Genomic DNA, 72,089 nt, shown 5'->3' on the forward strand with positions numbered 1-72,089 from the left:
CCAGCCCTCCCCATTAATCCGGGCTTGGGACCGGCACCTAGTTGAGCTGGCTTGCTTCCTTAAGTGGCTGGGTTAGGCTAAACTATATACATATTTACAAAGGCTACAATAAACATACCGAAAATATGTAGTCTAACAAAATGCAGTTTATAGAGGGTAGCCTACCTGGCGAAATTGCAAACAAACAAATTAAAAGGCCCAAGACATATAATCGGGCTGTATACAGTCGTCAGATGGATGAGGACGTTAGGCAGTCTTTAGTTCCTACCCATCATGCACTGCAGCTTTTTGCAAATTGCTCAAACAGAAAACCATTAAATACAAAAGGAACAGCTTAGTTTGACTTCAAAACATTACTATGTATTATATTTTAAGTTTTTTGTAGGGACTTTACAGATTTTTTTTCTACAAATAAAAAAATTACACCATACACCCACCATAATAAGAATGTATACAAAAGATGACAGACTTATAAAATCACAAGTCACAGATAAAAAGCAAGTTATATGTTCTAGCTGTCAAGAGCTTCAGAAATACCATATCAATGTGACTTTCTAGCCATTTAATATATGGGATGGTCCTCTTTTGGCTGGGGGGAGGGTCCAGGCCCAGGGGTAGTGGCCCTGCCCACCCCGCCTATAGCTTCGCCCCTGTGATAACGGCTTTTTCCTCATTTTTAAAAATTATGTTAAAATATTTAAGTGCTTTGTTTCTTGTAAACTCCTCCTTGGATTGCCACCTTATCGTGGTGGAGGGGTTTGCGTGCCTCCGTGAACCTGGGGGCTATGTTGTCTGGGGCAATAGCCCCTGGTAGGGTCTCCCAAGGCAAAAAGGTCCCAGGGGAGGGGCCAGACAAAGAGCAATCCAAAAGAACCTCATGAAAAAGTATAAAATCAAAGTCCCATTTCCCTTGCCCGGACTAGGGTCACCGGGGCCCCACCCTGGAGCCAGGCCTGGGGGAGGGGCCCGTTGGCGAGCGCCTGGTGGCCGGGCCTTGGCCCGTGGGGCCCGTCCGGGCACAGCCCGAAAGAGGCACGCGGGACTGTCCCCAGGTGGGCCCACCACCCGCAAGGGGAATGTCAGGGGTTCGGTGCATTGTGGATAGGGTGGCGGCCAAGGGAGGCCCTGGCGGTCCGATCCCCGGCTGACAAAACTGGCTTTCGGGACATGGAATGTCACCTCTCTGGTGGGGAAGGAGCCTGAGCTTGTGCGTGAGGTTGAGAGGTATTGACTAGATATAGTCGGGCTCACCTCAACACATAGCTTGGGTTCTGGAACCAATCTCCTGGAGACGGGCTGGATGCTCTTTTACTCTGGAGTTGCGGCGGGTGAGCGACGCCGGGCTGGGGTGGGGCTATTGGTGGCCCCACAGCTTGGTGCATTAACAACGGAGTTTACCCCGGTGAACGAGAGGGCTGTTTCCCTGCGCCTTCGGGTCGGGGATAGGTCTCTGACTGTCATCTGCGCTTATGCGCCGAATGTCAGTTTGGAGTACCCGGTCTTCTTGGATTCCCTTAGCGGTATGCTATTTGGCGTGCCGCGGGGGGATTCCATCGTTTTGCTGGGGGACTTCAACGCTCACGTGGGCAATGACAGTGTGACCTGGAAGGGGGTGATTGGGAGGAACGGCCTCCCTGATCTGAATCCGAGTGGTGTTCTGTTATTGGACTTCTGTGCAATGCATGGTTTGTCCATAACGAACACCATGTTCGAGCATAAGGGTGTCCATAAGTGGACATGGTACGAACATGCCCGGGGCTACAGGTCGATGATCGATTTTATAATCGTATCATCTGATCTGCGGCCTTCCGTCTTGGACACTCGGGTAAAGAGAGGGGCAGAGCTGTCAACTGATCACCACCTGGTGATGAGTTGGCTCAGGTGGCGGGGGAGGAAGCCGGTCAGACTCCGGAGGCAGCTGACGGGTACCGGCGGGCCAGGCGGAACACAGCTCGGGCGGTCGCAGAAGCAAAAACCCAGGCGTGGGAGGAGTTCGGTGAGGCCATGGAAAGTGAGTTTCGGTCAGCCTCAAAAAGGTTCTGGCAAACCATCCGGAGTATCAGGAGGGGGAAGCAGCTCCTGGTTCCTACTATTTATAGTGGGGGGGGGGGGGCTGTTGACCTCACCTGGGGACATCATCCGGAGGTGGAAGGAATACTTTGAGGACCTCCTCAACCCTGCCTCAGATACATCTGCGCACACTGCCTTTGAGACATCTAAGGGCACAGAGCCCGAGGGTGCTGGGGGGGGCTTGCATATCACTGGGGCTGAGGTGGCCAGGGTGGTTAAAGAGCTCTGTGGTGGCCGGGCCCCGGGGGTGGACGAGATCCGCCCGGAGTACCTGAAGGCTCTGGATGTTGTGGGGCTGTCGTGGCTGACACGCCTTCTCAACAGTGCGTGGAGGTCAGGGATGGTGCCGCTGGATTGGCAGGCCGGGGTGGTGGTCCCCTTATTTAAGAAAGGGGACCGGAGGGTGTGTTCCAACTACAGGGGGATCACACTTCTCAGCCTCCCTGGGAAAGTCTATTCCGGGGTACTGGAGAGGAGGGTGAGATCGACAGTCGAATCTCAGATTCAGGAGGAACAATGCGGTTTTCGTCCTGGCCATGGAACACTGGACCAGCTTTATACCCTTGCAAGGGTACTGGAGGGGGCCTGGGAGTTTGCCTATCCAGTCTACATGTGTTTTGTGGATTTGGAAAAGGCTTACGACCGGGTTCCCCGAGGTGCTCTGTGGGGGGTGCTTCGGGAGTATGGGGTCCGGGGTCCGCTATTGTGGGTGATTCGGTCCCTGTACGAACGGAGCAGAAGCTTGGTCCGCATTGCCGGTAATAAGTTGGACGTGTTCCCGGTGCAGGTTGGGCTCCGCCAGGGCTGCCCTTTGTCATCAGTCCTGTTTATAATATTTATGGATAGGATTTCTAGGCGCAGCCAGGGTGTTGAGGGTGTCCAGTTTGGTGGCCTCAGGATTGCCTCGCTGCTTTTTGCAGACATAAGAACATAAGAACATAAGAACATAAGAACTATACAAACGAGAGGAGGCCATTCGGCCCATCGAGCTCGCTTGGGGAGAACTTAACTAATAGCTCAGAGTTGTTAAAATCTTATCTAGCTCTGATTTAAAGGAACCCAAGGATTCAGCTTGCACTACGTTATCAGGAAGACTATTCCATACTCTGACTACACGCTGTGTAAAGAAGTGCTTCCTTAAATCCAGTTTGAAATGTTCTCCCGCTAATTTCCACCTATGGCCACGAGTTCTTGTATTTGAACTAATGCTGAAGTAACTATTCGGTTGAACAGCATCCAAACCTGATAGAATCTTATAGACCTGGATCATGTCCCCCCTCAGTCTCCTTTGCTTGAGGCTGAACAGATTTAGCTCAAATAACCTTTCCTCGTATGACATTCCTCTAAGACCAGGAATCATTCTTGTGGCCCTACGCTGCACCTTTTCTAAGGCTGCTATGTCCTTTTTAAGATATGGTGACCAAACCTGTACACAATATTCTAGGTGAGGTCTCACCAAGGAATTGTATAATCTTAGCATTACCTCCCTTGACTTAAACTCCACACACCTGGAGATGTACCCCAACATCCTATTGGCCTTTTTTATTGCTTCCCCACACTGGCGAGAATGAGACATGGAAGCATCAACATACACACCAAGGTCTTTCTCATAATCAGCTACCTTTATTTCAGTAGGTCCCATAAAATACCTGTACTTTATATTTCTGCTCCCTACATGGAGTACCTTACATTTGTCTATGTTAAATTTCATCTGCCAGGTGTCAGCCCAGTCACTAATTAAATTAAGATCCCGCTGTAGCTGCTGAGCCGCTAGTTCAGTATCTGCTACACCACCCACCTTGGTGTCATCTGCAAATTTCACCAGTTTACTGTATATATTGGTGTCTATATCATTTATGTAAATTAGGAACAAAAGTGGTCCTAAAATTGAACCCTGCGGTACCCCACTATGAACGCAGGCCCACTGTGACATCGAGCCTCTTATAACTACTCGCTGCTTCCTATCCGTTAACCAGTTATCAATCCAAGTCGCTACAGTTCCTAAAATACCTGTCGCTTTGAGTTTAAGTGAGAGCCTCTTGTGGGGAACAACATCAAAAGCCTTTTGGAAATCTAAATAGATGACATCATAGGCCTTCTTATCATCAACTTCCTGAGTAGCTTCCTCAAAAAACTCCAACAGATTTGTTAAACAGGATCTACCTCTCCTAAATCCATGCTGGCTATCCCTCAAAATGTTATTTGAGTCCAGGTAATCTACCATTTTCTCTTTGATTATAGCCTCCATAACTTTACCAGTTATACAAGTTAGACTGATTGGCCTATAGTTTGACAAATTACTTCTATCCCCTTTTTTGAAAATGGGCGTTATGTTGGCATGCTTCCAATCAGAAGGTACCACACCTTCAGATAAGGATTTTTGAAACAGTAATGTTAAGGGTCGGCAAATAATATCCCTCATCTCTTTTAACACTATAGGTAAGATGCCATCAGGGCCCTGTGATTTATTTATTTTGAGCTTAGCTAGGCTTTGCAAAACATCAGCTTCAGTTATATATATATTAGTTATAGACGATGTTGAATTAGTAATAAGAACTGGTAAGTTACTAGTGTCCTCGACAGTGAATACCCGTGCAAAACTATCATTGAACTCATTTACTATGTCAATGTCGTTTTCAATTATAAGACCCTTACTATCCTGCAGATTAGTAATTTCAGCTTTTAGAGCTCTTTTAGAGTTAAAATACTGGAAGAAACTTTTAACGTCATCCTTAGCCTCCAATGCGATCTTCCTTTCGACATTCCTTTTAGCTCGTCTAATGTCATTTTTTAATTCAGCCTGTAGATTTAGATACTCTTGCTTTATTATGTCATCATCAGTTATTTTCCATCTCTGGAACAAAGCCCTTTTCCTCCTTACTTTATACTTTATGTCCCTATTAAACCACCTAGGTTGCAATTTCCTAGATTTATTCTTGCTAGAAACAGGTATGAAGTCCTCTTGTACTTGCAATAATGTGCTTTTAAAAAATTCCCATGCCTCTTCAACAGTTTTGTTATTTAACTCCATCCAGTTCACGGTTTCTAGTTTTAATCTCATACAATTGAAGTTAGCCTTCCTAACATTATATATTTTTGATTTGGACTTTGCTCTTCGGGCACTAAACTTAACCTCAAATTTAACCATGTTATGATCGCTACTGTCAAGTGGTTCTAAAACATCTAATTTACCAATCCTGTCCTGGTTATTAGACAAAACAAGATCAAGAATGGCATCTCCCCTGGTAGGGGTGTTAACAAACTGAGTAAAAAAACAATCCTGTACTAATTCCACCATCTCAAGTTCATTTTCAGAAGAGCCAGCAACAATGTCCCACTGTATCCCCGGTAGATTAAAATCACCCATAACTACCACATCATTTTTATTGCTCATAATCCTAATATCACTGTATAACAATCTGCTTTCCTCAGCAGCTACATTGGGTGCTCTGTAACAAACACCGACAATTAGGCTATTTGAGTTTGTAGCATCTAATTTTACCCATATAGCTTCCGTACTTTTACTTATATCAGTAAGCTCCCTTGCCTGCAAGATTTCCTTTACATATACTGCAACACCACCTCCCTTCTTACCTATACGGTCTTTACGGAACAATGTGTAACCATCCATATTATATTCTTGTCCATCCTTATCACTCAACCACGTTTCAGTTATTGCTATAATATCATAAGAGTCCGATGAGATAAGAGCCTCTAAATCATGAATTTTATTCCTAATACTCCTGGCGTTTAAATACAGACAACAAAGGGTAGGCTTATTACAGTGCCTACTTATAATATGATTTTTTTGGGCTTTCCGTTTCCCCCCAGTTACATACTTAACTAACCTCCCTGCCCCCCCAGTCCCTAGTTTAAACATTCCTCAACTACTCTACAAATACGCCTTCCCAGTACACTGGTTCCCCTCCGGTTCAGATGCAACCCATCCGGCTTGAACAGGTCCCACCTGTTCCAGAAGGTCCTCCAGTGCCCCATAAACCTAAACCCCTCTTTCCTACACCATCCTTTTAGCCACGCATTTAATCTCCTTATCTCAGCTAACTTAGCCTCACTTGCGCGTGGCACGGGGAGTATTTCGGAAAATACCACCATGGACGTTCTGCTTCTAAGCTTATTGGCGACTTCTATAAATTTATCCTGCAGAACAGCCCTTCTACCCTTGCCTATGTCGTTGGTGCCAACATGCACCACGACAACTGGATCCACCCCAGCTGGGGCCAAAAGCTTGTCCACACGATCTGGAAGGTCTCCTACCTGGGCACCAGGCAGGCAAGACACCGTACGGGACCCTCTATCACGCGTGCACACATAACTGTCTACTCCCCTAATAATTGAATCCCCCACTACCACAACCTCCCTCTTTCTGGGGGGAGGGGGCTCCTCAGTGCCCAAGGGCCCACCTGCTTCCCCAGTCCCTTCCGGCTCTAAAGCTGGAAGCACCTGAAACCTTTTAGACACAGACACCTCAGGTGATGCCGCCTCTGTAACGTGTGTACGCCTTTTCCTGCGTCTACGACCTACGGTCACCCAGCTCTCTCGACCTCTCTGCTCTTCATTCTCCCTCCCCCCCGTTAGTGGCGTACACACCGTCTCCCTAAACGGCGTATCAACTAGCTCATCTAACTCACTGTTGCATTGGATGCGAGCCAGTTGCTCCTCAAGGTCGCGAACCTTGACCATGAGTGAGTCCACTAGCTTACATCGCTCGCAGATGAAGTCCGACTGGACACTAACGTCCAGAAGGGCAAACATCTTGCAAACGCAACACTGAGCTGGCCCCATAATTAACTAACTCACTATGACCCCGTACTCCCAGCCCAGTAAATTTATATAGTGTATTTAACTATAAAGATTAATTTGCGTAACAATAAATGCAGTAACGTGCGGAGTACACTAAAATAAGTTATTACTTGTGTTAAAACGGAACTTAATTATTATTTTATTAAAAATTTTAAACCTGATAAACTTACTACTACTTACCAGAAGAACTTCTGCCTGAACCAAGTATGAACTAAAAACAAGGCGAAATCGAAGTTGCTCTTGGGAGGTCGAAAAACGATGTTGTCCTGTTGGCTTCATCTGCTGGGGATCTCCAGCATGCACTGGGGCGGTTCGCACCTGAGTGCGAAGCGGCAGGGATGAGGATTAGCACCTCCAAGTCCGAGACCATGGTTCTCAGCCGGAAACGGGTGGTTTGCCCTCTTCGGGTCGGGGAAGACGTATTGCCTCAAGTGGAGGAGTTTAAGTATCTCGGCGTCTTGTTCACGAGTGAGGGTAGGCGAGATCGGGAGCTGGATAGACGAATCGGAGTGGCGTCTACAGTTTTGCAGGCGCTTAACCGGTCCGTCGTGGCTAAGAAAGAACTGAGCCAAAAAGCAAAGCTCTCGATCTATTGGTCCATCTTTGTCCCTACCCTCACCTATGGTCATGAGCTATGGGTAATGACCGAAAGAATGAGATCGCGAATACAGGCGGCCGAAATGAGGTTTCTCCGCAGGGTGTCTGGGCTTTCCCTTAGGGATAGGGTGAGAAGTTCGGATATCCGGGAGGGCCTCAGAGTAGAACCGCTGTTTCTTCACGTCGAAATAGCCAGTTGAGGTGGTTTGGACATCTGGTGCGGATGCCTCCTGGGCGGCTACCCGGAGAGGTTTTCCGTGCATGTCCTACAGGGAGGAGGCCCCAGGGCAGGCCCAGGACTCGCTGGAGGGATTATATCTCTCGGCTGGCCTGGGAACGCCTTCGTTGTCCCCCCCGAGGAGCTGGTAGAGGTAGCTGGGGAGAGGGAGGTCTGGGTGCCTCTCCTGAAGCTGCTGCCCCCGCGACCCGAACCCCGGACAAGCGGCAGATGATGGATGGATGGTTTCTTGTAAAATGACACGCTGTATGTTAATTGGTTTCATTAGGGACTCCTGATTGTTTAAACTCAGCATCTGCTCTTCTGACAGTGTTTCGTTCGGGGCATGTTTGTACTTGTTTAAATTCTGCCTGCTCTGGCTTTTCTTTCTTTAAAGTTAAAGTTTGGGACTTGTGCCATTTTGTGTTTAAAATATGGAAAGGACGCGTGTGCCTACTCCTAACACCATGCACTAGCTTACATTCATCCTGCTATACGCTTCATTATTCCTTAAAATGTAATTTAAAAATAACACATTAATAAATACATGTAATGTATTTTTGTCCTATTAAAGTTTAACGACCCCCCACCCCCAAACCATATGGCCCCTTATCAGCAACATGTGGCACAAGCATATACGATACCATATATGGACATAACCCCTGGACCCATCAGAATAAATGGGTATTCGGGGCGACTTCATGCTGGGCCCATGCACTGTGTGTCAATTGTCAGAATGAATGGCATGGGTGCAATAAATGCCACCTTGTGGACGTCCTATACTGCCTTAAGAACCAGCGTGTATTCTGCCAACATCACGGTTGATGCCGACGCTACACTGTGTCCTGGCTCTACACAGCAGAATACATATGACATGGGGATGCAGCCTGAACGCTTCGCCTCCCAAGATTTTGGGAGTGGCACGACACAGGGATGCAGTGGATCACGACCAAGACCCCCCCAAAAGCTGCTCTGCTATGACAGGAAAGGGCTTTGGAACCTTATCTGACCCGGGTCTGGCTGGCGGCGCGGCTCAGTGGCTGGTCCCCCCAGTGAGACGATGACATGGCCATGTTTCTGGAAGGGGAGGCGATGAAGGCTCTCCTAAGCCTCTCTCCAGAGGAGCAGGATGACTGCAATGCCCTAATTATCACGCTGGTGTGGCAGTTTAGAGATGAGGGAGCAGCTGGCAGACCAGCAACAGGGCACCGGTGAAACTCTGGGGGTGTCAAAATATTAAACATTTTTGTCTGATGTCTTCACCACCAGGTGGCGATATAGCAACCTCATTGGTTCTTCATGGCTAGAACAAAAAAACACAGTAACAGAGGCATAGCTAGAAATTCTGGAAACCCTGACTAAATGTCACCTTGGGCTCCTCTACCCAATTTTACATATGATTTAACATCAGGGTGTTCCCCTGCACCAGAGCAAGGTAGCCAACCTGAGCCCAGAACTTGTGGAAACTCCTTTAGTACTGTGGGAGAAGCATTCCAGGTGACTACATCAGGAAGCTGGTAGAAAGAATGCCAAGAGTCTGTAACACTGTCATACAAGCATAAGGGGGCTGTTTTGAAGAGTCTAAAATTTGAGAATACTTTTAGATGTTTAACACTTTTCTTGGTAGTTGCAATATTTGATCTGCATTACTCTATTGCTTTGGGGCCTTTAGATGATAAGGTGAAAATAGAGACAGATGCACTAAAAGCAGTTGTGGCCACACTTTGGACTGGTAGTGTAAGTGCAAAAGAAACTAAATCCACTATGTTCTGTCCTGTAAATTTTCACTAAACAACACATGACACATACACAAGTCCTGTTTTAACTTTCAGGGCTGAAAGTCTGCAGCCTGGCTTGTGATCTACAGCGCGGCGGAGGTGCAGTCACTGTACTGAGCCCGGCGTTATGGTAATGACACAGCCTTTCACACTAACCAATGAGAAACACCCTTGAAAATGTCAGCATTTGTTACTTCAGCATTAGTTCAAATACAAGAACTCGTGGCCATAGGTGGAAATTAGTGGGAGAACATTTCAAACTGGATTTAAGGAAGCATTTCTTTACACAGCGTGTAGTCAGAGTATGGAATAGTCTTCCTGATTACGTAGTGCAAGCTGAATCATTGGGTTCCTTTAAATCAAAGCTAGATAAGATTTTAACAACTCTGAGCTATTAGTTAAGATCTCCCCAAGCGAGCTCGATGGGCCGAATGGCCTCCTCTCGTTTGTATAGTTCTTATGTTCTTATGTCTGTGCTCTTTGTGGTTCACCTCTTGGAAACATCTCACCCCCAAGCAACAGACTAAACAGATATCAGAATTTTGATGCAGTAATCAGAGGTTAGACAGCAAGAATGACTTTTGTATTTTTTTCTTTTGTCATTTATTTATCCAGCAACTGCTAATTCTTGTCGGGGTCTGGAGAGGGTGGGGCCTGACCCAGGAAGCACAGAGCACAGGCAGAGACCAACCTGCATGGGATGCCATTCCACACAAACAAACACAATTCAGATGCTCAGATTTGCCTGACTGTGTGATTTTGGCTAAAAGATGAATTAAGCACAGTCTTGTCTGTATAAAAATGTATAGATTCATTTAACATTAACAATGAGATTCAGCAGCATGACCTTATAATGTTAATGACCAGTATCTTGCAGATATTAACTGAATTATGCAAAATTCTACATTATTGTACATTATTGCACCCAAACTGTTGATATTGACTAAGTGTTATTACTGACATACTGGACATGCTGCTTTTTAGCTTTGAATCTGAAATGTTAGTAGATGAATTCATGCTGTCGATAACATCTCACTTGCTCACCCCCTTTTAGATAAAAAAAATACCCTTTGTGGTTTTACTAGTGAAGCAGAGGGACTGAGCTGAGGACCTGATGGTTGTGTGGTTTTCGCTCAGTGAGACGTGTGACACAAACACCCTGCTCTCAGTCGGTCAGTCTTCCTGTAAAATGCAGAGGTAAGACTGCTAGTGGAACATTACTGACTGCAGCATCAACAACACATTTAAACAGCAGCACAAAGAAAATGTTCCACAAATGCAAGAAATCTGTATGCTTACAGCACACATCAGACACGCTGACCCTCAGCACTGAGCTCCTCCAGGCTGTGTGCTCTCCCCCTTCTCATCAGTCTCTACAAAAATCTCTGCAGCTCCAGAGATCAGTCTGTGAAGATCTTGAATTTTGCAGGTGACACTACTGTGTTTGCCATTATGATTAAAGGCGATGAGTCTGCCTACAGACTGGAAGTCATACAGCTGACCATCTAATACTGAACTCACATTATCCCAAATGCCCACATGCTTAGACCCCTCTCATCATCAGGGAGGAGATTCCTGCAGAGGGTGTCTAAGAAGGTGTGGAGATCCTCTGTGTTGTATGGCCCTGCAATGGGAATACGAGTTAATACTGTATATATAATGACTTATGTAATGAACTAATGCCTGGATGTTTTGGGGGTTAAGACCAGTACAGGCAGTTTCCAGGTTACAAGTGAGATTCATTCCCTAATTCTGTCTTTAAATTTGCAGGTAAATCAGAAAAACAATGAAATAATACGTAATAATACGTAATAATAATAATAATAATAATAATAATAATAAAAGTACCTACATTTCCTACTGTACCTTGAGCTGACAAACCACTTAAGCCATGCAGTGTTTTCATAAGTGTCACAAAGTTGCATTTGCATTTGTTACTACGAAATATTGTGTTTTGTCAGTTGCTGTTAGCTAAAACTCCTCCACCTAAATACCAGTTAGATGAAGGAGATGCTGATAGATTTCCACAGGAGAAAATCACAGACTAAGCCAGTAAATATCCAGGGCCTGGTCATTGAGATGGTTGGTTCCTACAAAGACCTGGTTGTTCTCCTTAACAGTAATGAAGGCAGTAATCTGCCAGGGGCCAGGGCCATCTCCATTTGGTGAGAAGACTAAAGTGCTTTGGTGTGTGCAGGACATTGCTATGGACATTTTATGACCGTAGTGTCATCAGTGATATTATACGCAGCGGTTTGTTTGGGAGGAGGGATTACAGAGAGGGAGCCAAGGAAACAAAGCAAACTGGTGAAGAAGGCCGGCTCGGCGGGGGGGGGGGGGGGGCGCCCCTTGGCACTGTAGAGTAGATGGGCGAGAGCAGGATGATAACAAGGCTGTCAGTGATTTTATGTGACACCTCTCACCCCCCCAGCAGACTATGGAGGCCCGGGGCAGCTCCTTCAGTAACAGACTCAGACACCCAGCGTGTGTGACGGAACGGTACCGCAGGTCATTGGGCCCCACAGCAGTCAGGCTTTATAATCTGCACTCTGCTCATTGAACTTTTCCCCTGTTCACTGTCATCTGATACAGTTTCTATCTGCTGCTGATCTGCAATATTGTTCCTCCTTATTTGCTGATGTGCAATATTACATTGCATTGACCCAGTGCATTATTCCCTGTGTGGTAGCTTCCTTTGGGAGGCTAATATCTGGCACATGAGCAATAATGTTATATGCAATGGGATTGTGTATAAGTTCAGTCATTTTAATATTGCTATAATATTCCGCTATATGTAATATATTCTTATTTTTGTTTTTTATTGCCCTATATTTATATATTTACATTTCTTTTACATTCAGAATGATGTTGTTTGTTGTGTTGTGCCCCACTGCTGCTGTAACAAGCCTCAGTCTCCCCTTCAAGGTCTTGACCTTTAATCACACTCGATATAGGTGGTGTCGTCCCCGTCACCCTGACCAGGATACATGCTGGAAGATTCAGGGATGGAGTTTTTCAGCGTGAAGAAAAAGAATGTGAATAAAACAAAAATGTGTCTTTATAAATGGGAGCCCTAGGATGTATGGCAGTTAGAGATGTGGACTGATGAGAATTTTGCTTTTCCAAAGTTCTGTTGTGAAAGCTGTACATTCTGTTCCATGTACAGGGTAGTGATATGTAGCAATCATGTGCTCCAGTCAAATGTCCAGCTGTGTGAATAATAATGGTGGCTTGTTTGGATAAAATATCTTAGGCTGAATACTTCAAAGTGTGATCTGGTAAGCTAGAGAGGAAACAGGGTCTTACATGAAGCAGGTATTGTTCTCTCTGTGTGGTTTTTACTCTTTGCAAAAGTGAGCCCAGCACAGTGCAGTCAGTGGGTCAGTCTTCCTGTGCTGCGTCTAACCAGTGGAAACATATGCAGCCCTGCAGAGAAGCACTCAGCAGACAAACAAATGGAAATTGCTTCTATACGTCACTTTTGAATAGTGGTGGACAAAGTACACAACTTCATATTTATTTGAGTTAAGTATAGATACTCCTCGTCAAATAATACTCCAATTCCAAGTGAAGTTTTTCAGTTAAAGTTTTACTTAGTACCAGGATCTAAAAATACTTAGGTATTCAAAAGTACATAATCTTTTTCAGAACCTAATGATTCTGGAACACCCCACTGAATGGACTGACTGGTTTGTAGACCCTGTAGAATTAAAAGCTTGTGAAATATGATACAATGACTATCGAAACACAACTGACTTAACAAAAGTGCAGCCATTGTCATTTTCCTCTCATTATTTAACACCCCCCACCCCACCCTCACAAAAGAGCATGGTAGTGTTCTTACACAGCCCTAGCAGTGTGTGTGTGTGGACTATGTGTATATTACATTGTGGGGACCAAATGTCTTCCATAATCCAATAAAAACCTGTTTTTTATGTTGTGGGACCATTTTTCATGTCCCCACAAAGATCTGTGAATGCAGTCTCATATTTTGTTTGGTTACTTATGGTTAAGGTTAGGGTTGGGTACGAGTTAAGGTCATCATTTTGGGATTAGAGTCTTCCCTGTAGAAATGAATGGAGAGTCCCTGCAAAGATATAATTAAAAAGTGTGTGTGTGTGTGAGTGAGAGAGAGAGAGCGAGCGTGCACCTTCATGCACAAGCATGCATCAGGCATGCAGTGGAATTGCTATAGATGCCACTTCCTCAGAAAATAAAATAAATAAATGAATAAATAAAACTACCAACACAGTTACACACCTCTAGCTTTATAACTGAGCAACAGTTTACTGTGAGTGGTTTTTCTCCTATCACAAGTTTCTATAAAAATACAAAAAATATAAAAAAGTTTAACTGAAACTTACTGTCCAGCTCTGCTTTTGAATTGCATGTTGGAAACAAACTGTAGAGTAAGCAGTCTTGTAAAATGAACAGTAATGGGAATTATGCTCCTACTTTTTGTGTTTATTGTGGGGGCAGCACAGTGGCTGAGTATGTCAGTGACTCTGTGTACATACGCGCCCTGTGATGCACTGGTGTGGAGCCCAGCCTTGTGCCCTGTGCAGCCTTGGACAGGCTCAGACTACTATCTAAGTGAGCTGCCCAGGGTGCAATAGAGGTGGAGATGGGATAGAGCTGGGATGCTATAATCAAACTGAAATATTCTTTCTGTTAGCTAATTTCTTCCCTTACAAACCCTAAACTTAATTTAAAACAGGATTGGCACATTCACAACCTTCAGAAATTTTTCCAACGCAGGTCACACAGTGGCTCGATGGACAGCACTGTGATCTCACACCTCCCTGCTTGGGGGTGTAATTCTCATGTTCCCCCTATGTTTGTGTAAGGCTCCTCTGTGTGCTCCTGTTTCCACCCACAGCCCTAGCAAAGGGAGATTAGCTGCATTTCAGTCCCTGAATTACCCACAGTGTGTGATTTTGTGTTTGTCCCTTGTTGAGCTATGAGGAACCAGAGGGTCTAAAAAAGTGAAGGAGATTAACTGAGGAGATTTTTTTCATACAAGAAACAAGAATGAATTCCTTCAAATATTAGCACTGACATTTTCAGTCAGAAATGTTGCTCTCTCACTCATTTTGTTTTTCATTTCTAATCCCATCCAATCCACTTTGTAACAGTATAGTAGGTATCAGATAAGATGCAAGGTAATATTGCACATTAGCAAGTTGCAAGCAGATAAGGTGCCTTTGTAAAAAAATTAGGCCAAATAAAAGGACAACAAAACTCCATCACCACTTAATCCCAAATGAGGGCACAGGGGGGACTGGAGCCTGTCACAGGAACAAGGGGCGCAGGCAGGAACCAGCACTCACAGGGCCAACTTAGATTCACCAATTAACCTACTGCACACACTTTTGGACTGTAGGAGAAAACTGGAGCCCCCGGCAGAACCACAAACAAACACAGGGACAGCGCGGGAACCCAGGGATCTAACCCAGGACCTTCTGACTGTGAGGCAGCAGCGCTAAGCACTGTATCACCATGCTGCACAAAGCAAAACAAAAGAAAACATCTACATCATTATTAATGATACAGGCATTTACTCAAAAAAATATACAGTACATAATTAAATGAAAAATTAATTTAAGAACACAAAATTTTCATTGAATATCTTTCGTCTGTTTAACATCATCGATGTGCGTTTCACTAACAGGAATGAGAAGCATTTTTATTCATAATCTCTGTAGCGGAGGTCAGAATACAGAGTGTCATTATTCCCGTCTTTCTTCTGTCTCCTGGGTTTTGGGTTCTTAAGGTTCAGGGCAGCGTAATTCAGTGTGTCCTCGTCATGGCTCTGTGGAGACAAAGATGGCAGAATAGGATGGATAAAATTTGGTTTTACTTATATGCACATATAGCACTTAAAATGCTGATGCCAGGATGGAAATAAGATGGAATTTTTTTTACTGATTTTGAGTTTTTTTTTACATACCTGCTTACGTGACCATTCCACTTTTGATACATCACTGTGTTTATGATCTGTTTAAAACATGCAATAAATTAACATATTATATAATTTCACACAATACAGTAAAATCCAGTTAAAATGGACTTCAAATGACCTGCCGAAACAGTCCTTTATATCCAAAGTCCGTTATATCCAGAGTTGCTGTATAGCCAGAACAGAACTACAGGACACCATTTACTCATGCCACACCCCAGCAGACACACTTGTGGTATAGATTATTATATTGTACATGAAGTAATCCAACTTTACCTAACCAGATGCGTGACAATTAATAATCCCGACTACGTTTCTGCGCTGGATATCACCGGCACGCCACACGCCTTATTGGCGGAGCTGCATGTCTGTTATAGCCGAACAAAACTACAGTTAAAAGCGGCCCTGTGGACCAAATTGTTTGTCTGTTATAAGCAAAATTCCGCTATAGCCGATGTTTTTTCTGCATGTTCTTAAAGGCGCACGACCGGGACCAGCGGACCAGACGATATTGCATTATAAGCGAATCCAGTATAACGGGATTTTACTGTATAACAATTCAGTAGTTGGATAATATTCCGAATTTTGGGGGGAATTTACACTTCTATCAAAAAATCTAAGTAATTATTTCTGTCAGTTTCAGTGTGCATGTTTGGATATGTGTTGTTTGTTTTGATATATTACATATAATAAAATGCTATAAAGGAGTTTTCAAGACAATTCAAGTGTCACGACAAGGAAAGGAACGACTTGTGGGCTGGTGTAAGAAAAAGAGGGGCTTTATTAGGCAAACATGCAACAGGCAGACTAATAAATGTTATTGATATGCAACTTACTGCAACATGTGTTGTATATTTCAGTGTATTTTGCAAAATACTAAAGATATGTAAATAAATTAGGCAGGATTTTAATAATGGATATTGTGTTTCCCACAAGAGTGGTTTAATGCGAAAATTTATGTAGTATTAAACAATTATTTTTCGTTATAAGCATATCAGTCATTTGACCAATATTTTTTTGTCCTTCTGAGAGCATAAAGCCGGGCAGCGTACCTGCGCAGTGTGTACAGGTCATTTTACATCTTATACAAATGAGGGCAATGTTGAGAATAATGCTGCAAGATAAAACTATCAGCAAGCCAGAGTGAAGAGGATCCAGTAGCTTCTGATAGCCTATAACAAAGAAATAGATTTCAGCATAATGATATACAGACACATTTCCCATTTGCTTAAATTACATTAGTTAAAGATAAAATCAATAACAAATTAAAGTAGGTTTCTTGCAAGTAGTCCATTTTTATCACACATTTTTGATATTTAGCATTTTAACATTCATTAATATTTTTAATAATTATTACATTAACATTTCTGTAATTAAATGTAAGTGCACATGCACTTAAATGAAAAATTACATTACATTAAAATAAATAAATTCATGTGCTAATAGCGGAAAAAGCAAAACAGAAGCAGATATACTCCCCACTCTAGGTGTTACCATCTATATCCAGCTGTGTGCCGTTCCCAAACAGCATCTCCCCACACATGGCCACAGCGCAGTAGTAAGTCCCAGCATCAGAGAGGCTGACGTTCCTCTTGGGGAGGCTGTAGACACAGCTCTGTGTAGGAGATCCAGCCTCAGGGCTCTTCTCACATTCATCACTCCTGTTTCCGTGGCTGTAAATGACTCCTGGAAGGGATTCTCCTGATCCATGTCTGAACCAGTAAACACTGTGTTCTCCTGCACAGCTCCCAGTCTCTACTGTACACTGCAGGCTCACAGAGTCTCCTGGCTGCACTGTGTCAGACACAGGCTGCTGTACCACAGTCCTGCTGTTGGAGTCTTTACCTGAAAAGGAAAATGTTCATGATGACAGCCCTTTGAGAGAAACAATGGAAAATACCGTTCATCAAAGTTCATCAAATACAGTTTCCCTCAAAGATTTTTATTGCTGATTTTAGAAAGATTTGGGAAATGTGATGTTCTTGTAGCTGTCCAACAAATCAGTAACTTTTTGGAGAACAGTTGAAATTCTTGTCTCTTTATAATGTATTACTGTTTATTATTATATATTAACAGTAATTAACAATATTACAGTAATTACAGTAACTGCACCTACATAATACCTGTATAATGGATTCATAAAACATTCATAAGCAGCATGAAAGTATACCTTGAATATCCTAACATACATTATCAGGTTTAATATACATTAATAACAATCAAACAATAGTCAGGCATAAACGAGGAACAGGTGAGGCTCATTAGAGCCACACAACAGGGAACACGGGGGAAAAGGCATGTAGGGCTTGATAGTTTGTATGTTTTTATCATTGAAGAGAAAGTGCACATAGCAAAAGGAATTATTTTGTTTCTTGTAGTTGCTCCTATTTATTTTCTTACACATAGAAAAGTAAGTTTTTCTACTCAATCATAATACTACAACAAAAAGCAAAAGATCATGGCAAATGCAATTATTCCAATACACATTATTACATCTAGTCAGCATAAAATCTTCAAAGGTTTCATGATTTCATTTATAATATTCTGTCCTGAAATCTTTTCCTGCTACACTGAAGACTCTCTCAGCATGTGCAGAGGAAGCTGCAGCCAAAGGGTTGGCATCCTCTGATAAACATGGTTGGCTCAGGTAGCAGTGACATTATGTGAAGCTTTCATGACAGGAATAGGGACTAGTTTGACTTTTGAAGCAGTAAATGAGTTTGGGACGTTTCTTAGGTTAGAAACTGCAGTCACTGCAGCCAACACTAACATTTGAGGAGAGACATTCAGCTTTTCCTATGAGCAGATCCACCTTAGTACACAAAATGACAGTTTCATTATTATTTTAGGTGACACTTCAAATGTTGCAATGACATTTTTATAACAACTATAGATAACAATGATAATGTGTTTATGTGTGATTTATTATAGACTGTATAATTAAAAGCTACACCTACAGTACATATATGAACTTATTTGAATCCATTTTCATTCTACTTACTTAAATTCAAATATGAATTGCAATGCCACATCCTGATTTTAAGGGCCATTCTCAAATCAGTTCTAAATGCTGCACATCCCTGATTCTTTTGTTAAATCATATTTTTTTTCCGAGCGAGCATACACTGATTGCTCGAATAATTAACATTAAAAAGTAATTTCCTTTCGTTGATTAAGATTTTTGCACAGTCCTATATTAGCAACTAAAACATTTTTTAAAATTTCTTTTAAAGAGACTGCAATGTGTAACATTAACATCTGTATAAAGAGAAGGTTACGCTTTTGGCTGAAGATTGCTGACAGCAAGCAAGATGTAATAATATAATGCAGTGCATGTTCATGTATAAATGTATCAATGTAACATCAGGAGGGGTCCATCACAGCCCCGCCACCATCTCTTTGCGCTGCTGCCATCAGGAAGGCGCTACAGGACTATTTATGGCGGGAACAGCTTCTCTCCCAGGGCCGTTACCACACTGAGCCAGACACTGACATAACCCCAGGATCCCGCTGTTTCATCAGTACAGTTACTGTGCAGTGTTTTCATAAATAAAGGCACATGTCACTTTATGCTGCAGTCTTCTCTAGGTTTTGTATAGGTATGTATATCATATATTCATGTTTAATAATTATTATATTTAACATTACACTCATAACTAAAATCCACATCACATAAGATGACACTTGCCTCCTATTAATTTGTATTCTGTGTATTTATTTGTACATATTTCAGCTATCTCTGTGCGTAATAACGATAAAAACATTGTAATTCTAATTGCAAAACTTTAAAAAATGTTTTTGTTTACGTTGTTTAGAAAAACATTCGTGGACCAAAGCACGCAATCTACATCAACTATCTTTCTTAATTTTATATTGGCACACAGCTCAACTGTCAGAAATGTTTGTCAGGGGACAATCTTATCAACACTATAAAAAAGCAAATATGAAAATAGTTGGAGTCTCATTTACCTGTGATTATGACAAAGGTTCCATTTCCAAATGCGATTTCATTAAAGAATACAGCAACACAGTAATACACTGCAGAATCTGATGGCTCCGCGTTGGAAATAGTGAGGTTAAAACTCCCCTCTGCATTCTGTAAGGAGTAACGTTCTATGTTTTTATATTCCTTGTAAAATTCAGCAGGTGAGTAGCGAAGTGCTTTCGCCATGAGCTGGGGCTTCTGACCAACAGCTTGCTTAAACCAAACAGCTAAAGGAACATCTTCTGGACGGAAGCATGTCAGGGTCACACTGTCTCCAAGCTGAACCCTCATCAGGAGACTGGGCTGAACAACATCCACAGCCAGTGCAGTGTCTGGAAAAACAGAGAAACACAAATGAATAAAAAACCAAATAAATAAGACAAATATCATAATAGTAATCAGAATAACTATTACGTATGATGAAGATTAAATGGGCAAATACTTATTACACTAATCACATCATACAGGATATATGAAAATATTAAAATCCCCCAAAATTATTATTTAATATTTTAGGACCCTACTAATAAAAATGAGAAGACCAAAGAGTTTGAACATCTTTGTGGTTCCACTTGTTTAGAATAAACTGCTCTGCTGCTAAGTGAGAGATCATGGTCGTGGTCGGGATGAAAGGGCAGGAAACAGAGAGGTACAAGATACATATCAGGCTGATCTGATTGGCTGTTCACAGAGGAATTTAAGTAATAGTGAAAAGTAATTATAACCTGCACTTACATGATATTAATTAATTTACTCCTTGACAGCCAGTTAAAATGATAACAATTACATACCAAATTAGATAAATAGAACAATTAGATAAATAGGAACAGATACAGAGTAATGAAGTTCTTTGTACAGAGTGCTGAGACACTGTGAGAGTATTTGCTAATCATCTCCCTCAGACAAGCTCAGCGCAGTCTCAGTCTCTTGTTATCAATCTGAGACCAGTGTTTCTCAAACCAGTCCTAGTGCATATATCATTACTGTATGTACTGTAAGTTGTTGACAGACCATGTCATTGCGATACAGAAAAGAAAAAACAAGACTGGTTTACAGCACTGCATAGCATAAAGGGAAAAAATAAAAAACTAGAAATGCAAATAGAGGAAACAGCACTAAAACAGAACTATACATTAGGTGCTGTATAGAGAATTACAGTGCAGTCTTTTTACACGCACTGACGTTCCCATCCATCGGCCCACAGAATTTCATCCACATCACAATGGATATCTCCTCTTGCAAAGCAGCACAGAAAGAATCTTTTGTAATGTCTTATCTGCCTCTGCAGGTGTCTGCTGTAATGTCCTCACATGCTGTATCCATGTCAGCCAGCAGGGTCATCTGAGTATATGGCTGGCGATTGTAAGCCTTCCACCTCCATGCTGAGTAGAGCCCCTCAATCGGGTTAAGGAATGGGGAGTTAGGGGTCACTCTATTGTCAGAAACTCAGTGTTGTGCCCTGTCAATACATGCTTGACAAATTAAGGTTCATGAGATGCACCTATGAGCTATAATAGATAACTGGTTGGTCATTGGTAGATTTAACCCTTCAAACATTCCCCTCCACTGATGAAACTCAAGATTCACCAGAACACAGAAAACAGAGTAAAGCACATAGAAACGGAACCTCACCAACTCTCAAATGAAGAAGATTGTGCTGGTAAAAGTGCCCCAGGAACTAAAATAGAGGGAGAAGTAACTAACTAATGGGCAACAGCTGGAAAAAAGTGTAACTAAAAATACAAAACACTGGCAAACTAATGATGAGGACTGAATGGGACTTTCTGGACTGGCTGGGATTCCCAGGCAGGGATTCCCAGGAGGCCGTGGCTAATGTGATGTGGGGTTTCCCGGGAGGGAGGCGTGACATTGGAGAATTCTCCCTGGAATAGTCCCTACAGGTGCAATGCTCATAAAAAGTCTTGGGACACTTACAAAGTTATTGGTTTCATATCAAAAGTCCATTGACAAGTAATGCTTAACATATCTGCACACACATTTTCTTTTTATTAAGTGTCATATTTTGTTTGACTGACTCATTCAGGTGTGTTTTTGCCATTTTGCTATTAATTGGAATTGTAATTACTGGCTCCCAAAGAAATATTGAACACAAGTGTCTGGATTTTATGTTATTGCAAAGGGCGACTGTTACACTATGATGAAGGCATACAAAACGGGTTTTATTACAAAAAACGTAACAGACTAGAAAATAACTGGATAACGGGGGAATCATAAGAAGTGAAGGACACACAGGCAAACAGGAGCAGCAACATTAATGACAGGACTGAGAAGCACATTTATACAAGGCTAACAAGGGAGCAAATGAGAGACACCTGGAATGAGTAGCACAAGAGCAGGAAGGAGAGGTAAGGCAAACATGGAACACGCATTGTTCGTTATGCTACACTAGGGAGGAAACAGGAGGTTCAGGCGGGCAGGGTGTGGCAGGGATCTGTTTCAAAATTTAATCAGTTTTAGTTAGTACAAACCTTTGTAAACGTTGCAAGAGATCCATCAACCTCTTCCTGAGCTATTGTCCTAACAAGAAAAGCATCTGCTGTGGTGGCAGTGTCTGTGGAATACCATGTGCAATACACTTTATGAAGATTTATATGTATGTAAAACAAAATATTTATTGATTCTATGAAACATACAGAAACAATTTTTGGTTTAAATAGTGATTTAACTGAGTAACTAGGCTGAAATTCTAGATAATTGTCATTTTAACAATTAATACTATCATTCACAATTTTTAAGCATGCGGTTGGATAAGAGATGGATGGATGGATGGATGGATGAATATTCAGTTGCATTATAAAACTACAGCTAGCCCCTGTCTTTACCTACATCACTAATATCTCTCTGTCCCTGTCCACTGTCCCACTGTGCTTCAAGAGGACCAATAGGTTATGAGAAAAGCAGTACTTCTTGACAGCTTCTACCATAGTACCAATGAGAGTGTTTTTACAGTCGTACTATGGTATGGTGGACCCACATAACAGGAAGTTAATACATTGTGAAGTCTGTTAAGAACATCATCTGGCCCCCCATTGACCAACTGTACCTTAACTGTCTCAGCAACAAGGTTCAGTCTGTAATCCAGGACTTTGACCACCATCCACAAACTCTTCACCCCTTTACAATTTCTGTTGAAGTTTTTCTTTTTATTGTATAAACCAACGACCCGGAAGTACACCAAAAAAAAACTTTGGACACTAGATGGCAGTATTTCAACACTTCCAACATACATTGTCAAATTACATTTCAACACTCCCACTTAATTTTACAATGGTTCTGACAAAAATTAGAGAAGACGACTATGTTCAACTTTACAAATAAAAAAAAAAAATTTTACTCAAACTAGCAAGCACCTTATTTCTTACCCTTTTACATTGATTGCAGTATTTGTTTTTGTTTTTGAACATAGAGTATTCAGTATTAACGCTAGACTTAAGGTAGCATTAAACAACATAAAGTCCAAGCTTTCTCCTAAAACACTCAAATTTTTGCTTTGCTAGTGGCTTGGTCAAGATATCTTTATTTTAATTTTCATAGTTTAATTGAACTGAACTCTGGTAAGAAGAGGGAAAAATTTACCATTTGTTGTTTGCATTACGTGGGTACATATTTGGACCAAATGTGTTGAAGAGAGGTTATTATGTTTAAGGGTTGATTATTTGACGTCAGAAAGGGTAAATTGCATTTTTTGTTTTAAATGTTGGGTGTTGACGAAATAAAAAACATTTAAGAAGCCAAAATCATCAGGACAGCTCTGCAAAGCGAAGCTAATTAACATATCACAGCATGCTCCACAGGTATTGTAAATAGCCCCTGTGTGTGCTATTGTAAATACTTGTTTTGTATTCCCTATTATCGCATGTGTGTTTGCATATGTCATATGTGAACCCTGTCCAATCCTCGCCTGTCTTTAGCCATTGTGTGAACTACCCACCATCTGTGCCTTACTGTCTGGCATCTGACCTCCCTGTATGCCTGTTGTGTGTGAAGGTGGCAGAGATGTTCACGAGTCATAAAATTAGAGTCCGAGTGAAGTCTGAAGTCTCTGACTTGCAGTCTGATTTAGTGTCCATTGTTAATTAAATTTGTCATTGCTATTTATTAGAAATGTAACCGCTTGTTTTTTTCTATTCATTTTTTCTTTTTCCACACACATACACAAATCTGTACTCATACCTTTGTGGGGATCATCCATTCATTTGTATGGGCAAACCTCTGGGACAGCCAGGTAATGACCGGAGGGTGATGAGGGATCTGTAGGGAGAGAGCAGGGAAGGGGGCAGGAACAGGGACAGGGGGGTTCCGAGGGGTCGATAGGGAAGGAGGCCCCAAGGAGGCTTGTAGGGCAGGAGCCAGAATGGTATGGCAGACATGGATCGTGTGCCACCATCTCCCTCTCCGGGAGATAGAGACACCAGTCGTCCCACTCTTAGGCCGCTGTTGATACTGCAGGCCACCTTGGAACTTGGGGCAAGGGTGGTCCATGTTCTGGATGGGGACTGGGATTGCTGGAGTGGGACTCAGGGCCAGACCTACAGTAAGTGATCCCACTCCAGGTCATCCATCTGGACTTCCTCCTGGACCACCCTCTCGGAGCGGGCAGCAGCTGGGAAGTCGAGCTTGAGGCTGGAGACTAGCAGAGATTTGGGCTGGGCCCAGGGCTGGAGGCTAGGGGAACGTCGGGCTTGGGACTGGAGGCTAGGGGAAAGTCGGGCTTGGGGCTAGATACTAGAGGAGAGTTGTACTCGGGGCTAGAGCTTAGAGGAGAGTCAGGCTTGGGGCTATATACTAGAGGAGAGTCAGGCTTGAGGCTGTCGGCTTAGTTTGTGCCCCTATGAGGCAAGTGAAGCTGACCCGGGGCACTTGTTGGGGAGAACAGCACAACAGGGACCTCTGGCAGTGAGTGGAGCACAACTGGGGGAACCTGTGGGCAGCGAGCAGGGCAGAGCCAGGACGTCCGGAGACGGGTGTAAAGGTACCAAATCCTTCGTTAAGGTGTATGAGTTACATAATGCTGCATCCTCAGTAACACACAATTATTTTTAGTATGTTACCACTAGAGCTGGGCGATGAATCGATTTTATCAATTAATTTGATTTTTTTGTTTAAGACGATGTGCAGAATGAAAATCGGGATTCAAGTCAATTTATTGTAGCTTCAGGTTAATATCACTGAGTAAATGATGCTCACAAAATATTTTATGCTTTTTTTAAAAAAATCGTGAAGTACATTAAATTATAGCAAACCAGATCGCTGTCAAGGCTTCCCGCCCCTTCGGGAACCAGCAGACAGTAGAAAAATGGCAGCACGTATACATGCGTCAAGTGAGGAGCTCGTCTTGAAAACCAGCAGTACGTACGTGTCACCTCCGTCATTTGGAAGTGGCTTGATTTCGCTAAGTCCGACAATGAACAAACTACCGTACACTGTAAAGTTTGTTTCAAGTCGGTGGCTACTAAAGGTAACAGCACAACAAATTTATTTCAGCATCTCCGTCAGAAGCATGGACCAGAATGGCCGGAATGCCTAACTATGCGAGAAGCGCAAGCAAGTGACAGCTTCCAAAAACCCTCTAAAAAGCAAATAACAATAGTGGCGTCTTTTCGCGTTGCGTACCATAAGATAAGAAGGGACCCCGATGGAAATAAATTACAGATGCGGATCATGCGGTTACATTTCATATCCTTAAAGATACGGTGCCCATTTATTTATTTTAAATACGAGGTTGTCCAGATGCTAAACATTCGATCCCAAATATGAGCTCCCAAGCCGAAAGTATTTTACAGAAGTAGCCCTACCCCGTTTATATAGCAGCACACGTGAAAAAACCACAAAGCTGCTGGAGAATGTGCTGTTTTACTGAGCTACCTCAGACCTATGGTCCAGCCGAAACATGCAGCCATACATGAGTTTGACGGTGCATTTTGTAATATGGATCCTTATCAAGAATTTTTTTTGCACTTCTGAACCTGTGTAAACTACTAAGACCAGGGAAAAATACTGTAAAATCAAAAATAAATGTTTGCTGTTCCTGTCACACCCCGATCGTGCCGATCCTCCTGTGCCACGCCCCCCTCGTAATCCTCATGTGGATTCCAAGTGTTTATCAGGTGTTTCGAGGTGTCTTCGTTAGTTCGGTGTATTTAATTACACTTCAGAGTTTGTTTCCCGAGGTCTGTCATTGTAGTGTCAGTCTGTATCTGTTTGACTTCCCCTTTATTAAACCTTGTATTTTTCCTGATTCCAGATGTTCTGCTCTTTTGCCTGCGCTTTGCGCACTGTGCAACGTGACAGTTCCTAAATCATGCTTACATTGTTAGAATGAAAACAAAACTTATTTGTATAATGTCTGTTTTTCATATATATCAATAAATTTAGAAAAAAATCTAAATCGGAATCGGAAATTGGGTCCAAGTAAAAACAAATGGAGATTTTAGTTTTAGGCAATATCACCCAGCCCTAGTTACCACTTTACAGTTCATGAGCCTGTGAGTATATACAAACTGCCAGGTGGCTGAACCTATCCAAGGCTGCACAGGGCGCAAGGCTGGGCTCCACACCGGTGGGGGTGCCAGTGTGTCACAGGGCGCATATGTACACACAGTCACTGACATAAGAGTGACTACCTACTCAGCCACTGTGCTGCCCCACAATAAACACAAAAAGTAGGAACATAATTCCCATTACTGTTTATTTAACAAAACCGCTTACTCTACAGCAGGGCTATTCAAATCACAGTCCTCAAGGGCCGAGCACTGCTGCTTTTCCAGCTTTCCTTCACCTGAGAGCCAGTTGTGAAGCCTCTGGCCAATTAGAGCCAGAATTTATTAAGCTAACTACCTGGGAGACTTGAAAACAAGGCCTAGATTTGGAATCAAGGGCCAGATTTGAATAGGGGGGGGGGGCTCTACAGTCTGTTTTCAAACATGCAATTCAAAAGTGACATATAGGTGTAAGTTATTTTCATTTGTTTGTCTGCTGAGTGCTTCTCTGCAGTGCTGCATATGTTTCCACTGGTTAGACGCAGCACAGGAAGACTGACCCACTAACTGCACTGTGCTGGGCTCACTTTTGCAAAGAGTAAAAACCACAAAGAGAACAATACCTGCTTCATGTAAGACCCTGTTTCCTGTCAACCTTACCCAGATCATGCTTTGAAGTAGCCTTAGATATCCAAACAAGCTACCATTTTCATTGACACAGTAGACATTTGACTGGAGCACATGTGTACTACATATAACAATCCCTGTACATTGAATATAGAATGTATAGCTTTCACAACAGAGGACACCTTATGGTTCCAATTGTGACAATTAGCACCTATCTCCAGTAGGGCATCTTGCTCTCCCAGGATCATTTATTTTCCCTTTCCTGACCAGAGGAGGAGGCTATGTCCACGTACATCACTGACCCTCCCTCCTGTGTGTGAAGGGCCCAGTTTTGCAGTGGATCCCAGAGGCTGAGGTACTGTAGCATTCGCTGTCTAAAGAACATGTTCTGTTCTGCACCCGTTCTCCAGCAGCCGGACCCAGATCTCCCCTTTGTGGTCGAGGTGAATGATTCCGTAGTGAGCGTGGGAGCTGTCCTACCTCAGTGGCAAAAGGACTCGGGGAAACTTAACCTTTGTGCCTTCTATTCGAAAAAGCTGCCCCCCGCTGACTGTAATTACAATGTGGGGAATGAGGAACTGCTGGCTGTTATGTTGGCATTAGATAAATGGCGCCACTAGCTAGAGAAAACCAAATATCCCTTTCTGGTGTTAACTGGCCACCAAAATCTAGAGTATACACAAACTGCCAAATGGCTGAACATGCATTAAGCCCACTGCTTGCTATTTTCACTCAGTTTGACTCTTAAAGTGTCCTACCTCCCAGTGTCGAGGAACATCAACAGGACAGACACCCTGTCCAGACAGGTCAACCCCTATTCTCCCTCCTACCTGTTTTCTGGAGCCAGTGACCTGGATGAGTCCCTGAGGGAGGCCAGTCAGCGAAAGCCCCCTCCTGTGGAATGTGCAGCAGATAAAGTATATGTCCCACTGGCCTTCATTCAATGGGTGCCAGTTGATTCCCCTTTCTAAACTTCTGTCTGATGGGGAACTGGCTGATCTGCTGTTCACCTGGGTATTTTGGTATTTAGGGGATCCCACAGGATATCATTTCTGACTAGGGACCCCAGGTCACCTCTTGTGTGTTCCGAGTCTTCTGTTCCCGCCTGAATGTGTCTTTGAGTTTCTCTTCTAGTTACCATCTGCAGTCCAATGGAATGATGGAGCAGACAAACCAGGAAGTGACCATGATGCTCAAGTTGTTGTGTCAGTTCCGTTGTGTGGATTGGGCCCAGTACCTTCCTTGGGCTGGAACTCCCACAGGAATTGAGTTACTCAGCTGACACCCTTCCAATGTGTTCTGGGGTATCAGCTGCCCTTGTTTCCCTGGGATTCTCCTCCTAGCGGGGTCCTTGTAGTTGAGGAGTGATATCGGAGTAGTAAGGGGTTCTGGGTACTAGCCTACTGACAGCTGCGAGCACATGCACTCTGACAAAAACAGCAGCCAGATCGCCGACGACGACCAGCGGGTCTGGCTGTCCACCAAGAAACTTAGGTTGCCTACCTGTCATAAATTGGCCCTGCACATCATAGGAATGGTTGACATGGTGTGACGAGTTGGCTCCTTTGTCCTATTGCATGCAGGTACCCAGTACTTACCTAATCTCTGCTACCTTTCTCAATTCACCCATCAAGCCCATCTGCTATGGTCCCATGCATCATCCAATGGATGCCGTTGTCCTCTCTGCCACCTGTGCTTCCTCATGGTGAGATGGTATATGCTGCCCAGTGTCCCCTAAACTCCACATGATAATGCAGCCAACTCCAGAATCACATGGATTGTGAGAGCTATGGTCCAGAAGAACGCTCCTGGGTCCTAGCTACAGATGTCCTCGACCCATCCTTGATTGTGACTTTAACATCGTGATCACCCTTCCAGGCCACTGCCACGTCCCTAATACTGGGTGTTCTTGTGCCCTAGACAAGATTCTGCTTATCAGATTACAAATGTTTGGGGGATGGACAGACCTGATCTGGGCAGCAACTTTTGTCACTTTATGACCTCTGAAAACCCTGCCGACATCCTCCTCTCTGTAAGCAGGCACTTGCTGATGGGGATGGATTTGTGCAAACTGTATAGCCGTGGCCAAAAGTTTTGAGAATGACACAAATATTAATCTGCTGCCTCCATTTTTATGATGCCAATTTGCATATACTCCAGAATGCTATGAAAAGTTATCAGATGAATTGCAATTACCATGAAAGTGAACTTAATCCCAAAAAACCTGTTTCCACTGCATTCCACTGATTCTCTCATTAAGCCAGGTGAGAGTTTTGACAAGGACAAGGCTGGAGATCACTATGTCATGCCAATTGAGTTAGAATAGATTGATTGATTGATTGATTGATTGATTGATTGATTGATTTCCTTTATTGCTGTTGCAATTCACCATGTAACTAGTCACAAGTACCAGCGAAAAGCAGGCCATCAACCCGACCATACATACACAAACATTTTAGGGGGTAGACAGGTCAGGAGGACTATAGGAAAACTCAGAGAAACAAGATTACGTAAGGAGAGTGGAGGTGAATAAAAAAAAAAACAGCCCCCAGACTGTACTCCAGTAGGGAGTACAATATAGGAACAGAAAAAAACACCTCAGCAATAAGCACATAGTCACCACATCTCACAACACTAAAGTCGACACTTGCAACAGGGGAGGGGAATGGGGAGGTGGAGGTAGTCCAGCATAGACAAACAGCCGTCCGGTCCTGCAGCCAAACGGCGCTGTACATAGACCCACTCGTTCACGCTGGGGGTATGAAGCGGCGAAGGCGTGGGATGGGGGTAGGGTGTCCTTGTGGTTGGGGGAGAGGAATGCAAGAGAGTCTCACTGCCTTGTTCTTCAGGGGGAGTTGTTGAGCTCAGCAGCGGCCTTGGCCAAAGCCCGTGCTGATTAGGGGGGAGCCAAAAGCAGATAGAATGGGGTTGTTTGGGTATTCAGGCGACAAATTGTAATTTCGCAGCTCCTCTAATGTCCGTGCTGGTCTCCGCCATCCAAAATCCTTTGCAGAGCCGTGAGCCTCTCCGTGATGTTATCAAATCTGCGGTCATTAGACACAGTGATGTTATCCAGTTTGCGATCTAAAGCCATAGTCTGGGCGCCCACAGCTCTGCCAAGGCCGTCAATCATCCCGGCCAGCCTAGTGGGGCTTTGAGCGGCTGTCACCGTTTTCTTCAATTTCCGATAAGTCAGGGCAATGCCTAATCCAATCAGCATCAGACCTGTAATCATGATTCCGAATAGGTAAATATCTTCGATGTCCTCCACGGAAAGAGCTGCCAGACACACGACCCACCACTTCTCCCATCCGTCCATCATGTAGCCAGCTGCGTATGTTCCTGCAGGACAGTCAGGTTCCCCTGAACCTGGGCTTCTCGTCGAGAAGATGGTGTCAATTGCGTTGAGAGACCAGTTGATCAAATCCATAATTTCCTTAGTTTTGAAGAGCAGGGCTGAGAGAGTCTCTGAAGTATAGACAGTAAGACAGCAGAGAGGATGCTTTAAAAGGAGGGTGGTGCTTGAAATCATTGTTCTTTCTCAGTTAACCATGGTTACCTGCAAGCATGGTTCGAATTATGGAGAGTACTGTATCCCCCGATAAAGACCCAGAACCCCCCAAAAGAGACAAAAATAGCAGTTTTGGGGGGGGGGGGGGGGGTCTTAACATTTTTCTTTTGTTGTAAAAAAAAAAGATAACCTCACCATGTAGGAAAATTTTATGTAAAACGATTTCAGACACCCCTAATGTGGACCGTACCATTATAACCACCTCGGCGTTAGAACAGCCAGTCGGTTGCGTCATTCATTCTCATTGAGTGACCTGTTCATTGTGTTCGTCTGTCATGGTGCAGTTTGTTGTGCATTGATAAATGTAAGTAGCCAGCAGAAGTCTAGCCTGTTGAAAATATGTTATTTTACAACCTTAATTTATTCGTTTAAGTGATTCATCGACTAATGCAAGCTGACATCATAAGTTGAATTTCTTACCATTGTCCTTCTGAGACCGGTGTTCTGTCGAGTTGAGCTACTTTGTCGAGGAAAGCTATCGTAGTGCTAATCGATAGCCTTAACCATAGCTTACCTCGACAAAGTAGCTCAACTCAACAGGACACCGGTACAGTCAACGTTAGTTACGTTAACTAGCAAGATAAGCTAAGTTCTCTATTTAAACCAGGCTTATTTGGTGAGGTAAAATCGATCATGGTCATTTTCCAAGGAGATGAACTCTCTATGTTTTCATTCTCATTTTATCATGAATAAATTGTGCCTTTCTGAAATTAATTCGCCACTTAGCCTGTGTGGTTCGTTATTAGGCTAATGTTAACACATAAGAAGGTCTAACATTATGCTCTGAAAAAAACATTACTATAAGTGAAACCTATAGGGGCAACATAAAAAAAAAACTAGCTAGCAAATAATAAGCTCTATTATTTGAATTTTAGTTAATATTACTCAGTGATATTAACCTGAAGCTAAAATACATTGACGTGAATCCCGATTTTCATTCTGCACATCGTCTTAAACAAAAAATTCAAATTAATTGATAAAATCGATTCATCGCCCAGCTCTAGTGGTAACATACTAAAAATAATTGTGTGTTACTGAGGATGCAGCATTATGTAGCTCATACACCTTAACGAAGGATTTGGTACCATTACACCTATCTCTGGACGTCCTGGCTCTGCCCTGCTCGCTGCCCACAGGTTCCCCCAGTTGTGCTCCACTCACTGCCAGAGGTCCCTGCTGTGCTGTTCTCCCCAACAGGTGGCCCGGGCAAGCTTCACTTGCCTCACAGGGGCACAAACTAAGCCGACAGCCTCAAGCCTGACTCTCCCCTAGCTTTCAGCCCTGAGCCCAACTCTCCCCTAGCCTCCAGCCCCAAGCCTGACTCTCCCCTAGCCTCCAGCCCTGGGCCCAGCCCAAATCTCTGCTAGTCTCCAGCCTCAAGCTTGACTTCCCAGCTGCTGCCCGCTCCGAGAGGGTGGTCCAGGAGGAAGTCCAGATGGATGACCTGGAGTGGGATCACTTAGGTCTGGCCCTGAGCCCCACTCCAGGGACCCCAGTCCACATCCAGAACATGGACCACCCTTGTCCCAAGTTCCAAGGTGGCCTGCAGTATCAACAGGGGCCTAAGAGAGGGACGACTGGTGTCTCTATCTCCCAGAGAGGGAGATGGTGGGACACGATCCATGTCTGCCATACCAGTTCTGGCTCCTGCCCTACAAGCCCCCTTGGAGCCTCCTTCCCTATCGGCCCCTCGGAACCCCCCTGTCCCTGTTCCTGCCAGACTTCAGACTTGACTTGGACTCTAATTTTATGACTCGTGAACATCTCTGCCACCTTCACGCACAACAGGCATACAGGGAGGTCAGATGCCAGACAGTAAGGCACAGATGGTGGGTAGTTCACACAATGGCTAAAGACACGCGAAGATTGGACAGGGTTCACATATGACATATGCAAACACACACGCGATAATAGGGAAAACAAAACAAGTATTTACAATAGCACACACAGGGGCTATTTACAATACCTGTGGAGCATGCTGTGATATGTTAATTAGCTTCACTTTGCAGAGCTGTCCTGATGATTTTGGCTTCTTAAATGTTTTTTATTTCGTCAACACCCAACATTTAAAACAAAAAATCAAATCATCAAATAATCAACCTTTGAACATAATAACCTCTCTTCAACACATTTGGTCCAAATATGTACCCACGTAATGCAAACAACAAATGGTAAATATTTCCCTCTTCTTACCAGAGTTCAGTTCAATTAAACTATGAAAATTAAAATAAATATATCTTGACCAAGCCACTAGCAAAGCAAAAATTTGAGTATTTTAGGAGAAAGCTTGGACTTTGTGTTGTTTAATGCTACCTTAAGTCTAGCGTTAATACTGAATACTCTATATTCAAAAACAAAAACAAATACTGCAAGCAATGTAAAATGGTAAGAAATAAGGTGCTTGCTAGTTTGAGTAAAATCTTTTTTTTTATTATTTGTAAAGTTGCACATAGTTGTCTTCTCTAATTTTTGTCTTAGAACCATTGTAAAATTAAGTGGGAGTGCTGAAATGTAATTTGACAATGTATGTTGGAAGTGTTGAAATACTGCCATCTAGTGTCCAAAGTTTTTTTTTTGGTGTACTTCCGGTTAGGATTAGGTTTATACAATAAAAAAGAAAAACTTCAACAGAAATTGTAAAGGGTTGAAGAGTTTGTGGATGGTGGTCAAAGTCCTGGATTATAGACTGAACCTTGTTGCTGAGGCAGGTAAGGTACAGTTTGTCAATGGAGGGCAGTTCAGTCCAAATGATGTTCTTAATAGACTTCACAATGTATTAACTTCCTGTTATGTGGGTCCACCATACCATAGTACGACTGTAAGAACACTCTCATTGGTACTATGGTAGAAGCTGTCAGGAAGTATTGCTTTTCTCATACCCTATTGGCAGTGCTTGAAGTGGGCCGGAACGCAGCGGAACGCAGTTCCGGAGCTTCTGTATTTTCGTCTTTTGGGTTCCGCCACTTTTTTCTGTGATCCGGTACTTACTGAAACTGATCCGACGCAGCGACAGTGGCCCGAGAATAGATAATATCACAAGACCGATAAAAGACTACATTACCCACGAGCCACGACAGTGCCCTATCATATGCATCCACTGAGTCCCAACCAATCGCATCAGCTTTAGCCCTAGTCTATTGTTAGGCCTACAAGTATCACACTGGTCTGGTTCATGTTGTTTTAATGGTTTTTCAGTATTCCATTTGTGAATTAGAAAAAAGTAGCCTATGCCTATAGGTTATTGCTTGGAAGAATGATTACATTAAAATAGTTTTTGAACCAACACATCCTAAAGACTTCATTTTTTTTTCACCGCACAAATGTCAAATGTCGGAAAATTAGAGTTCCTGCACTTATTTTTTCCCACTTCAAGCACTGCCTATTGGTCCTCTTGAAGCACAGTGGGACAGTGGACAGGGACAGAGAGATATTAGTGATGTAGGTAAAGACAGGGGCTAGCTGTAGTTGCATAATGCAACTGAATATCCATCTCTTATCCAACCGCATGCTTAAAAATTGTGAATGATAGTATTAATTGTTAAAATTACAATTATCTAGAATTTCAGCCAAGTTACTCGGTTAAATCACTATTTAAACCAAAAATTGTTTCTATATTTTTCATAGAATCAATAAATATTTTGTTTTACATACATATAAATCTTCATAAAGTGTATTGCACATGGTATTCCACAGACACTGCCACCACAGCAGATGCTTTTATTGTTAGGACAATAGCTCAGGAAGTGGTTGATGGATCTCTTGCAACGTTTACAAAGGTTTGTACTAACTAAAACTGATTAAATTTTGAAACAGATCCCTGCCACACCCTGCCCGCCTGAACCTACTGTTTCCTCCCTAGTGTAGCATAACGAACAATGCGTGTTCCATGTTTGCCTTACCTCTCCTTCCTGCTCTTGTGCTACTCACTCCAGGTGTCTCTCATTTGCTCCCTTGTTGGCCTTGTATGAATGTGATTCTCAGTCCTGTCATTAATGTTGCTGATTCTGTTTGCCTGTGTGTTCTTCACTTCTTATGATTCCCCCGTTATCCAGTTATTTTCTAGTCTGTTACGTTTTTTGTAATAAAACCCATTTTGTTTGCCTTCATCATAGTGTAACAGTCGCCCTTTGCAATAACATAAAATCCTGTGCTGCTTTGCAAGAGGAGATATCCATTGTGATGTGGATGAAATTCTGTGGGCCGATGGATGGGAACGTCAGTACGTGTAATAAGACTGCACTGTAATTCTCTATACAGCACCTAATGTATAGTTCTGTTTCAGTGCTGTTTCCTCTATTTGCATTTCTAGTTTTTTGTTTTTTCCCTTTATGCTATGCAGTGCTGTAAACCAGTCTTGTTTTTTCTTTTCTGTATCGCAATGACATGGTCTGTCAACAACTTACAGTACATACAGTAATGATATATGCACTAGGACTGGTTTGAGAAACACTGGTCACAGATTGATAACAAGAGACTGAGACTGTGCTGAGCTTGTCTGGGGGAGATGATTAGCAAATACTCTCACAGTGTCTCAGCACTCTGTACAAAGAACTTCATTACTCTGTATCTGTTCCTATTTATCTAATTGTTCTATTTATCTAATTTGGTATGTAATTGTTATCATTTTAACTGGCTGTCAAGGAGTAAATTAATTAATATCATGTAAGTGCAGGTTAGAATGCCTTTTCACTATTACTTAAATTCCCGTTTGAACAGCCAATCATATCAGCCTGATGTGTATCTTGTACCTCTCTGTTTCCTGCCCTTTCATCCCGACCACGACCATGATCTCTCACTTAGCAGCAGAGCAGTTTATTCTAAACAAGTGGAACCACAAAGATGTTCAGACTCTTTGGTCTTCTCATTTTCATTAGTAGGATCCTAAAATATTAAATAATAATTTTGGGGGATTTTAATATTTTCATATATCCTGTATGATGTAATTAGTATAATAAATATTTGCCCATTTAACCTTCATCATATGTAATAGTTATTCTGATTACTTTTATGATATTTGTCTTATTTATTTCTTTGTTTGTTTGATTATTTATTCATTTGTGTTTCTCTGTTTTTCCAGACACTGCACTGGCTGTGGATGTTGTTCAGCCCAGTCTCCTGATGAGGGTTCAGCTTGGAGACAGTGTGACCCTGACATGCTTCCGTCCAGAAGATGTTTCTTTTGCTGTTTGGTTTAAGCAAACTGTTGGTCAGAAGCCCCAGCTCATGGCGAAAGCACTTCGCTACATACCTGGTGAATTTTACAAGGAATATAAAAACATAAAACGTTACTCCTTACAGATTGCAGAGGAGAGGTTTAACCTCACTATTTCCAACGTGGAGCCGTCAGATTCTGCAGTGTATTACTGTGTTGCTGTATTCTATGATGAAATCGTATTTGGAAATGGAACCTTTGTCATAATCACAGGTAAATGAGTCTCCAACTATTTTCATATTAAAGTGTCAATAAGATTGTCCCCTGACAAACATTTTTGACAGTTGAGCTGTGTGCCAATGTAAAATTAACAAAGATGGTTGATGTAGATTGTAGATTAATGTTTTTCTAAACAATATTAAACAAAATTTTTTTTAAAACATTTTGCTGTTGGAATGACAATGTTTTTAGTGTTATTATGTGAAGTGGAGTTAGTTAGTTTGGTTATGTGTATAAAGTTAAATACAATAATTATGACACATAAATATATGCTATCCATACCGATACAAAATCAACAGAAGCCTGTGGCATAAACTGACACATGCCTTCATTTATGAAAACACTGCACAGTAACTGTACTGATGAAACAGCGGGATCCTGGGGTTATGTCAGTGCCTGGCAAAAGAAAATTATGCTTAAAGCTATTTAACTGAGCAGTTAGTGTATACTCACTCAGAAAAAAATTCTTTAACATAAGAATCAGGGATGTGCACCATTCAGAAATGAATTGAGAATGGCCCTTAATTTCAGTTCATTTTGTTAATCTCAATTAAATTTGAATTGTGGTTGAAAACAGGATGTGGCATTGCAATTTATATTTGAATTTAATGAAGTAGAATGAAAAAGGATTTGGATTCAAATAAGTTCATATATGTACTGTAGGTGTAGCTTTTAACTATACAGTCTATTATTTAAATATGAATTACATATAAACACATTAACACTTTTATGTATCATTGTTATAAAAATGTCATCTTATTCTGAATGAAAAAATGCAACATTTGAAGTGTCACCTAAAATAATAATTGAACTGTCATTTTGTGTACCATGGTGGAAAAGCTGAGTGTCTCTCCTCAAACGTTAGTGTTGGCTGCAGTGACTGCAGTTTCTAACCTAAGAAACATCCCAAACTCTTTTACTGCGTCAAAAGTCAAACTAGTCCCTATTCCTGTCATGAAAGCTTCACATAATGTCAGTGTTACCTGAGCCAACCATGTTTATCAGAGGATGCCAACCCTTTGGCTGCAGCTTCCTCTGCACATGCTGAGAGAGTCGTCAGTGTAGCAGGAAAAGATTTCAGGACAGAATATTGCAAATTAAATAATAAATCCTTTGCAAATATTATGCTGAATAAATAAAATATTAATGAAATATTAGACATGTTTATTGGGATAAACCATGACATTTTGCTTTTTGCTGTAGTGCTGTGGTTGAACAGAAAAACTTACTTTTCTATGCATAAGAAAATAAATAGGAGCAACTACATGAAACTAAGTAATTCCTTTTGCTATGTATACTTTTTATTTAATGTTAAAAAAGTGACAAACTATTAATCAGCAAACAGTAACAAGTAAAGATAATACATTTGGCTCTTGAGTCAAACCATGCAGGTACTACAGCAGAATCCTCAAAAATACTAATACACATCAACAGCTAAATATGCAAAAACAATAAATACCTTCCCGTGAAAAAGGGGCAACTTATACCAAATGGAAATTGATAGAATCATGAAAAGGATTAAATTATTCTTCTTCCAATTCATGAATGGAATGAGGCACAGTTCATAATTTCTGAATATTGCACAATCCTGATAAGAATATATACTAATAAAGGGTAATACATTAAAAAGACAAGAATAATTTTTTTTCTCCAAGAAATTGGTGATTTTTTGGATGACTACAGGAACACCACTTTGGGTGCCAAACCTTTCCAAAATCAATAAAAATAATATTTGAGGATCTGTATTTTCCAGTTTTTCTCTCAAAGGGCTGTCATGAACATTTTGCCTTTTAGGTAAAAACTCCAACAGCAGGACTGTGGTACAGCAGCCTGTGTCTGACACAGTGCAGCCAGGAGACTCTGTGAGCCTGCAGTGTACAATAGAGACTGGGAGCTGTGCAGGAGAACACAGTGTTTACTGGTTCAGACATGGATCAGGAGAATCCCTTCCAGGAGTCATTTACAACCACAGAAACAGGAGTGATGAGTGTAAGAAGAGCCCTGAGGCTGGATCTCCTACACAGAGCTGTGTCTACAGCCTCCCCAAGAGGAACCTCAGCCTCTCTGATGCTGGGACTTACTACTGCGCTGTGGCCATGTGTGGGGAGATGCTGTTTGGGAACGGCACACAGCTGGATATAGATGGTAAGCATTAAAAAGAGTCGATGAAATCATTTAAAAATCCAAATGGAAAAAAATCCAGCAGTCAGAAATGAGAGTGTAAATCCATTATTATTGTTGCAGTGTGACATCATCTCAGTTTTATCATGCCAGTTACATTAGACGTTTTTTTTCTCCAGGATTCAATTGTTCTTCAGAGATGATGGTGCTTATCTGTCTCTCCATTATAAGAGCTGGAATTCTCCTCTGTGCTCTGCTGATATTCACCCTCTGCTATGGCGCAGTCAAGGTATCCTAGCCAATGTGTACTTTACAAATTCCTTTGGCGGAATTTTTAATGAGCTTAAGCTGTTACCGTAGAAGCTGATACCTTGCAAAACACAATCTTCACATTTTATTTTAAATGAATTTAAAATACATTTTAATCAATATGTTCAGTCTGAAAAAAATATTTGCATGATTTCTACAATCTGCCATTTAACTAATTCTGTCATGTAGCAATAGAGTGGAGTCTGTGATGTTTTATCTGTTAATTTATCACTTATTACTTAGCAACAATGATACTTTTTGCATATAGGCTGTTCAGGAATGCCTTTTCCATTGGTTTTTAAGCCTGACAGTTCACTCGAAACATGTTAAATGAAAAAAGTGGGTCAAAACATACTTTTATAATTATGTTTTTCCATTACTTAATGCAATATATACTGTGCAACTTGTCCATTTAAAGTTATACATTTATCAATGTTAGGGAATGAATTGTAAATAATAATCTATTATATTTTGTGTATGTTAATGAAATTCAGCTTAATTTCGGAAGTGTGGGTAAACTTGTAGAAATCATTCATTGCTTTGGATAATTGTGTGCAAAATTATATAGTTCAAAGACAAAAAGGTTTTACAATCTGTAAGCTTATGGTTATATTTTTGGAAGCAGCTACTCACACTTTTGTGTTTAGAGGGATGGTATTACAACAATATGAACTTTTGCTGTTTTAAGGTACAATTATTCTATTTCCTTTTAGCTATTCACAGGATCTGCATTTGTCATATTTTATGCTTAAACTAGTGTAGAAGAGGGTATATTCATGTAAACTGTTAAGTTGCATGTATGTGCTGTTATACGACTCAAATCATGTGTATACGTTCCTTATTTTGACATATATGCATGTATGCAAATAAAGATTTATTTTCCCAGGTAAAGGAGACTGATTATCTGTGAGTGTAATTTCTTTCCTCCATTAATTATAATAAATTTACTGGTTGTGTCAGGCAGCGTTAATTTTGGCAAGATTTTTTAATTTAGTTTTAGTCTTTGTCACTTACTGAAACTGAACTGTAATTTAATTAAAGTCACATTTTAGTCTTTTGTTTTTGTTTTGTGTTAGTTAACATTTAGTCAGTGGACCTCAGGCTTAATTTTCCCTGATAGGTTAATGATACTTAAATTGATTTTGCTGAAGGATATTTCTCCTTGAGAAGCAAGCAGACTTTATACATAAGCACACCCTATGATGCTTAGTTATCTAGGCTGAGAATGTGTTACTGACTTACCTTACTTTCATATATAAAAATGAATGTTTCTTAGTAAAAGTGCAATACATATTTCCTTCACAGGTCATATTTTTTTCTGCAAACATCAACAACACACACTTATTCTTTTCCCTGTTTCATTTTTGTTCTTAGGGAATTAAAACATCCATCATATTTAACTGTACGGCCATTTTATACTGTAATAATTTTGTTATTAGGGCATCAAAATACCTGTCAAATACCAATTTAACTGTGTGCAAAACTTGACTTCACAATTTACAATAACCCTTCTTCAAAAAGTACATAATACAGTAAAACTGCTGAAACAGCACAAACAGGACATTAGTGTGTCATTTAGGACTAAGCATTAAGATTCTGTGTGTTATGTGTCAGGTTATTTATCTCGGTTAAGTTTCAGGAAGGTACTTCTCTCCAGGATGACCTTTGCACACACGTGTGTATGTGTGTATCCCTGAACACTAAGAACAGTTCCTAAACAAACTGAAGTTTTAACATCTTTTTAAATTCCTCCCTCAGTTTTCGCCTCACCCCATGTCTTGCGCTCTCCTTGGCTGTGGCTCGTCGCCGCACCTTTCACACCTACAGGATTTGGAGTCGCTGGCAGGTCCAGATATTTAGCCCGCTAGATATATGACGTGCATCTGCGATGCATCGGTGACTTCATCGGTTCCGTTGAATTTCAAAAACATCTTTGTAACAAAGGAGAAGGAGGGAATGGAAATGCTAATGAAGGAAGCTGACAGTGTGGACTTAACACAAGTGGACTTAACACAAGCACATACTGTACAGTCATGCTGAAGAACAAGCAGGTCCCAAAAAGCGAAAAACATACTTGGGCAACCTCCTTTTAAGCATTAAAATGAGAGAAGAGGGTCAGGTGTGGCAGGGAGGAATGGGAGCGACGCTGGGGGGAGACCAAATGAAAGAGACACCTGATGAAAAACTTTCCCATGAAGTACAGACACAAGGGCGTGGCAGAGATTGCTGCCAGTGAAAACCCACTTTCCAGCTGGCAAATGCAGAATCACATTTCCCCATTATCACAAAGGCCAAACACCACCTGTATCTGTGCTGTCAGTTGAAAAACTTTGTTTTAAATGTAATTTGGTTCCATTTTTATTACCATTGCCTGGCATGACAGTGCTTCATTTTCAATAAATTTAATCTGTTTCTGATTAATTTCTTTGTAACATTAAGTTATATTTAATATTGTTTACATTTGAGAATGCAAAAGAATTTTATTTGATTAAGGGTTGTTTCCTTTGAGTATTTTGCCTCTATTTTAACTGTTTCATATGTGTAGGTTATGCGTCATTTCCTGTATACCGGTGGGAGAGTGATAAGTTGGTATGAGCGGCTCTGGAGTTTTGAACTGTGCAAGAGTTTAATAGTGACCATCTAAGCAAGGATTTTCAGAGCAGACCTTCCCTCTTAGCTCACAAGCAGGCAAAAGTGGTTTGTTATACCTTCAGTTTTAAATTTTGTCAATTCATTTACATTAAAAATAATTTCAGTAGCACAGGAAATCTGGCTGCTAACTACCTAACTCACATCTGTAATCAGATGTATTCCTTCTATTTTTTTTTACTTGCTGTTTTGCGTCCCTTAATCAAACGTCACATTAGGCCATCGCCTGTGTCGCCTATATGCAGGGCCAGCCCTGCCCTCCACTCTGTGTGTCTGGAGTTAGAATCTGAAAGGTATTAAATAAACAAGGAATTTGTCTTGATGGGTGAGTCTCCGGTGTGACATGCAACATGCAAGACAATTCAAGGCAATGAATAAGTATGTACAAATGAATGTTTACACTGTTACCACTAGACTGTCTACCTGCAGTTTCCTAAGTAGACATGCTGTCTCCTGTTTGTCAGGAGGTCTGTTATCCACCAGCAGATGGAGTCTGGCACAGCAAGCTGGGAGAGTTTAACCTGCAGCAAATCAGGAACAATGGCATTGAAGGCAGGGCTAAGGGCCACAAACAGACCTCCGGTGCTGGTGTGTGGCCTGTTGGGATGCCGGAATATACCATGTCATATCACTCCATACCCAAACTGCACGGGGTTCAGCAGTCTGTGATTGTGCTCAGATAGACTAGGACCAGATGTTCAGACACATTCATGACCACAGCGGTCAGGTCAACTAGCCTGTAGTCATTAAGTCCTGGGGAATGGATGCCCTGGCAGATTCAGGGGTCTCTGCACTTTATAAGGGGCCCTGAATACAAAAAATACATAAATCATGGGGACCCACAACCCCCGCCCCCAACTTCGCAGAGGCATTGTGTCAGGGGGCCCAGAAATTCAAGCTAGGCCCCTCCCATGAACTTCGTGTTTTGGGGACTGGGATGGTGATGGACAATTTAAAGCAAGAGGGAACAGAGCAGATGTCCAGCAATCTATTAAAGATGCCAGTGAAGGCTGGTGCACGTTGTTCACTGCACTGCTACATGGTGGATGGACAGACCTGATCTGGGCCAGCAGCTCTTGTCACCTTCTGTCCTCTGAAAACCCTGCTGACTTCCTCCTCTCTGTAAGCAGGTGCAGGCTGGTGGAGTGCAAAGTGTAATAGCAAAAATATAAAGCAGTGCTGATGTAACAGGGGGCCCTGACCCCCCCCCCCCCCCCACCCACCCATGGCCATCCGGAATCGTGGGGCCATGTTCACGTAAGATGAATGTAAAATGAAATACTGATTTCTTTAAAACAAAGGAGGCAGCAGATATAACTGCTGATATCAGTATTCCTCAACACATTATAAATAAACGTCTATATAAACATTTAGGCACATCAGTAGCATATAGATTTCCTGCATTTGTGGAACATTTTCTTTGTGCTGCTGTTTAAATGTGTTCTTCACACTGCAGTCAGTAATTTTCCACTAGCAGTCTCACCTCTGCATTTTACAGGAAGACTGACCAACTGAAAACAGGGTGTTTGTGTCACACGTCTCAGTGAGCGAAAACCACACAACCATCAGGTCCTCAGCTCAGTCCCTCTGCCTCACTAGAATAACCACAAAGGTTTTTTTTCTAAAGCGAGGTTTCGCTACACTCCATCTTTATTTTTACTCTGTAGCACTTTGAGATTGCTAAAATATAAAGTGCAATGCAAATAAAATGTATTATTATTATTATCTCATTCTTTTTCACAAGATAGTACTTACTACACAACCTCGAGGTGTTCTTAGGGTATTTGTTGGAAAACAAATGATTTTCAGTAGGTGCGTCCAGACTTCTGCTGGTACTGTATATTAAAAGGCCTGTCACATTAAAGGTCACTCAGTGGTTCTCTGCAGCCTCAGCCCTCAAAAGATGGGGTGAGATTCCCAGCCCTTGGTCTGTGCATGCAGAGTTTGCCGGTTCTCTCCATGTCAGCATAGGGTTCCCCCTCCAGTCAAAAACATGCAGATTGTGAATTCAACAGTCCTCCGTTCCCTGAAATTTGTATACAACGAGAACTGTGTATGTTCCTTAGAATATATAATCTGAGTCAGAATTGAAAGTGCTTCCTAAATATCCCACCTAGAGCTTGTAACCACATGGTATTCTAACATATTATAGAATCCATCTATCTTCCAGCTGCATATCCAGTATTTGGTCATGGAGAGACCAGTGCTTATTCCAGGAAGTGCAGGGGAACACCCTGGATGGGATGTCAGACCATCACAAAACATTTAAATGCAACAAGTTTAACTATGTAAATATCCTTAACTTCAATTAAATTTCCAATCAAAGTATGGATTGATCCATACATTTAGAAACATATATTCCCAATATACTGTCCTAGCTATTTCATTTACTGTATGTCCCTGCAAGGGTGCAGTAGGGCATGGGTGCCCTGGCAGATTCAGGGGGCCCAGCACTTTACAGGGGCCCTTCAATATGTAGTATTTGTAAAATTTAGCAGAGAGGCCCAGGGTGACATTTTGTCTGGGGCCCTGAATATCTAGCTGCGCCGCTGTTGTCATGCCCCGATCGTCCGCTCCTCTTGTGTGCCACGCCCCCTCGTTAACCGCATGTGGATTGCCCGTGTTTACCAGCTGTTCCTGATCGTTGTCAATTAGTCCATTGTATTTAGTCTGCGTTTCCGTTTGTTTCCCCAGTCCGGTCATTGTATTGTCAGCCTGTATTGTTGCGTGCTCTGTCTTTGATTAAACCCCGTGTTCCTGATCCCTGGCTTCCTGCCTATTCGTCTGCGTTCCGGGCGCGTGCCTCATGACAGCTGTGTTACTGTGTGTTTTTTTTTTTTTTGTTCTTGCCACCTTGAAGTTGCTATATCGCCACCTGGTGGTGAAGACATCAGCCTATATATATATATATATATATACAGTATATATATATTAGTGCTGTCAAATGATTAAAATTTTTAATCAGATTAATCACAGGGTTCCTGTGGATTAATTTTGATTAATCATGATTAAATATCATTCATTTTTAATCTATATTAATCACATTTAATTTTGCATGAGCAAACAGACTCAAGAAAAAAGGGAATATATATGCACTTAACATGTTTATTGAACATCTTGAACATGAGTCGGATGCATTCCATCTGCCACAGAAGTGCAATTCCATGGACCCATATCAAAAAGCAAGATTTTTTGCTTAGCCGGACAACTTGTCGGATTTAAGGTACCTCAGTTTAAATGGTCTTTATCTTCGTTCACTTACAATTAGCACGAACTACCGTAAATTCGACAAATAATCCAACTAATCATGAAGTCCAATTCTAGCCCGGTTAATTGCCATTGTTAGCAGTATCAGTTGATAACACATTACGTGCAGCCATCTTGGATTCTGAACTCGGGATCCTCTGAGCTGCTCCGAGATATTTCTCGGATGTCCGAGAAACGCCAAGAGCAGAGAAACGGGAGCGCATGTAGTCACTTCAGGTTTTAAAACTCCGGAATCCGACTCGGAATACAAGTTCCGAGGGGAAATGGAACGCACTAAAACTACCCGAAATGGGTTGACAGAGACATTTCAGTGATTTTGAATCATTCTGCGCTGCAGATGGGTTAATTGCGTTAAAAAATTTAATCAGATTAATCATGATGATGGATTAATCCGCGTTAACCCGTTAATTTTGACAGCCCTAATATATATATATATATATACACACACACACACACACTCACACACACGTAACCAACCTAGGAGTTATACCTGAGGCTTGCTGACTGTCCCAGGGCCGTGCATATTTAATGGGCAGGGCTAGCGGCTGTCATCCAGGTTTCCCTTTTTTTTTTTTTTTTTCTTTTTAAAATATATTCCCTCCTCCACCCCCCCTCTGCGGGGGACTACTTTATCTGTATCTATTTATTTATTTATTAATTTATTTTATTTTTATTATTATTATTATTATTATTATTATTATTTAATTATTATTTATTAATTTATTTTTTATTTTATTTTATATTTTTATTTACTTCCTCAAAAGAAGGAGAGGGAGGGGGGGGGACAAAGGAGAAGGAGGGAAGAGAGAGAGAGGGAGAGAGAGGAATGGAAAGAAAACAGAAAAAAAACAAAAGAGAAAAAAAAAAAAAAACAAAAAACAAAAAACAAGAAAAAAACAAAACAGATAATCTGCTTCCATGTCTGCTGAAAAGAGAAAGACAACATACAACATCTGTACTAATCACAACGACCATCAAACGTTAAATGTTGTTGAACAGCACACACAACCAGCCTTACAACCCATGCCCAGAAACAACAGCCGATCAAGACAGTGTGTGTCCGTGAGCATGTGTCCGTGAGCACCTGTGTGTGTCAGCGCGCTGGTGTTCCTAAGGTTTCTCCATGTAATTGTCTAGTAGTGTGTGTGGGGAGCCACAGCCCCGCCCACCCAGGACATGAAGTCGACACAGAGGAGACCCGGGCCCCAGATATCCAGAGGCCCCACAGGGCACGGGAACCCCAGGAGAACCACCGCAGGGACAATTGCAGCCCCCACCGAGAAAAGGGCAGAGGAGCGCTCCGGAGGGGGGCCATCCGGCAGCCACATCGCAGGAGCCCCAGGGGGCCGTGGCAGCGAGCACGCAGGCCCCGCCAGCGGCCGGCCACACCAGGGCAGACCGGACCCCGGGCCCAGAGATCCAAGGGCCCCCCCACCCCCCAGCCAGGGCCCCGACAGAGCCGGAAGGGCCAGGCCCCGGCAGGCAACCGCCGAGAGTGAGCCAGCACACACCAGAGCATCCAGCCCCGGACATCGAGAACCACCAACGCATCGGCGGCCGGGGGCCTCATCCACCAGCAGGGAGTGTGGCGGGGGGGAATAGAGCCTGAGATGTTATTTCAGGTGGAGTCTAAGACCCAACCTGACACATACGTATAGACAAACAGGCGTACACATACACAAGCATACGTTCCCACCCTCATGCACACATAAACAAATATTCACCCATTCGCCCAACATGAAGACACAGAAATGAACGCCGTACACACATTCACACTCCCCATATACTGTATACTCTATACTCCGAGATCTAGGCACCACCACCCCCAGAGGGGCAATCCGCCACCAGACCTCGGAGATGGATCCCTTTTTTCCTCTGGCATGGGGACAAGAAGACCACCCCGGACCCCACAGCAGCCGAGAAGCCCACCAGCCCAGACCCCGACCGGACGGCCAGCTCCTCCCAGCCCCCGGCCCCAGATGGTGAACAGAGAACGGGGGTGTGAAAAGACCCCATGCTTCCCTCCGCCCGCTCATATGTGGTGTTGGTGCGTGTTGTTCTAAAGTGCTTTAAAACAGGGGAAGGGCATGGTACTAACCACCCTCTGCCAATCAGCAGCTGGTGTCAGCTCGGCCCCTCCCCAGAACCCTCAATGTATATGTGCAACTTAAAATTGAGAAGTGGGCACTGGCACCAGAGGTAAGGCTGAATGAACAGACCGCCCTCTGGACGCCATTCCTTGTGCCCACCCCCAAGGCCCTAAATGTATGTGTCATGAGAGAGTAAGTAATGAGAGTGTCTAAGTTGTGATGTGTGATTGAGACACAGGTGGTCACGGGGGGACAGAGGAGGAATACCTCCCCTGCATCCCAGCGACGCACCTGCACCTCAAAGCCCTATATGTGTTGGGGTGACAGAGCGGGAGGAGGGAAGCATTTAGGGATGGGGAGGAAAGGATCGGGGGGGGGCAAAGTACCCCCCCTCTGGAGCCAGCCCCCCCGCTGACCCCCATAAGCACCCCCGTTCCCCGAAATCCACCCAGGGCGGGAGAGCCGAGGCCCATCCAGTCCGGGGGCCCAGAGCAGTGGCACCACCGGGCACCACAGAGCCCGGGGCAGCCAACCAGACCCCACCACAGAGGGAAAAACTACACCCACCCCACCATTCAGTCAACTCCCAGACTACATAAGACAATAGACACCCAGGTTGGGTCCATTCTTCTACTTTATTGGATTCCCCCCCACCCCCGCAGAGTGGATACCCCTAAGGCAGGGACCACCTGCGGGCAGATGGTAACAACCTCCCCACCAGCTAAAGAGGCCCCCAGCCCCTCCAATGCGCCGAAGGTCCCCGCGCCGTGGCCGGGCCCCAGTGCACGCGCCAGCCCACACCCCGGCGACCCACCCACCAGGACCCAAGCCCCCCCAGCCCAGCCGGAACCCCAGCCCGGAGGCAGAGCGCCCCCAGAACCCCAAGCCCGCCCCGGACCCACCCAGGAGCAGCACGGCCGCCAGGCTGGTACCCAACGTCCGCCGGCACAGGCTACCCCAGCAGCGCTGCATGCAGCCGCCAGAAAGACGCCACCCAAGAGCCACCAAAGCCCCATCCAGGCCAGGACCGCCGTCCCAGCGCCGAACCCCCCCAGAAACCCCCCCCCCCCAGGGAACCCCCAGACACCCCAAGCCCATAGGCCCCCCCCACACCAACAACAAAGACCGAAGCGGGACAAACCTGCGACCCCCCACCGCCACTAGGTGATGGAGCTGATCAAAGGAGCCCAGAGAGATTGTTCTAATGTGGCGGCAGAAGCTGTATCAAGACTAATATGGTCCAGCAAACTCTCTCTATATTGGTTGATATTAAGGTTATTTTTAGTTTTCCAGTTCATGAGGACAGTCTTCTTAGCAATGCATAAAGCGGTGAAAGCCATGTGGGTTGTGTTAATCTCGGTAGTGACACCATCTAAGTCACCCAACAAGCAGACTGAAGGAGAGGCTGGAATGGTACATTTCAGACACTTTGATAAGTCCTCACAAATCCTGCGCCAAAACATCTGAACAGGTGGACAGAACCAAAGAGCATGGATGTAATTGTCAGGTGCATCCCCTTGACAGTGTGAGCAGTTGTTAGAAGATGTAAAACCCATCCTGAACATCCGATGCCCTGTATAGTGCACTCTATGCAGGATTTTGTATTGTGTTAATTGTAAATTGGGACTTCTAATCAGTTCAAAGGTTTTTAAGCATGTCTTAGACCAGAAATTGTGGTTCCAGCTGATTGATAAATCTGCCTCCCATTTTGCAACAGGAAGGGATATTGAATCATCCATTTTGGAAAGTGTCCTGTATATTTTAGACAGTAATTTGGGGGTTTTGAGATTAAGGAATTCTGCCACCCTTGGTGGTATTTGTAATTTGATTTGATTAGACTTGAATTTCCTTTTTACTATAGATTTAACTTGTTGATATTCTAAAAATCTATTCTTGTTAATCCCATGTCTTTTAACTAATAAGTCAAAGGGGATAAAGTCTATTTCTTCGAATATATGTTCCAAGTATTTAATTCCTTTACAACTCCAATCCGGGAAATTTATCATATTATTGTTTAGTAGTATGTCAGGGTTGTTCCAGATGGGAGTACGTTTGCATGGGATTAATGAAGTCATTTTAAGAAACTCCCACCATGCTGTCAGAGAAGAGCTGATACTGATGCTTTTGAAGCATTCATGTCGTTTAATGTTTGAGCTAATGAATGGTAGATCCGAAATGTCTATGTTATTGCATAGAGCCTGTTCTACGTCTAGCCAAGGTTCATCTAAGAGGGTATGTTTTAGCCATCCTGAGATGTTTTGAAGCCTGTTGGCTAAGAAGTAGTGGTGAAAGTTAGGCAGATCTAGTCCTCCTTTGTCCTTGGTCCTTTGCAGCGTTTTTAAGCTAATACGCGGTGGTTTATCTTTCCAAAGGAATTTAGAAATGGCGGAGTCCAGAGATCTAAACCAGTCAGGTGATGGTTTATTTGGAATCATTGCAAATAAATAATTAATTCTTGGTAACACCATCATTTTTATTGATGCAACCCTTCCCATGAGTGATATGGGCAGGGACTTCCATCTAACCAGGTCATCCTCTACCTTCTTTAAAAGTGGGATGTGGTTTAATTTAGTTAAGTCTGCCAGCCTAGGTGAAACATTAATACCTAAATATTTAATATCCCCAGATTGCAGTGGAGTGGAGGAAGAGTTCTGAAAGGAGCAGTTAATTGGAAGAACTGTAGATTTTAACCAGTTTATTGAATAATCTGAGACTCTTGAGAAAGAGTTTATTAATGTAATTACCTCAGAGAGAGTGGTTTGTGAATGCTGGAGAAAAAGTAACACATCATCCGCATAAAGACTGACCTTATGTTCCACATTCTTGCATTTGATGCCTTTAATCACTATAGCCTGTCTAATTGCTGCTGCTAGTGGTTCAATAAAAATTGCAAACAGTGAGGGGGAGAGAGGGCATCCCTGCCTGGTGCCCCTCTTGAGACAGAAGCTAGAGGATGTTTGGTCATTCGTCCTAACACATGCTGTTGGGGAACTGTATAATAATTTTAACCAGTTTATAAAAGAGGTTCCAAAACCAAATTTGTGTAATGTTGCAAATAAAAAACTCCAACTAACTCTATCGAATGCTTTTTCTGCATCTAGAGACAATATTATGATTTGAAGGTTTTTATTGCACGAATAGTCTATCAGATTGAGTAATCTACGTGTGTTTGTTGATGAGTGCCTCCCTTTTATGAAACCAGTTTGGTCAGGATGAATTATGTGAGGGGTTATCTTCTCTAATCTTTTTGAGAGAGCTTTGCAGATTATTTTAAGGTCAACATTAATAAGTGATATTGGACGATAGCTGGTAGGCAATATAGGGTCTTTGCCTGGTTTTAGCAAGAGACTAATGTTGGCAGAATTCATATTTGGTGGTAGTCTACCATTTTCCTTGGTTTCCTGCAACATTCTGTAGAATGTTGGTGACAGAATTGTCCAGAATTCTTTATAGAATTCTACTGGAAATCCATCCGGGCCTGGAGCCTTATTATTGGGCATACTGTTCAAAGCTTCCTGGAGTTCACCTGGTGTCAGCAGAGAATCCAGTGCCATCGTTTGATTATCTGATAATTTCGGAAGGGTTATACTATCAAGAAACTGATCAATTTCGTCTTTAGATGGGTTTATCTGTGGTAAGTATAAAGATTTGTAAAAGTCCCTGAAAGTGTTGTTTATTCTTTCAGGGTCATATACTGTATCCCCAGTTGAGTCTTTAACAGCACATATAGTTGTTTTTTCTTTATTTATTTTTAACTGGTTAGCTAAAAATCTACCTGATTTATTACCATATTCATAATTTTGCCAGCGAAGTCTTTGTGCTAAGAATTGTGTTTTTTTATGAATAATTTTATTTAATTCTAATTTTGCTTTACGTATTTTATTCAGCATTTCCTGTTCCTGGGATGATACATAAGCTTCTTCTAAGGATTTGATGTTTTCTTCTAATTCCTGAATATACTTGTTTTCTCGTTTCTTTTTATGTGATGAGAATGAGATTATTTTACCTCTCATCACAGCTTTGCCTGCTTCCCAGAGAACAGATGCTGATGTTCCAGGCAGGTCATTATAGTCTAAATATAAAGCCCACTCTTTTTCGAAATAGTTAATAAAATCTCCATCTTTAAGCAATGATGTATTAAATCTCCAGTTTCTAATTGGTGGAATGGCTTTCTTATTTATTAGGGTTAAAGATACAGGAGCATGATCGCTGACAGCTATAGGGTGTATCTCAGTGTCTGAAATGTCACTCAGCAGTGAGCTACTGATTAGGAAATAATCCAGACGATGGACGTGTGAGAAGAAAGTATATTCCCTACGGTTGGGGTGAAGAGAACGCCATGCATCGCGAAGACCATAGTCGCTCATGTACTGCTTAACTATATTTATGGATTCCCAATTGCGCTGAGCAGCTGTACTGAGCCTGTCCATTTCTTTATTTAGTGCGAAATTGAGATCGCCCCCAAGAACGAGTGCGCTATCTATAGGTGTTCAGAGAGTGCGGTAAAGAAAACGTGGAAGAATGAAGGGTTATCAACATTTGGACCATATATACTAACAATACATAACTTCTTGTTAAGTATAAATAATTTAATGATTATAAATCTACCTTCTGGATCTATAATTGTGTTGAGTAATGTGAAATGAACATTTTTATGTATTAAAATTGCTACTCCCCTTTGCCTAGAGTTATAACAGGCTGAGAACACATTAGGAAACTCAGGTGTTTTAAGTTCATCTGTAGCTGTGGCAGGTCTATGAGTCTCTTGTAATAAAACAACGTCTGCCTGTAGTTTTTTAAGCTGGCTAAATATTTTTAACCTCTTCTCTCTGGAGCCAGCTCCATGCACATTCCATGAGACAAACCTTAGTGTGCCCATAGACATGTGTGTGTAGCTAATATTGCACGTGCACATGAGTCAGATACGAACGAGCGTGTGAGCGCTTGTGTGCATGTGTATCCTATATGTCTGTGTGCACTATACGGTCGGAGTGGTTGTGGTGAAGCTAAGTACATATGTACATTATGTCGTGCAGATGTGTAAAAATCGAGGGTGTTGTGTGTGATTGAGTAGAAATTTAAAGCAGGTGATCGGTGCAGGGAAGTCAGGGAGAAGTGAAAAAGACATACAAGGTCGAGTACCGCGGTAAAGTTAGTTTGCAGTTTGTGATTCGGCATTCCTTTGAGTTTATCTCGACAGTGCGGTGAGGTAAACTAGTAAACACAGTGGCATTTTGTTATTCGTGATTTGTGAATTCGGATGACGTCATTTCCCATCCCGAAATCTGCGAATATTATACTTTGCCTTTTTATTGTCAAACGCGAATAATAAAAAAACTTCACCATATAAACAGGTCCAGGCAGGTTCATTCTGACCAGTCTGATTTGTGAATTTTTTCACAGTCCTCAGTTCGTCTGCCAGTGACTGATAAGCGCTGAGACAGAAGGGATTAAAAACACATATCACATGCCATAGCAATACATGGGCTACATCACATCCTAGTGGCCAAAACATCCAAACAAAGTGGCCCAGAAGGACCAAACTAGGCTCAAATTGATCAGTCTGATTTGTGAATTTTTTCACAAATCAAATGTGGTCAGTCAGTCATAGGTCAGTGTGTGCATTAGGCAGCCGGTGGGAAAAAGCACTGTTTTTACACATGAACCTCACTAATAATGAACATACCCTCGTGAATCACATTTTCCATGTTGTTTTTGACAAAACATGATTTGTGGAAGAATTCACAAATGTATTTACTCGCATATCGTCCCTTTTTTCACTTATAAGGCCAATGCCATAGCAATACATGGGCTACATCACATCCTAGTGACCAAAACAGTCAAACAAAGTGGCCCAGAAGGACCAAACTAGGCTCAAATTGATCAGTCTGATTTGTGAATTTTTTCACAAATCAAATGTGGTCAGTCAGTCATAGGTCAGTGTATGTATTAGGCAGCCGGTGGGAAAAAGCACTGTTTTTACACATGAACCTCACTAATAATGAACATACCCTCGTGAATCACATTTTCCATGTTGTTTTTGACAAAACATGATTTGTGGAAGAATTCACAAATGTATTTACTCGCATATCGTCCCTTTTTTCACTTATAAGGCCAATGCCATAGCAATACATGGGCTACATCACATCCTAGTGACCAAAACATCCAAACAAAGTGGCCCAGAAGGACCAAACTAGGCTCAAATTGATCAGTCTGATTTGTGAATTTTTTCACAAATCAAATGTGGTCAGTCAGTCATAGGTCAGTGTATGTATTAAGCAGCTGGTGGGAAAAAGCACTGTTTTTACACATGAACCTCACTAATAATGAACATACCCTTTTAAAGCACAATGTCTTACTCTTTTAAAATGTACTTTTTAATAACAATTTACTCTTAAGTGGTGTGGTGTTAGACATGTTATGTTGTGTTAAAAATGTCTGAAATTATAATTTTCTTTAAAAGATATGTGACCAATATTACATACCTTAAAAGTAGCAGAAAAGATGACGTTTATGTGCAGTATTTGGTGTCTTTTATTTAAATTGGGATATTTTATGGCATTGGCATCCTGCTGAGAACAGCAAGTAACAGTCAGTAATTTATTGACATGTATGGAAGTTCTCCCATTGTGCCATAAAGTTGTCAAGTGAGACCATTCGTAACTTTTCATAAAATTTGCCTTGAAAGAAATCTTCACAAATTGAGAGTCACACTTCCACAGTTCATTAATTGCAATCCAGTGCATCCAAAAGGGGATGCATTTCCATTTTCAGACTTATTGATTACCACAGGATTCTCCATTTCTGTCTATTGCTATCACAGTCAACTTGCTCATTAGAGGAGAGACCCAAATATTTGTATTGTGGTTTGATTGAAATTAATTTCAAAAGCTTAATTGAATAATATGTTTTTACTTGACATTTAACAGCTTTTTTTTACCAAACAGAAATTTCAGTAATATTTTGTACAATTTGTTACCTTGTAAAAATAAAAGATTTAACATCAGTCATGACCAATTAAACAGTTTCAACAGTAATGTAATGTGATATTTATATTTGTTCATTGTCATTCATTTTGCCTTTTTTATGAGTCTTTCATGAACATATCAAACTTAATATTTGAACACCACAACCCGTGGACTAATTAAATATATAAATACAATAATAGTGCAGTGCCTTTCTTGAAATATTTTTAATCATTTTCAAAACAATGAAAACATTTCCTTTCACATGTGACAACAGTTAAATTGCATTTGTACAGTATTGACAAAACCATTTACTGTTGCTATTAGTGATTGACTTTATTTCCTCCTGAGTCAGGTCTGTGCACTTCGTATGAGTCCAAAGCATGCAAGCATCACACTGAATCTGTATGACAACAATTCATTTACAAATTAAATTCATGTCATTTTTATTTTAATTTCAAAACAGAATATAAATATTAGTCCTTCATGCTGTCACATTCTGTATATTTTAGTAGTTTAATATAATTTTTTAATAATATATTTTAAGTATAATATACATACCCAAAGTGATTTCCCTGCCGTCTCTTTCAGGCCACACAACTGGCAAACATCCTTCACTGGCTCTGTTATTTGGAAGATGGTATATAAATTTTGACTTATTTTCTACTTTCTTTATTTTACAGAAATTGAGACTAAATGACCAAGACTAAACTAACTATTCTGTAGTTTTGTGACACGTATAATTTTATTTCAAATGTAAATCGTCAACTATAAATGAGACATAACTATCAACAGACATTCATGTAAAATTTCACAATAATGAGGAAGAGAAAGAGGTAAGGATGAAATGAAAGACTTTTTATGAACCAACATGAACTATACAGACAAAAGTATGGGGACACCTGGCCATTACAGCTACAGGAACTTTTAAGACGTCCCATTCTAAATCCATAGACCAACCCCTCCATTTTGCCAAAGCTGACTTAAGCAATGTGCATGACTAATTTAATAAAAATAAAAAATCTTGCCCGAGGAGGCCAAAATGGTGGTTGCTATCCTTTCCCGCAAACGCTTGACACCATTTAGCGTTCCATCAATGTTGATTTGACTTGGTATATCGGGGAACATCTTTAGGATTTCCTCTCCAATCTGAAAATAGACAGTACATGCATAACATTATGACATAACTCGTATTAGCTGCCAATTTTACGTGACAACTTTCACAGCTTAATAAAACATAAAATAAAGCTTTTAAGCTAAAAGTTTAGTAAAACAGCATTAAACACTTTCAAAATATAGGCTATTGCAGTAATATTCTAATTATTGTCTTTGACCTTCATGACAAAAACACCACAACTGCTCCCATCCTGTTGATGTGTGTGGGGGACTGTGGCCGGATTCCATCTGTGGCAGCACCATTCCTTTCTCCCCAGAATGTTGTGGCGCATTTGGAAGTATTTCCTAAACACAAGAACAGTCTTACATGTTACAATGAATCCGGTAAATTATCCATTGCCGCTGTTTACTGTATATTATAATATCAATTCACAATTTTTAAATACCTAAATTTTTGCCCTGCTTCCTTTGAATCAGCTTGTTCATTTAGACTCATAGGGTCAATAATCATTGCTTCTTTTGAAGCAACGTTGAGAAACTGGAGGAAAAACAAAAGTTTGATTGTGTTCATTATTTTCATTACATTGCTATGAGCTTGTCAACAAATAGATTTTGAGAACAAATAGATTTTATCTTGTAGTTTGAACTCTGAACTATTGTAGCTTGCTGTTCAATGTATTTTTGAAGTGATAAGTATTCAAAATATTTTTTGGTGAAGTACTTATATAAATATAACACATAGTACAGCATTATTGTGAATTAATAGGTAATACAGAGTAAAATTATTAACTGCAACTAAAGTTATATTCATTTGGCATAATAGTATACAACACTGTTCGATATTTAGCCTACAATTCATTATGCATTATTTTTACATTTGTTATCTGTCACTCTTGTTTTGGTTACGGCAAGATTATGGTAAGATAAAACTCACCAACAATTTCCAGTGTTGATTCACATTAAGGACTCCCATTGCTGCATCATAATCATCAAAATTCACCTGTGGATACAACACATGTCACAGAACATACAATTACTGTAAATATGATATTGCAACAGTCATTAAAAGAGCGTTACATGCTTACATGCAAAGTTATTGACAGCAAACCTACCATGTTGCATATACTACGAAACATATAATATAATGTCAGATTATTTACCTGTGACATCAATTGGCGACGTATTGCATCATCCTGTCCATTCATAATGACACCCACAGTGTAATAACTGAATAAGAAAATGCGCTTTGCAGTGTTATGTTGATTTTTGGTAAGCTGTAGGTAGTATTCGATGGTCTTCATGTTTGAATGGTGATTAGAAAGGAAAAAAGGCATTATAGAAATACAACACAAATTTGTCTAACATTGTAATTCTAAATTAAATACAACTGAAAGACATATGATCATCTGAATTAAACCATTGTAGAATTCATCCATCCATTGTCCAACCCGCTTATCCTACTGGGTCGCGGGGGGTCTGGAGCCTATCCCGGAAGCAACGGGCACGAGGCAGGGAACAACCCTGGATGGGGGGCCAGCCCATCGCAGGGCACACTCACACACCAGCCACCCACACATGCACACCTAAGGGCAATTTAGCAATGCCAATTAGCCTCAGCATGTCTTTGGACTGTGGGGGGAAACCGGAGTACCCGGAGGAAACCCCACGACGACACGGGGAGAACATGCAAACTCCACGCACATGTGACCCAGGTCCCAGAGGTGCGAGGCAACAGCGCTAACCACTGCACCACCATGCCGCCCTCCATTGTAGAATTATCATTGTAAAATATCTTACCTCTCCAGTTAGCCATTTATGTGGACACAGAGTTTTAAAATCTGTGACTCTCAAAACGGGTGTGTTCAGTCTCTCTGGAGCGGACATGACTGCTATCACGGCTTCATTGTCTGACACCTCCCACAGTGCATGCATCTTGAAAAAAAGATGAATTAAGTTAAATAATTCTGGCATGGGGCAGCATGGTGCTGCAGAGGTCAGCACTGTCGCCTCACACCACTGGGACCTGAGTGTGATCCTTTGCCAGGGCCCTTGTGTGTGGAGTTTGCATGTTTTCCCAGTGTCATCGTGGGGTTTCCTCCAGGTACCCTAGATTTCCCCTACAGTCCAAAAACATGCTGAGGCTAACTGGAATTGCCAAATTGCCTATAGGTGTGCATGTGTGATTGCACCCTGTGATGGGTTGGCCCCCCATCCTGGATGGTTCCCCAGCTTGCGCCCATAGGCTCCAGACCCCCCACAAACCTGAATGGGTTAAGTGGTTTCAGAAAATGGATGGATGGAATTCAGGCATGTATGCACTGAATAAGACAACGAATGAAATGCAAAGTACCTTTTCTTCTGCATTTTGTAGAATGGCTACATCTGACCATTTTCTGTGTTGTTTAGGATTATTGTCTGTTTTGGAAGCCTTAGAAGTTCTGTTTAGGTCCTGTTCATGATTGGTACTTGATTTGTCCTGATCCCTTTCTGTCTTATTTTTTTTTGCCTTTTTGGGGGTAGGTATTGCAACTGGGACACTGTAGTATTTGGATTTGGAAGGGGTTTCGCTGACACGTTTTGCCCACTGCTCTTCAGACAGCTCGAGGGCTTCCCCTTTCCTTTTTTTATTTAGTGGTCTAGCAGTAAATGATAGTCCATGTCTAATCATGTGTTCCCTGTATCTTCCTTTGAGGGAGGAGTGAAGTTTGCAGATGAAATCAGCTGGCCTCATTTTTTTTTTTCCTCTGCAAAATAGAATTCTTCAATATTCCAAACCAATTTTCCACATGGCTGTTTGTGTCCCTGGTTCTCCTCTCTGCCATATTTTCTTTTTGCTTCTCTTCTTTGCTCTCTGTCACATAGCGTGAGAGGTCATCAAGGAGAATACCACTCCATAGTGGAAAAAGGCCTAAGTAAATTCTCATAAAAAAATCCACAATCCCCTCACACTTGTACATGTTCATGTCTTCATCAAAATGGTCCTCATTGCTTAGAATATTTAGGGCTTTCTGATGGACACTCCTGAACTCTTGTGTAAAGGCGGAGCGGCCTGTGATGGTGTGTACTGTCCCCTGAAAGTCATCTTCCTCTGGGATGTGAGCTTTGAGGGACATTTCCCCTTCTGCATCCCAAGTGTCCCTATGGATGTATTTGCTTAGCTTGGCAATACCTTTTTTAACAGCTGATGTGTTCTTCATACCTAAGAATACTACACACATTTGCAAGAATATTGCCTTGGCTTTCTCCAGGCTTGTAGAATTCTGCAAAAGAGCAAAGCAGAATATTGCAAAATCATGCAAGCCTTTGTCTTTTGTGACATTGGTGACGGCATGGGACACTGCTTTCAGAATGTGGGCAGCACAGATGTGCACTACAGTGAATCTCTGGAGATCCTTCTTCTCAACCATATGATGGCAGATTTTGTGTGCCCTCTCCAAGTAGTTGACAACATTTTCTTTGTTGAATGACAGGAGCACACTTTGTATCAGGGCCCAGCTGAAGTCTGTCTCTATGTGGCGTACCTGGCGAGATGTAAATTTGTAGATGTAGTACACAAATTTCATCAGCCAGCTGGAAATATTCGGCACATTGTGTTCATTTGTCAGCAGCTCTGAGACTGGAAGTGGGGGGTGATTTACACCATCTCCGGGAAGAACAAGGGCATAATACAAAACTTTCTTGACCTGACCTGGTATCTTGGTCACTACTCCTCCAGTTGCATCAAGATACAAAGATGTGTTTCTCTTCTTTCTAAGGTGTGACAGAAGGATCCCCATTCCTTGTTCTGTATGCATGTGCACTGCAAATGGTTCTATTTGCAAGTGCTGCATATACCCTGGAAAGTTGTAGAATTCTGTGTCACATTCGCGGAGTATTTTCTGAGTGATCATGAGCTCCATGACTACATTGTCATGTAGCCTGGAACTCTTTTTGATTTCAGATGCTATAGTTTTCAGAACATTCCTTGTGAGACATTCTGAAAGGTTCCCAGCTATTAACTCAGCTTCTGGAGTTGAGCTTAGTTTGCTGTAGTAGTAGTTGCTCACTCCATCTTTAATTGCTTTTGCAATTTTGCCACGGTGTGTATAACTAGCCCGGCGAAATCTTACTTCAGCCTTAGCATGTTTTACTTGTCCAGTACATGTAACCAAGATCATAACATTCCTGGTGTGTGGTGGTTCTTTTCGTATGAACTCATATTTTGCCTGACAATCAGAAAATGTGCACACTGCCTTCAGCTGGAGATAAGGGCAAGAATTGTTGCTGTGTTGTCTCCAAATTTTCTGATATTTGAATGCAATTGGGCATGATGGATTTTTCTTCCTGAATTCTTTGTAGACTATGCTTGTCCAGGGTCTTCTCAGTTTAGTTTCCCCATCTGCAGGTGCAATTTTTTTCCAATCCTTATTCTTTATGAAGATTTTGCATTTTTTTTTAAATGGCTTTATTGATCTCCAGCCAATTTCATCCTTTGGTTCCACATTCTCTTCAGCTGGATCACTTTCATATGCACAGGGTTTGTTTACATTTCCATTCTCACTTATGTCATGGTAACAATTTTGATCTTTTGACTCTCTATGTGTCAGGTCACTATGATCACTTTGCTTTAATTCGCTTTGTCTTTTGGTGTTTCGCTTGCTAAGAACACGTGTTCTGACATTTTTCCTGTTGCTGTGCCATACCACAGATAACCATTTTTTATTTTTCTGCGTAGCACATCCAAAGACATTTTGGGACAACTCACACCATATACTAGAGCCCCATGGAATCCTCTCTTCTACACTAGGGCATTTCAAGAACTCACGGATTAGTCTTTCCACTCCTCCACATTCCTTCCAAAAATCAGGAGCTCCATGCCTTTGTCCTCTTCGAAGTTTTGCCATATTTGTCCAATACAGCACGCGGGAATTTACGTGCATACAGTGGCATCGCGCGCACGGCTTAATAAAACGTGCGCTAGTATTTGTTAATACATTCGGAGTATTTAAAGCATGCGCAATAATTAAAGTGGCAGGATACAGTTTTAAAAAAAAAACATTTTTATAACCTTAAATTTAACTGCGTGATAAACCTGAGCCTTTCTGGTAAGATTTTGCTTGAGGGGGCACAAATATTTGGGCTCAGGCACTACTGAAGTAAAAATCATGAACAAATATAGCAGCTACTTCAGATAAAAGATGCGTCATGATTCATTAATGATGAACAAATGTGAGATTAGTATTTCACAACTGTTATGTTGATTCTTGTTCAAGACCGCTATGTTCTCGTGCGTAAAAATATAAGTTGCTCACCAGAAACTAGCTGGTGCGCACAAGAATATATTATGAGCGCACAATGACATACTGTATCAGGGAACTGCGGCAACATATTCTGTACTGTTCTGGAAAAATTCATTAGGAACAAAATGGATATGAGTTTGTAGTTTGGGGGAGTGTAATAATAATAATATCTTTATAAAAAGACAAGAAATACACCAAGATAAAATATACTAGACAAAATTATTTCAGCTATCTCTGGTATATAATGTAATGTAAAAGTTTATTATAATAGAATACTGGACATGTTGTCTCATTCTTGCTAGTCATGTAATAATGAATATGCAATTTAAAAAGAAAAACAAGACAAAAAGAAGAAGGGCACAACCACCTTGAAAACAGAAATATGCCATGGCAAAATATATTTGGCATAGCCCATGTATTGCTATGGCATTGGCCTTATAAGTGAAAAAAGGGACGATATGCGAGTAAATACATTTGTGAATTCTTCCACAAATCATGTTTTGTCAAAAACAACATGGAAAATGTGATTCACGAGGGTATGTTCATTATTAGTGAGGTTCATGTGTAAAAACAGTGCTTTTTCCCACCGGCTGCCTAATGCACACACTGACCTATGACTGACTGACCACATTTGATTTGTGAAAAAATTCACAAATCAGACTGATCAATTTGAGCCTAGTTTGGTCCTTCTGGGCCACTTTGTTTGGATGTTTTGGCCACTAGGATGTGATGTAGCCCATGTATTGCTATGGCATGTGATATGTAAGGAATAATTGACGACGGGCCGTTGAATTATTAGAAAAACTAATGCACACCCGAGGTGGTAATGCCGTTACACCTCGGGTGTGCATTATTTTTCTAATAATTCAACGGTCCGGAGTCAATTATTCCGCTTATACTACGGTTGCCACACCTCAAGACATCGATCAGATGATATATTTCAAGGGATTCGTCCGGTTTTTCTACTTAAATCGCTATTGTGAGTAGGATTATTTCTTCCGCATCTCATCCAACGACTCTTTTGCTAGTTCCAAAACGTCATTAGCTGTTGTTTTTTTGGTGTTTTCTTCGTGTTTTTCTCCCTCGAGTATGTCTAGCTGTTCTTCGCTGATCGTTTTATGTCTTTTGTTGTTGCTGGCTGCCTTTGATGTCCGCTTCCGTTTATGTTGTTTTTCATCTGGACTGTCTAATACTGCTGCAGCCCAGTTGTTGAAAGTTTCATATTCACCGTAAATATTAAAATTTACTTTCGGAAAATCGTCTGTCATGTTGTTGTTTTTGTTAGTCCTGTGTGCTGTATAGGTACTGTATGCTAATTTCCGTTATTAAAGTTAACTATGCGAAGTGATATGGAACTGTAATACGGTCAAGAGAGCTGCCTGGAACTACGTTCGCCGTGCGTTTCCCTGAAAATAATTGCACACCTCAGAACGTTCGTCAGCCAATCAGATTCAAGCATTCAACGGTCCCGTAGTGTTTTTAATCCCTTCTGTCTCAGCGCTTATCAGTCACTGGCAGATGAACTGAGGACTGTGAAAAAATTCACAAATCAGACTGGTCAGAATGAACCTGCCTGGACCTGTTTATATGGTGAAGTTTTTTTATTATTCGCGTTTGACAATAAAAAGGCAAAGTATAATATTCGCAGATTTCGGGATGGGAAATGACGTCATCCGAATTCACAAATCACGAATAACAAAATGCCACTGTGTTTACTAGTTTACCTCATCGCACTGTCGAGATAAACTCAAAGGAATGCCGAATCACAAACTGCAAACTAACTTTACCGCGGTCACGCGAGTAAGGGTATTAGTGAGAAACATAGAAACATAAACATTGTTAGCACTGTAACGCCGCGGAGACTGACGGTAGTGTATTTGTTATGACCTAACATTAAATTAGCGAATTAACATGTATAAGCTAGATTGATGTAAACAGAAGAGGATTTGGGAAAAGAAGAAAAATATAACAGGTTCTTATCTGGAGTGGCGTTAATATAACCAGGGAGTGATGTTAGGGTCGCGGTAGAGCTGTCCATCCACGTAGAGCCGGTCCACGGCGATAACAGCTCGGGAGCCCTTCTGGATGGAGCTGCGTCGGATTGGGAACAGAACTTTGCGTCGCTCCAGAATCTCTTTGGGGAACTGGTCGTTTACGCCAAAGTCTGTTCCTTTCAGCTCCCTGCCGCGGCTCTTCACCTGCTGCTTCTGTTTGAAATTCCCGAATTTGGCCACAATAGGACGCGGTCTCAGGGCACCAGGCCTCTTAGCTCCCAGCCGATGGACTCTGTCAAAGCAGATGCTTTCCACAGTGTCCTCTGGAAGCTTCAGGTGGGTCTTGATAAATGTTTTAACCGTAATTTCTGCGTCCTCTTCAGCAGATTCCGGGATGCCTGAAAACACCAGGTTATCTCTCATACTACGGGCTTGGAGATCGATGACAGTCTCTTTTATTTTTTTATTTTCTTCTTTTAGATTGGTCACATTCTCAGTTAGAGACTTTACCGAGCCCCGTAGTGAGGCGTTTTCAGCAGCGAGTGTTTCCACCTGTTGCTGGCTGAATTCCAAAGACTCCCTCAGGGATGTGAACTCCTGATGCAAAATCTCGACCAGAGACAACCTCGCGTCGAAGCTGGACAATCGCTTGTCGATTGACTCCAGGATGTCGGCGAAGTCTTTACTAGTCGGCGAAGTTGCTCCGGGGGAGTCTGCCGGGCGACTTCTTTTGGATGACGGCGTCTCGCTTTTGCCCGGGGAAGATGTATTGAGGTTCTTCTTCATGACTGTAGTGTCGAAGTACCAGTCAATGTATTCTTCGAGTGATTCCAACTTCCCCTCGCTGTCCTCGCTCAGCTCGCTGTTCATTCAGACTTTCCGCCAAGTCTCCGGCGTCTGACGTCACTTACAGCATTTCCGGTTAAGCTGGTTAGTGATTCACTAATTACCAGTATCGCTCAGTAACCTGCGTTAGAAGGCTAACCCAAACCGCGGGTCTGCCCCAAACCGCGGGCCCGGCAGACTCCCCCGGAGCAACTTTTGCTGTGCACTCGAGGCTGGCCAGAGGCCTCAGCTGTTTATATTTTAAGGTTTATTTATTTGTATATCCTTGGTTCATTATGTATTTCTGTGATGGTTCCTTGTTTTGTACCCTTGTTTATTCTTGCTTGTGCCCAGACTGTAAGTTGTTTTCCTGGTATCTCCCAGTGTTTGACACCATGAGTATTTGTTAGTAACCATCACTTCTGTCGTAAAGTATCCAGTCTTATAGTGTTTGGTTAATTGTTATGATCTGCACCTGCCCCTCATGTAGCCCTCGTTATCTATGCATTTAAGCGTTAGTTACGTTAACTAGCAAGATAAGCCAAGTTCTCTATTTAAAACAAGCTTATTTGGTGAGGTAAAATCGATCAGGGTCAGTTTCCAAGGAGATGAACTCCCTATGTTTTCATTCTCATTTTATCATGAATACATTTTGCCTTTCTGAAACTAATTTGCCACTTAGCCTGTGTGGTTTGTTATTAGGCTAATGTTAATGCATAAGAAGGTCTAACATTATGCTCTGAAAAAACATTACTATAAGTGAAACCTATAGGGGCAACGTAAAAAAAACTAGCTAGCAAATAATAAGCCCTATTATTTGAATTTTAGTGGTATTGATTCTGCACTCCACAATTTCATATTTATGGGCATTTTTAGAAGCCCAGATACTGTTTTGTTAAACATAGATTAGATTTTATTCACAGACACACTATGAGGAAAAGGAAAAATGGAGACATCAGACCCTTTTTTGGTGGTAAAAGAAGAGTAAGTAGGAAATATTAGTGTTAAGAGCTACAGAACATTACACTAAAGGTATAGGTGCAGTTTTGCAAACTGTTAATGTGAATGAAGGAAAGTGGAGGTCAGCAGAAGGCAGGAGAGGCACAGGAGCAGGGAGATGGCAGGATGAGGACAGTGTGCAGGACAGTGAGCAGGCAGCAGGGAGATGGCAGGATGAGGACAGTGTGCAGGACCAAGAGGTGAGTTAGAAATTAGGCTGAGCTTTAAGATCTACTGTGTCATCAAGACAGATATTAGCCTAATACGCAAATATTAATTTCTGAAGGCTGTTGGAGCTGGGGGGACTGAGAGGGCAGGAATAACACCAGACTGCTGGACCAGACCAGGCTGTTTGTAAATGTATAGGCTTATTACTTTTACTAGTATACTTCTTCTAGGATAATTCCTGGGAGTTATCAAAACCAAATTCTTTTTTGATTGGGATAAGGATAATGAGATCTTCTGAATTGATTCTCATTTTTTCGCCTGTCCAGACCATGACCGTGTGTTGCACACATGTTAGTAAACACCCCTAGCACATCTTGCACTCTTAACATTGATCCTGGTGGCGACTATTCGTATTGACGCGGTAGCGGACCATAATGGTCATAGAAGTGTTATGAAGGCAGTACCCCCCAATTATGGAGGGGTAATTCGCACTCTGCTTGCAGCCTTACAAGTGTTATGTGCAATAGGCTGGGATCCAACTCCTCCCCAGTGAGCCGCCAATAAAATGAAGGGACACTGAGGGCCAGAGACTGCAAGTTCTCCATGGTCAGTGGGCTCCTCTCGAAGTTCACGACCAGAATGGAGATGAACTTGTCCTCCACAAATTCATGAACTGGGACAAAATGGAAAACAGAGAGATATATAAGAACATGGGCTCTGAAAATAACTGGATAAACACTGTACTACAAAATAAGTTTAACATGAGTCTAGGGGCTTCAGATTGTCAGATAAATAAAATATGAGAATTACTGATAAAGCTAAGATAGCTAAACCAGAATACAACATTCATGAATACGTTACTCCCACCCAACATCACATCACATCAACAATGACACAGATAGTTTTAAAAATTGTTGTAACACAGTGATTACAGAAAATAGATGAACAAATTAGGTAATATTAATGAAATTATTAAAATGTGCAGATTACTAGACATATTTGTCAGTCAGACATATTTTGCTTTTTTAAGAGTGGAAGGAATACATTAAATCACGATTATATTTTGTGCTTATTAATAAAAAAAAAGTTTTTGAATTTTACATCATTATAAATGAGAACTATATGTGATTACTAATTACTGTTAACTAATTTCCTGTCTGGACTTTTTTCCCCTCATTGTTAAAAGTCATTATATGTCAGGGTGCCAGTCAGTGGAAGCACACAGACACATTGGCCAGCTGTCCTATTCATTCAGCACCAGCCCATCAAGTAGAGAATTCAGCACCATGGACAGTGACCTGCGTTACTATGACATCAGGTCCCTTCATTGGATCTATATATTTTTCTAGAAATAAATAAATGGCTCTGTTGTAGAAATTTCCAGCCAGAGACTTGGTTCCTATATGACAAGAAGATTTTATTTTTACTTAGACTAAGAACCTACAGAAAACCAGCTCTGCATGTGATCTCCCCTTTACTGCTGGAGCAGGGCACACCCACATCAACAAGTGTCAAGGCAGCAAGTGCATACAAACAACTTCTCAGGACAGTTATAGGGCCTCAGGAGGAGTTGAATTGCTGTGTAATTCAGAGATACCATTGTCTAAGACTTGTAGTAAAACATTCTAAGCACGTGGGCATATTTAGACAAAGTAGTACGGTACCTGTGTCAGAATCCGTACCTGCCGTGTCCTGTTCTCTCTTCTTTGTCTCCATTTGATCAGCACATGTCACTGGCCATCCTGTCCTCTCCTCTGTCTTGTAGCCCCTTAGCCTGTAGTGTGTTTGCCTGCTCCTCAGGTCTCCATGTGGCTTAACGGGCTAAGTGGTTGGCCACCGTTCCTGACTCCCCTTTTGGTTGTGGGTTTTGAGGATATCAGTGGGTTTATGTTTTCATGATTTTCCCCCAGGCCACTATGCAGCTCAGCCTTTGAGTCCAACTATAGTAGTAATCAGGTGATTCTCAATCTACTAGGACTGTATAACAGGATTCTCCACCTATTCTACCTTTACTCCTTCAGCAGCACACATGAGAGTGAGATCTAGTTTATACAAAGTTCATCCTGCCAAATTTACCAGACAGGAGGTGGACACTGCAAATGTACAGATTAACTGAAGTGGTTGTGATGTGGAAGTTCTTCTTGATGTCTGTTTGCATCCCATCCACCAGCAGCTCCATGAGTTGTTGCTCCCAGGGGGAATCCCACTCTCGGTCTGCTGGGGGGTCCATCTCACTGTAGCTGGAGTATGCTGCCACCAGTCGTTCGCTGTAGCATTTACAGGATTTACCAGGCTCCTGCTTAACCTGATGCAACTTGGTCCAGTCCATGCATCGGGGGAACTTCTCTGATATTCTCTGGCAGATTCTTTGCAGCCGTGCTTTATATTTGGTACTTGCCACAACTAAATAAGGGGTTGTTGCATCAAAGTCCCCTTTCATGTCAAAATAACCCTGTTTTAGGGTTTTGTTGTACAACTGGTCTAATTTGGATGCAGAGGTGACCATGGAAGGCCCAGTCTCTGAAGGGCTGCTGTATAGTGAGGCCTGTTCTGCCTGGTATCTGGCAGGTCACTGGCAATGTCCTCCAACTCCTTCATCTACAAGGTTGGGAAATCAGAATGTTAACTCCCCCTTGTGGATTAGGACATACTAACGTAGGGGCAAGAAGTTCTGCTGCCTCCACCTGCTGCCTGAGTCTTCAACCAAGTCCAAAACAAAAGTATACAATGTTAGGAAGGCTAACTTTAATGGTATGAGACTGAAGCTAGAAACTGTAAACTGGATGGTTACTGTTGAAGTGGCATGGGAATTTTTTAAAAGCACATTGTTGCAAGTGCAAGAGGACTTCATACCTGTTTCCAGCAAAACTAAATCTAGGAAACTGCAGCCAAGGTGGTTTACTAAGGAAATTAAGAATAAAGTCAGGAGGAAAAGGGCTCTGTTCCACAAATGGAAAATAACTAATGATTTCAAAACTAAACAGGAGTATCTAAGTCTACAGGTTGAGTTAAAAATAACATTAGACTCGCCAAGAGGAATGTAGAAAGGAAGATTGCATTGGAGGCTAAGGATGACAATAAAAGTTTCTTCCAATATTTTAACTCCAAAAGAGCTCTAAAAGCTGAAATCGCTAATTTGCAGGATAGTAATTGAAAATGAAATTGATATAGTAAATGAGTTTAATGATTATTTTACACGGGTGTTCACAGTAGAGAACACGAGTAACTTACCACCATTTAGTACGAATACAGCGTAGTCTATGAGCAATATACTGTATGTATAACTGAGGCTGATGTGGTACAAAGCCTAGCTAAGCTCAAAATGAATAAATCACAGGGCCCTGATGGCATCTTACGTATAGTTTGAAAAGAGATAAGGGATATTATTAGCCAACCTTTAACTTTACTATTCCAGAAATCCTTATCTGTGGGAGTGGTACCTTCTGATTGGAAGTATGCTAATATAATGCCCATATTTAAAAAAGGGGATAGAAGCAGGGACGGATTATGGGTTGTGTGGGCCCCTGGGCAAAACGTTCGCGAGGGCACCCCCCCCCCCTCAAAAAAAAACCCAAAAAAACAAAAAACGCCAGCATTGTCTGGGATGGCTAGTTGCTTCGTCATCATGCCACTTGTGGGTCCAAACTAGTGCGGCGTACCGTGTTGTAAAAGCAGAATGATGTTGAAAAAACTATCTTTTGTCGCTTTTTACCTCGGAAAAAGTGAAAAGAAGGTGGCTTAAGTTGATACAGTAAGTTGGATCTCAAATTATAATCAGTACAGCCTAATGCCATTACCTCACGTTAATGTTAGCACCAGGTTACCCATCTCTGTTTATAGAGACAGGTAGCAACGTAGCACAAACAGATCGTACCATAACAAACATTATTTGTTTGAATAATCCAGAATGTGCTAGTTCGAAATAGAAATGGAAATGTCTATAGAAGTGAACCAAAATGCCATGTACCTGTTATAATCTGCAATTGTTGCTTTGCAGCTTTCCCAAAGAAGACAATTACATCCTCGTAGCTAGGGGGCAGTCATATCATGCGCAGGGCCAGGAACAAATAAATTCAAGGACACCAACAGAATGAAATGGTACAGTAAGTGAAATCACAAATACTACCCACCCGTGTCATATTTAATAAACCAATAACTTAGATAAACAGCAGGTTTACACGTGGGTTGTCAGAATGTTGTGGAGAAGTGCGCTCATGTAGTTGAGAGGTGGCCGGGCGTTAGCTTGCCAGATGCAAGTTGACATGTATAAATCTGACGATGGTATAAGGTGCAACAAATAGACCCAACAAGAAATATGATGCGGTCAAAATAATATGTGCTGTGAATTTCTTGCCAACTAGAGCCACGGCGGGCAAATGATAAATGAAACCTATTGTCCTACCTTAAAACTTTGTAGCTACAGTTAATGTTGTCGTTAGCTGTGTGATCCTTTTGTCTTCTTGCCGGCTCATGGAAGTCTTTATCAGTTTAAATTTGCGATTGTAGATCTACTTTTATTACATTACTTTTCGTTCTTTTACTTTATGCCATATAGATTTAGGAGGGCAAGCATACTATAATACAGATTGAAACAAAAAAAAAAAAACACGTTGCGCCACGACAAGAAAAACATATCCATGATTTCAACTTGGGAATGCCCACTAGAAACGTCTACCGCACGCCCATATAATTCTTTTCTTTTCTTCATTTAAATTGCTTAATTTTCTGTCAAATCCGTGTGCATTTGCTATTATTGACCAATTGGGCTGAAATTAACGATACCCTTGTTTAAAAGCATGGCTTTTCTTCCCTTAGCAACCGTTGGCATGGGTAAACAAAATCAACTAAGCAATATGATCTAGCTTATTTTGCTGATAAAATCGGCAATGTATTTGGTACAATAACGTGGATTAAAATAGCATTAAAACAATGTATTGTATGCAGAACTTCCTAGAGTAGAATAACACCCTAGAATCTTTGATCCGAATATTAGCAACATTCCATAACCTGTGCGAAGCAGCCATAGACTGTGTATTGGCAGCAGCCGGTGGGCTGGGCTCTACACTGGCAGCCAGCATGTGTCACGTTCTTAAGGGGGAGGGAGATTTTGATACATTTGGAAAATAATTCACCATGAACCAGTTGTGAAACTTTGGGGACTTTTTATGCAGCTAAAGGGAGAAATAACATTTAATTTTACTGTTCCTACTCCAAGTCACCATTTTGTATAATATGGATAACATTTAGGTCTAATTATAGATATTTTGTGAAAAAGTAAAAAAAAAAATAAAAAAAATGAAAATGTTAAACCACCTGTCAAACACTAACCCTAACCCATCTGTCAATAGCCTACCTTACATAACTTTCTTTCTACTCTTCCTTCTTGCAAAGTCATCCACTAATTCATCAAAGTTAAGCTGTCTAACCAACTCTGATTCGATGGCCAGAAGTGACAGTGAATTCAGGCGGTTTTGGCACATCCTAATCCTGAGTTCATTTTTAATGCGAGTGAGTTTGGAAAATGAGCGCTCCCCTTCACAGTTTGTAATAGGCAGGGTCAAAAAAAGTCGAAGTGCTATGTACACATTTGGAAAGGTTGATTGCAAATCTAAATCCATCATTGTTCTGAGCATTTTACTTGGGCATGTCTCTTTTTCTGACATGAATGACTTGTACTGCATCAGTTCATCTGCCAGGCTCATGTTCAGATCTGAAGGATATGCTGCAACGAGTGAGTTAGCCTTTAAAGTGAGCTCACTGTTGGACATATTTTCAGATAGGTAAAGAGCACCAAATAGCTCAGTTACGTTTGTGTATGCACTCAAACAATGGTTAAGACAAGACACAAGTTTGTCGATAACAACGTTGAATGTTTCAATCCGAAAGTGGTCCCTACCATTAAGTGTAACACCTGGCTCTGCCCTTTCATCAAACATTCGTGGGCGCTTCATTGTGCGCTGGAGGTCATGCCTATAGTCCTGGGAGACAGTAGTGGGGATTTAAAGCGGCCGCTTCAAATACCTCAAAATTGTCTCTTTGTGCTGCCACAAAGTCTCGTAAAGATGACAGTAGACATTTAGCTGTACATATGTTAATGTCTGGCTTCTGCAACTGCAGGCTGGTGGCTTGGAACCATCTCCAGTGTATCCAATTTCCCACAAAGTGCAGAGGCTTCACTGCGAGTTTTTCGCTTCTCCTCCTTATCTTTGGAAATATTATTCAATGCCTCTCTCAGTTGTGCATAATACCTCCACAGAGCCTGAGTTGAGTCAGCCCGTGAACTCCACCGAGTACCTGACAGCGATTTCAGTGTGAGTTTGACACCAGTGTTATGGAAGACCTTCCCCCACCTGTGCGTAGATGATGCACAAAAAGTGTACATTGTCTGTAGCAGGTCAAAGAAATGTCCAGCCTCTGAGCTGCTGTCTACAGCATTGACACCAACTAAATTCAATGAATGTGCTGCACAAGGGACATAACAAATCAGTGGGTTTCATCATTTAAGATGAGTTTGGACTCCATTGTACTTTCCCGACATGTTACTTGCATTATCATATGACTGCCCCCTACAGTTAGACAAGTCTAGGCCCAGATTCTCCACCATAGCAATGACACACTCAGCCAAACTGTCCCCCCTATGGTTGTCAACAGGCTCAAATGCCAGAAAACGCTCGACTACATGTCCGCCCTGATTAACAAATCTGAAAATAAAAGTGAGTTGGTCCACATGAGCAAGGTCTGGAGTGGAGTCAACTATAACAGAGAAATATTTTGAATCTTTTATTTCATTAACAATTGCTTGCTTTGTTCTTTCTCCCATTAGATGAATAAATTCTTCACAGACGGTTGATGACAAATAGGACACAGAGCCTTTTCCCTTGCCACCAAACCTTTGGAGGTGTTCAGCTAGGAATGGATCAAACTTGGCCAACAGTTCTATGATGCCCAAAAAATTACCATTGTGAGCTGATCCCAGTAGCTCATCGTCTCCCCTGAAAGTGAGTCCCCTCTCCCCCAAAAACTGGATGACGGCAACAACTCGTTTTAAAACATCCTGCCAGTATTGTCTCTCTGCATCAATTTGTTTGATATCAGAATCAATTGTTGCTGTGCCTTTGGAGTGATTGTGTAATGCTAGCATGCAAGCTCTATGCTCTGCACTCCTCTCATGCTCACCAATCCTCTCTGAATGTTTCCAGTCAGAAAATCCATGAACAAAAGTATTGTCCTTAATGGAAGACACACTGTAAACCCTAATAAGTTCACAGAACTCAAAAATTATTTTGTAACAGATTACACAAAAATATTTTAGTGATGTTTTTAAATGTTTTAAGTTTACGTAAAATAAAACTTATACTTAGAGTTGCCTTAAATTATCTCAATGTTATCTTATAAATATTGATATTCCTCAACTTATAATTGGGGAGTAATTCACTAAAAATTTTCAATATTTTTCAACTCATATAATGTGGAAAATACACTAAAAATTTTCAATATTTTTCAACTCAAAATGTGGAAAATACACTTAAAAGTTTCAATATTTTTCAACTCAAAATGTGGGAAATGCACTAAAAATAATTTCTAAAGTGAAATACTGATGTTGGCCCACTACACAATTATAATCAGCTAATAATGTTAGAAAACATGAAAGTGACACCACAGTGACAATTTAACTTTTTTTATTCAACACAATGTGCTTTTTAAAAGGCACAAATTAAAGAAGCTCAGTCAAAACAAAGTGCTTGTCAAAGTAAATCAAAAGGAAAAGGAAATGACTCCATAAAAACTAAATCTGTTTTAAAGTACATTGTGTTAATAGTTCCATATTCTGGTAATGTTCATTGCTAGAGAGTGTACAGTAGATTCAGTATTTTGGGTCTCCATCTCACATTATGATAAAAACTCACAAAGGATTCATGATAAAATTCAATAAGATTCTAAGTATAATCCATCCTCAACAGCAATGACAACTATTAGAATGTGGAGCCATTTAAACACTGTTTAAAAACGTTTTAGCACTCACTCTTCCTTGAAAAACACAAATAACATTCAAATAAAGTACTGGTTTCTACTGTGCTGTACTTCAACTGGCAACATCAAGGCAGTGCATCATGGTAGGCATTAGGCAACAGAACATTAAACATGTATAGTGCATGAATTGAACAGTCGTTTCCCACGTTATTCAATACAAAAAACTTTAGCGTTATTCAGTACAAAAAACTTTTTCAATGTTGTGAAATGTATCTATTAATGTATTAAATCTGAGGTAGAACAGGCAAACATTGTCACATCTTAAATCTGAGGTAGAAGAGGCAAATAATTACATTTGTAAACAAAAAAAAAACTTCCTCAATACTCAGTTCAACAAATAATACATTCTGAATGATTCACTCACTGAACAAATAATTCTTCAGCGTCAGTAGACGCCCTTTCAGTGGTTTGTTGTCCTCAAGACACACCACAACTTTTTGGATAAATGTGAATGTAAGTTCAAGATTCTTTGGGTACTGTAGGTCTAGTGCATAGATGTACCCAAAGAGCAGGAGAAATGAGTCAGCCAGATTTGTGGGACCACTCACAAGCACTTCATCCTCCACGACAATACAGATGCTCTCAGGGCTGAAGAGGGATGCATCAGTAGTGTCACCCGTGATGACTGTCAGGAGAGCCAACGGAGTGTCAGTGAGGTCTGGACCATCTGCTGACTATAAAACACAAATGATACAATAATGAATTCAGCCCCTCAAGGAT

At 41.6% G+C, this 72,089-nt stretch overlaps 3 protein-coding genes and 2 long non-coding RNA genes across 5 annotated transcripts in view; 1 reads left to right on the forward strand and 4 right to left on the reverse strand.

Annotated features, from left to right (window-relative positions):
* Window positions 1-15,123: 15,123 nt before the first annotated feature.
* On the reverse strand, window positions 15,124-16,555 carry LOC140593142 (uncharacterized). Its single transcript, XR_011993408.1, has 3 exons — window positions 16,495-16,555; window positions 15,434-15,480; window positions 15,124-15,295 (listed from the first exon to the last, which is right to left on the reverse strand). It is a non-coding gene; the product is annotated as an uncharacterized lncRNA (long non-coding RNA).
* Window positions 16,556-16,925: 370 nt separating this feature from the next.
* LOC140593232 (uncharacterized) lies at window positions 16,926-24,820 on the reverse strand. Its single transcript, XM_072717180.1, has 6 exons — window positions 24,805-24,820; window positions 24,300-24,369; window positions 23,982-24,143; window positions 23,659-23,699; window positions 19,412-19,759; window positions 16,926-17,287 (listed from the first exon to the last, which is right to left on the reverse strand). The coding sequence occupies exons 1-6, from the start codon at window positions 24,818-24,820 to the stop codon at window positions 16,926-16,928; spliced, it is 999 nt and encodes a 332-aa protein (XP_072573281.1).
* Window positions 24,821-27,974: 3,154 nt separating this feature from the next.
* Window positions 27,975-37,984, forward strand: LOC140593233 (uncharacterized). Its single transcript, XM_072717181.1, has 6 exons — window positions 27,975-28,022; window positions 28,138-28,259; window positions 31,458-31,663; window positions 35,293-35,550; window positions 37,351-37,701; window positions 37,857-37,984. The coding sequence occupies exons 1-6, from the start codon at window positions 27,975-27,977 to the stop codon at window positions 37,973-37,975; spliced, it is 1,104 nt and encodes a 367-aa protein (XP_072573282.1). The 3' UTR covers window positions 37,976-37,984.
* A 16,313-nt stretch (window positions 37,985-54,297) lies between these two features.
* Window positions 54,298-55,087, reverse strand: LOC140593185 (uncharacterized). Its single transcript, XR_011993449.1, has 3 exons — window positions 55,008-55,087; window positions 54,520-54,611; window positions 54,298-54,418 (listed from the first exon to the last, which is right to left on the reverse strand). It is a non-coding gene; the product is annotated as an uncharacterized lncRNA (long non-coding RNA).
* A 16,675-nt stretch (window positions 55,088-71,762) lies between these two features.
* Window positions 71,763-72,089, reverse strand: part of LOC140593143 (uncharacterized) — a 3,127-nt gene continuing 2,800 nt past the window's right edge. Inside the window, exon 4 of the mRNA XM_072717061.1 lies at window positions 71,763-71,994. Coding sequence (XP_072573162.1) covers window positions 71,914-71,994 — 81 coding nt within the window. The 3' untranslated portion in view covers window positions 71,763-71,913. The remainder of the gene's footprint in view (window positions 71,995-72,089) is intronic.

The sequence above is a fragment of the Paramormyrops kingsleyae genome, chromosome 10, assembly GCF_048594095.1.
Source record: "Paramormyrops kingsleyae isolate MSU_618 chromosome 10, PKINGS_0.4, whole genome shotgun sequence".
NCBI lineage: Eukaryota > Metazoa > Chordata > Actinopteri > Osteoglossiformes > Mormyridae > Paramormyrops > Paramormyrops kingsleyae.

What these genes read in the sequence shown, in the direction of transcription:
- LOC140593232 (XM_072717180.1), bottom strand. An exon ending in CTCCCCAACAAGTGCCCCGG is followed by an intron (nt 24,144 to 24,299) that starts GTCAGCTTCACT and finishes ACTTTCCCCTAG; the next exon opens with CCTCCAGTCCCAAGCCCGAC. An exon ending in AACCTTTGTCATAATCACAG is followed by an intron (nt 17,288 to 19,411) that starts GTAAATGAGACT and finishes TTTCCTTTTCAG; the next exon opens with GTAAAGACTCCAACAGCAGG.
- LOC140593233 (XM_072717181.1), top strand. Translation starts at nt 27,975, where the DNA reads ATGCACTCTGACAAAAACAGCAGCCAGATCGCCGACGACGACCAGCGG. An exon ending in TCGCCGACGACGACCAGCGG is followed by an intron (nt 28,023 to 28,137) that starts GTCTGGCTGTCC and finishes TATTGCATGCAG; the next exon opens with GTACCCAGTACTTACCTAAT. An exon ending in GCCACCTGTGCTTCCTCATG is followed by an intron (nt 28,260 to 31,457) that starts GTGAGATGGTAT and finishes ACTCTCCCCTAG; the next exon opens with CCTCCAGCCCTGGGCCCAGC.